Below are 58,499 nucleotides of genomic sequence, written 5' to 3'. Positions count from 1 at the left end.
AGATGCCCACACCGTGACACAGGTTGGGTTTCACCTGCCCCAGCACCTTCTGGTTGCTGCTGCAGCCCAGGTCGGAGCTTTCCTGCCCCTCCTGTCCCGCTGTCTCCCCAGGAGGCTGCTCCCTGCCGGTCAGCAGCTTGACCGATTTTGTTGCTGGCCTGTTACACGCAGGGTGAGCTGTACGCTGCCACCCTGTATGCCCTTAAGCAGGCAACACGATCCAGTGCTACGTGGGATGGATGCACAACCCTGCCCCATGCCCACCAAGGTTCATCAGCCTTGAGAAGCATCTTGAAGGGGTCCCTGGACCTGTCCCAGGCTGTCCCACAGCTAGCAGCGCCCCAGGCATGGCTCCCTGTGTCCCATTGCCCCACAAAACCAGCCCAGGAGGGGGTCACAGTGCGTGGCTGCAGCGGTGCCCTTTGAACCACTCCCCACCACGGGTACCACACTCACGGAGCTGCTCCACTCCCAGCTTTGGCTGCTTGAGCGGGCAGCAACCAATTTTCTCGCAGACCACCAGCTCTGATGGTGCCTGACAAGCTGGGGCCCTGGTCCGCAGGGACCACCTGTGCCAGGCTGCTGTGTGGGGTGGCTGTATGGGGTATGACCTGCTCCCGCTGGCCCATCACCCCACCGTGCCAAGCCTCACCCAACCTCGGGCTTCTCCCTGCATGCTGGGCACACACTGTGCAGCATCACCTGCACGCACCACCTGCGGACCCTGTCCAGGTGCCCTGTGGGGCTGCCCCCCAGGCCCAGAGAGCCCCGCATCAAACACACCCACCCCAACCCAGACCAGTGGCCACAGCGGGGCAGCCACCTGCGTTACTCAATGGGCAGTGGTAATAAAATGTCCCCGGTAGCCTCTGGCTCTGTCACAAGCAGTGTTTGGCCGTGACTTGGAGAAGGAGCAGAAGGGCTGGAAGCTGTCAGACCCGCTTAAAACCGCTGCGGCTCGGTACTAACGTGTAGCACAGCAGCAGTGGCTGCAAGGCACGCGGCTCGGCTGGGCAATGCGCAGGTCACCAAACGTGCCCTAAGCTGTGACTAGGTCTTGGCCCAGTCCCCATGTCCCCCCTCACCCGCTGGAAACTTTTGGGCAGCCAGAGGGTTTTGTGGGGTCTTGGACACTGGCAGGCCTGGGTCTGTTACCATGATGGAACTCTGGCATCCTGCTCATCCCGTGCGGACCTGGCCTGCCAAGCAGCTGGTATGGCTGGGGGGAAGCCTTTTGTGGGAGGAAAGAGCAGGGACAGCCCTGTTGCCGGGCCACGTAAGAGAGTCCCGAGTCCCCTGGCAGCAGGCACCTGTCCCCAGGGAGGCACAAGTCATCCACTTTCCGCCAGGGAGGCAGGGTGGTCTCTGGGGCGCTTTCACCAGAACCCTGGGGCCCTGAAGGGCACAAAGCGGGAGGTCAGCACCCGGCTCTGTGCTCTCCTGCTGCAGTAGCCCAGCCCTGCCATTGCCACCGTGCAAGCAGCACCCCGCTGCACCCCGTCCAGAAGCACCCGTGACCATGCCGCCTTCTGCCACTCCGCTCGGGCCGCTGCAGAGCCGCCCTCCTCCCCCCTCCGGCACAGCAGCGATACAGAAGGCAGCATCCAAGATGCCGCTTGGCGCAGGCTCAGCTGCCTCCCAGGGCCAGGAGAGGAGGGGGCTGCCAGCCACAAACACCAGAAAGAGGAGCTTGTTCTGCCCAGGGAGAGTGCTCAGCTCCCCCCAAGGCTGCGGCTCCGCCGGCCCCGGGACACTCCCTGCCCACCCCCAGGCAGGATGGCGGGGGGAGCACAGCCCCCCTCCTGCCCCGGCCCCGAGGACAGCTTGCACCGCTGGGGTCACCCAGCACAGGGCTGCGGGCGAGCAGACCCCGGCCCCAGGCTGTCCTGGGGTATAAGGGGATGGGGAACCCAACAGCCAGCTCGAGGCTGCTCACTAGCCGGGTCCTCACGGACGGGGACAAGCAGGGAAGCAGAGGAAGCAGCCGGCACACACGCCTCCAGCGAGGGAGGCCACCGCCATCAGGCCCGGCCAGCAACACGCTCCAACCCACCTGCGGCGCAGATGCACGGGTGGTGCAGCCTGGGGGACGAGCAGTGCGCAGGGTCCCACACAGCTGTCCCACACACAGCTGTCCCCAGGAACAAAAGGGCTCAGCTCACTGCCCCTGGGGCAGCAGACACACACCCACCAGCCAGCACAAGGGGCACTGCCCTGGGTGGCTGATGTCCCTCACAGAAATCTGAGGGCTCCCTCCCCTGCCCCCCAGCTTGCCTTCTTGCTACAGCCTACCCTCCACAACTGTTCACTTGCTCTTAATTAAGAGCAAGCACAGCTCTTCCATGAGTCCCTGCAAGCCTCACCACATCTCACAGATGGAACAGAAAGAAGAGATCGGTCAAGAACCAGAGGGAGTCCAGGTCAAACGGGCCACAAGCACACTGCTAAGGAACAGCAGAAGAGAGAAGAAAGGTGCTAGTGATGGTGGTTTCCAGGTTCAACAGACAGCAAGAACGGAGGACACTAAGCTAAAGCAGCCTGCTACAGGCAGAGACGAGACTCCATGCCAGCAGGCTGCATTAGCCAGGTCAAAAGTTGAGAATGCAGCATGTTACCCGTCCAGAGAAAGCACCGTGGCTGTCAGGAAGAAGCCAGCAGAGAAGCCTTGGTGCTTATCAGCAAAACCATGCTGCGATGAGTAGTGTTGTGAGTGCACTCCATCTGCAGCTCCTCCGAGGCTGCAGAGGTACTAGCTTGAGCATCTCAGTAACTGCTGTGGCTGGGAAGCCAGGCTTGTTGGGGCTCTGAACTACCTTGCAATGGAACTCCCCCTTTGCTTTATACCTCTGTCCTGGCAGAACATGCCAGACTACTAGTAAAGCTCTTAATCAACATACAAATGCTACAAAGCTTGCACAAGCCCTTGCAAGCATGTAAACATCAGCTTGTGAAATAAAGAGGGAAGAAGGGCTTTCTTTTCCAAACCAAAATGTTCAGCCACTCACGAAAGCTGAAAATTCAGACGCTAGTTCTACTGAGAAAGAGATAAAGACCATGTGTAGAGGTGATGCTGGGCTATACTGGGAGGAGTACTGAGGAGGAAAGGCAGGCTCTGAATACAACTCCTTTTGCAAAGTAAGCTCTCTGTATTCATCCGAGAATGTCTGCAGTACAGGGTTTCATCTGGTATAAATAAAGTACAAAATTTTACATTGTCTTAATCATTATTTTAACAAAAATACTAAAAACAGAGTAAAAACTGAAACCAAAGTGGGAAAGGGAGACTGTCAGCCACAAGGGATCTGCATAAACGTTTGTAGAAATCTGATAGTAAAAACACTTTCTCTGTACAATAAAACCATCCTCCTGGCATCTCCCTGTGAGATAGGCAGCAGCAGTACGGGGGGCACAGGCCCAAGGACAGAAGTTGGGGGCAGCCCCAGTTTGTGGGTCAGGCTGAAGAGGCTGTATCCAGTCCACAGTGATGTCTCCCTCCTGGACCAGGCTGAAGTGCCATAGGTCAGTAGCGTCCGAATGGGTTGTTGTTCTGCTGTGTCTGTGTATCTGTTGAGGTCAAGACAGAGTTAGACAGTCACAAAGTCTGGTTCAGAAAAAAAAGAGATCCCTCTCCCCACATCACCAGCACAGTATGAGGAGCGTGTCGCAGGCTGTGAGAAGAAAAATATAACCTTTATGGCACTCCCTGCTCTGCTCATTTGTCTGAGCCTTCAGGCAGCAGCACAGCCAGGACCCCACATTCTTTGAGGAAGAGACATATACGTGCCAGTCCTGATCCTGAAGCTTCTGCAGAGATCTTTCCATCCCTCGTGGTGGAATTGGTGCACCATAACAAAGCCCTGAAAGGTGGCAGCTAGCTGGGAGGATGTTTATGGATGAATTATTTCTGATTCTGAAAGAAAACCAGCCCTATCAGATCGCACAACACCTGCAGCCACGCACACTGCTTAGACAGCTAGTGTCAAACATTCATCCCGAGGCACACCCAGAAACCAGTTAGTGGGAGACAACTATCCTGGCTCCTGTCAGTATTTCGGTACAAAGGAAGGATATTCCCAAAGGACTTTTGTACGGTACAACAAGGGCAGGAAACATGGTAAAGTTATATTCAAAAACCTCATGAACTTCCAAACTGCTGGGAATGTTTTGTGATGTACACTGCTCACAGTATACTTTGGTATTGTCCCATTAATAAAATTCTGTAGGTTTTTTTTTCCTGAAATCCCATCAGTATGTTTGACCCTGTCAGATTAAGTAAAAGGAGACCAGTGTAACCCAGCCAGCCTCTCTCCTTCTCAACTCTGCTGGACAACACCACATTCAGGGATACCCTGGAGCCTCCTAACATAGCCACTCATGGGCCCCAAGTATTCTTGTCCCCCTCCCACAGGCTGTTCTTGGTTTATGTCCTGCTTTCTACTCCATCCCAGACACTACAAATAAGAACTCCAGATGGCTCCTGGTGGAATTGATGCAAACCCAATGAGGGAGCACGGATACATGGCTGCATTGGACCCACGCATCTGTTCCATATAAAACAGCTCCATTTGCTGTACAGACAGGATACAAAAATATGGCTATTCTGCTATATTCAGATTCTTATATGAGGTCTTCCTATACTTGAATGTCCTGGCTGGGATCCTTGCACAGACTTGTGGTTTGTGAATCAGGCCAGTGGGAAACTTAGCACATTAAAACTTCTGGTTTGGGGAGATTTTTTTTTGGTCACAAGGACCAAAAATTTTCCATCAGGGAACAAGCATAAGCACAATTTCCAAGCCTCCATTCCACACATCATTACATCTAGCACAGTCTCACACTTAATGCACTGCAAAAAACCCTGTGCTGTCCATTTCTGGGCATTTTCATAGCATGTCTGCCATTTTTATGGCAGGAAAGCCAGTGAGGTGTCAGTAAAACAGCAGGCCATTCAGAAGGGAACAGCACAGACATTGGGTTCTGTTTCTAGATCACCCAGCCAGTACTTCAATGCGATTATAAGAATGCAGTGCCAGACTGAACACCACCTATGCCATTACTCTGTCTGTGACAGCAGCTACGGAAGCCCACCAAACACCGCAAACATAGCAAGTGTGCAGCAACACTTCCCAGAGCACCCTCCCTGCCTCCAAGAAGTCTTGTCCTGATCACAACACGAACACAGTATCTCTGGGTCATCCACCGAGTGCCCCAGGAGTACAGCCTCCCTGTGCCCCTCAGAAGTCATCTGCAGCATAGGAAATACTTCTGAATACTTCAAAGCTGCAGACTGGATCCTTTTGGGAGAGCTACATGGTAGCTCCTACAAAGGCTCAGCTCCCTTGTCCCTCGGCAGACAGCGGCAGGAAGCTGTCTTCAGCAAGCACTGCCTGCCCTGCTGCTGTGCCCCCTTGAGCCAGGAGCTCCAAGCCCTGATGCCACCTCCCTGCCAGCATCATTTATGGCCTCAGACAGACAGTCTGGCTTGGCCTTGCTTCTCTACACCAGGGTACCTGCAATAGAAAACGGCAGGGAGGAGACTAGGGACAAGATCAAGAACACTAAGGCTTACTGGAAAGCTGCTGTTGAAGCTGTCGAACCAGAGCAGCTGTTTGCTGCTGCTGCTGTGTTTGTTGAAGGCCCTGGCGCTGGAACTGCAAAGAGAGAAACATAGTTATAGCCACACCACCTGGCTGGCCATCTCTGCATTCACACAAGCTCTGGGAAGCACAGGGGAGGGAGAAGAGGGGGATGCAGGTGGAACACCGTTGGATTTGTGCTGGACTATGGTGTCCCTCTGCCTCCAAGGGAACACTCACAATGGGCTGCTGCGGGGGAAGAGCCTGCATCCCCAGCCCTGGGGGCTGGCCCTGCGCCTGTGGCTGAGGCACTGTGGAGACCTGGGGTTGCTGCTGTGGCTGTGGTGGCTGCGGCTGCTGCTGCTGCTGCTGCTGTTGCTGCTGCTGCTGCTGTTGCTGCTGCTGCTGCTGTTGTTGTTGTTGTTGCTGCTGCTGTTGTGAAAACAAAAGAGAAGGGACCATCAGGGAACTGCCTGGGCAATACAGACAGCAACCGAGCACAGGAAGGACTAAAGGAGGAAGGATGCTCCATGCAGTGACATACCATCTTACACCATTTTCCTTACAGGCGCCTAAAGTACCCACATTTCACCAGGACCCTGCCCCGGGCTGAGAAATGGCAGGGACAGTAACAAAGTTCTTCTGCAAGATGAGGTATCAACGGCAGGAAGAGAACTACAAGTCTACTGGTCAGCTGGGGAACAACTAGCAGCAAACAAGATACAAGAATAGAAAACAACCAAAGAGCTACCTCAAGAGGTTGGCTCGTTCATCTCGCACCTCCTGGTTAAGCACAGCAATACTGACTTCGCTGAGTATTTGCCTGCCCTGTTCTCAAAATTCTTCCACAGGTAGCAACAGACCTCCTATAACCTCCCTAAGCAATCCACACCAGGTCAGTTACTCCTACGACTCAAGTTTTCCCTAATCTCTACCCTGAATCTCATAAATCATGATTTAAGTCCATCTCTTGTGCTACAGCCAAGGGACAAGAACAGACTTTTTTGGCTTTTTTTGAAGACAAAAAACCTAGAGACTTCTCTCTCCTGTTATCTCTGCCTCTCTAACTCAATGCCCAGCTATTTCAGCCTTTCCTTCTCAGTCACATTCCCCAACTCTTTGCTCTATCTTGCTGCCCCTCTCCGCACTTGTGCCAGCTGGTGTTGCACTTCAGTAAAAGGATACGGATAAAACTGGATGCAGTGTTCCAGCCTAGATGTTGACAGAACTAGTTATGGTGAGAAGAATATTCAGCATGTTTGGAGTCAGAATGTACCCACAAATCTCAAGGTTTTTTCGTTTCTCCTAATTTTCAGACATTTCTCCCATCTGCCAATTTAATTTTGAGCTCTCTACATCAATAAAAGGATTTCTACCAGAAATAGAAAACTACTAACGCTATCATAAAAAAACCAACATGGTGACTCTAGGTACAGTGCCAACCACTGGCTCAAAAGAGCACAGTTCAAACCTTGAAGAGACTCAGAAAACAGACAAAAATACCATCAGGAAAAGGGACAGTATCTTATGAGAGGAGGTTAGAAAAACCTGACCTATGGAAGATGCAAGAGCTCCCTAGGGATTCACTGGGTAAACATCAGAGAAAAAGAGAACCAGTAAACAACAGGACAGAGTGGACAATAGTAACTGGATACAGGAACCAGTCACAAACACACTGAGGCTTAGATCAAGGATTCTACTCAAAAGGGAGTGACTTTCTAGAATGGCCTCCTAACTTCCACCTCAAACCAGTTTGGCCACTTAAGTTCTTGAAATGGATGGCATGACCTGGGTATATAAGAAAGCAGATGGCTGACTAAATGAGCCAGGATACCCCTCCTGATTTCATGTCTTACGTTCTTGCAACAGCTGACTACCAACCCATGGAAGACAAACCAAAAGGCCACCCGTCCTTTCTACAAGCCACTGCATCACGACAGTCAACTCAAGCACCAGGAGTCTGTTCTGCATCTGGTATGCCTCCAATAATGCAGCAGGAGTCACAGTAATAAGGGAGATTTTGGGCACTCCAGTTTTTTGTTTTTTTTTTAAGCAACCCAGCACTGTCAGCTAAAAGCTGGAGGTACACATGAAGCTACTGAGCTAGGAGAAGCGCTAGCAATTTGTCTGAGGCAAGTTCCTTTTCTAAATATGAGTGATGGAGAATGTTAAAAGAAACCAAGTGAATAGTCAGGGGGTGCTACTCATCAAAAGGACTAAAAGTTGCTGACCGTGCTACAGGCAGCCTCTTGTCCAACGCGAGGCAGCAATTCTCAAATAGTGCTGACCACAGCTCTCTGCAAGAATCGCCGTCTCACTCCGGCCCCTCTCAGATCACAAAGCCTCAGCACTCCATGCCATGTAAAGTCTCCCCATATTCTAGTCTTGTCATAAGGTATGCAATTCACCAAGTAACCCAAACTATTTCTGTGTTTCTTTGTCAATTCAATACATTTCTGTAACTCCAAGAAATGTATTCATATTTGTATATAAGTATTTAATATTGATAAGACCATAATGCAAATCCATGGAATACTCTTGTCTGTTAACACACATCTGTGAACTTCAAAACTAGAGAGTTGGGTCTAACAGCTTACTTTGGATCAGTTTTTCACCATCCACTGTTAGATGTGAAGTACATGGACTGAGTCACATCAGATTTGCTGCCATTGAAACTGCAACCAATGCTTATTTTCATTGTGTGAAAATGCAGATATTCCCCTAAAAAGGATCTTGTAAGGAACAACTCTACTTGCTCCTGTGTGGGCATGGGGATTTTCATTTTGTTTCTAGCTCCTGCGATACTTCTAAGACAGACAGCTTTCTGCACAATCTTACAGGCTCAGCTGGAGCAGGAAGAGGTGTGATGCAGGCCACGGAAGACTAAACAAACCTCTACTGCTCCTGAACTCCCTTTAGCTCATGCTGGGTGACTGGCAAAAGGCAGCACAGCAGGTGTCTCCATCAGGAGTGGCCAGCTCTAAGGAAGGGAGGGCCACCTAGCAAATCATTAGAGACAGCCCCCAACAGAGCTGACACCCTTCCTGACACAGAGGGGCAGAGCAAAGCATTGCTGTTGCTGACGCAGAGGTATAAGCAGCACTGGGCAAGCCTGCTTCAGCAGCCTTCCTCCTGTCAGCAACCACTCACCCTCAGCATCTGCTGCTGCTGCTGCTGTTGCTGCTGTTGCCTCAGGTACTGCTGCTGCTGCTGGTCAGGCAGTATCTGGCTGGGTCGAATTCCCGAGGGGACTCCTTGTGGACCCAAATGGTTCATCCCACTCATCATGGGGGCCTGCTGTATTGACTGGTGAGGAAACCTGCAAGAGAAAAGGACAGACTCATGGAGTACAGGATTCATGGGCCAATCCAAACCAAACTTCTGCATCAACAAGACAGCCCTAACAGCGCCTTGCAATCCATGCTGCCTCTGCAGACACCAGGGCCTCTCAAGGGTTTCATCCAACCTGTTTTTCCAGAAGCCCTAAGTAACAGTCCTTGGTCCACCGTTCTGCACGGCTTCCCTGCTAGATTTATGCCTGCTCAGGAGCAGTGGGAATCCCAGATCTAGCCCTTTGATAGTGATTTGCTGGTTAGATTTAAAACCAAAACTACAACTTTCCAAGGTAATTTTTGTCACACTTCCCAATTCCATCTTTCTCTGGCTGGTAACACTGTCTTCTGCCTGCAACTAGCATCTCTGAATTTCATTCTGTCTGTATCTTCCTAGGACTGAAAGCTGAATAAAGATGTTCCCCCAAGGGTGTGAAGGACTCACACAGCACAGAGCACAGATTGCTGTTAGGGTTGTCTGAGCAGAGTGGGTTCAAGAAACACAGCTTGTAACATCCAGTAGGGTGGGAGGTACCTCTGTGTGTTACTCAAGCTGTGCCCGTAGCCAGGGGCCTGCTGGTGTACGTAGCCACTTGGTCTCTGCTGCATCTGCCTAACAGGATCCACCAGGGCAGGATTAGAGCTCGGGTGGGAATTCTGATAGGGCTGGCCAGAATAGGTAGGAGGTACCATCGTGCCTGACTGGGAAGGGTGCTGCTGAAGGCCTATGTGGGAGACGTAAGGTGTGTAACCCTGAAATGAAACAAAAAGCTTTTATCAGTCATGAGGTAAGGTACAAAAGAGAACTTGGAACACAGGACAGCAGCCTCCTGTAAATACTGTCACAAGGCTGCTCATCTCTGCTGCCCAGTAAATCAGGAGTGAGAAAAGCCAAGAGATTTCCGGATTTAGCAGCAGAAATGAAGATGCTGACGAGTGCTGGAGTCAGATTCCAGTCTCACCTGCAGTCACTGCCAGTTACCTGGGAGGGCTGCAGTCCTCCGTAGGATGGGGTTGGAGCCATCTGGCGCACAGGCTGCTGTCCCATTATGCCTTGGCCTTGCTGGAAGGCAACAGAGAAACACTTTTTTCAACATCTCCAAAGAGCAGAACACTGCTGCTTTCTTCTCAGCAGCTCCTAAACCAGGCAAGTAGCTTCACTGCTAAACCTATGAGGCTGCTGCACAGCATGCAGACGCTAACGACTTCTGCCTCACCCCAAGTTGGGACACAGAGGCCACCAACATCCCTACTATCCCACAGCCAGGATGTGCACCTCCCACTGCCCAACAGCCAGAGATGCCCCAGTTCACTTCACTGACAGCCTCCGCCAAGTGTTAAGTGATACGGGCCCACAAAGCAGGTGGCAAACACAGCGCTGCACCAGAAGGACAGAGGAGAAATAGGGACAGGGTTGGAGAGTTCTGACTAGAAGGGACAGCCCCAGCCGACAGCTTAGGCTTGCTGTACTGTGGGGTCCAGCAACAGCAGGAGCACAGCGCTGACTTACCAACTTTGCTTGAAGCTGCTGCCTCAGTATCTGTCCCTGGGACACTGGAGGCTGCTGTCTGTATACTGCTGGCTTGTAAGAGGGGTCAATGCCCATCATGCTCCCCATCCCCGGAGGCAGCACACCACTATAGGGAGGACGACTCTGAACAAGTTTCCCCAGTGGCATGCGTACAGGCCTGTAGGATGTATCCAGACGAGGGCCACCTGCAAGAGGAAGAGAAACAGTCTCACTAGTCACGTGCTATTGCTGAGCCTTGTAGTCCAGAAGGACCGCTCATCACTGTATCTAGACACACGACAGGCAAATGGGGAAGCGTAAGAACCTGTGTAGGACGATCTCACAGAAGACGTTCTTACAAGAGGTTCCCAAAGAGGTGCGATATGCCCACCTCTCCTGTGCACCCACCTGCTGGAAGAGGCTGATTCTGAGCGTAGAGACCCACTGGTGATTGCCCATAAGCCAGCCTCGACATAGTGCTTCCTGACTGGTGATGCAAGAGATCTGTAGGCATACCAACTCCGTACGAAACCCCTCGGCTAGGACCCAACACAAAATCCTGCAAAGACAAAGAAGGAACAAGAAAGATTAATGTGCACTGGGAATTCATGAATGGATGAGGAGTATGAAAGGGCTGCAAAGTCCGCAGGAGGAAGCCTAGGATGTTGTCTGAGCTGGGCAGCCTATTTCCCTCCCCACCAGGGATTAAGAAAATGTTTGCCCTGCCCCAGGCTAGGGAAAGCAGGAGAGAACTCCGGCACACCCAGCTTAGAGGAAGCACATCCCATCTTCACCATTACACCGCTCTCAGGCTCCTCAGGAAGCCTCAGGGGAGTGCTCTGTGACTAGGAGGGGTGGACACAGGAAGTCCATAGCTGTTGGGCAGTCAATTACCTCAGTTTTGCTGGCAGATTGGTTACGTTTCTTGGTTTTGCTCTGTTTCTTCTTGCGTTCCTCAGTAGAGGTGGCAGGGTTGGAGCTTGTTTTATCAGCCTTGGCTGGTTCCGCAGCTTTCTTCTCTGGCTCTAAAGCCACAGGTGTAGGAGGCTCTTCCTCTTCAGGGGGCAGTGGCAACGGCTCCAGGTAGTAACTGCGGGGCTTGGGTTTCAAGTGTGTGTGGTACAGAAGAAGCCTCTGCTGCTCCTCAAATCTAGACACCTTGCGATCCACTCGGACTGTCCCAAACCATCCCCAGGAGAGGGGAGCTGAGTGCTTTAAGCCCTCAAACAGATCCCAAGGGGAAATCTTCTGCTTTGTAGAGACTTGCAGACCCTTTAAAGCAAGAGAGATAAGAACCTCTAAGTCCCTGTTGATTCTCCTACAAGGGTACAGGAAACTATGCTTTCTTCAGGCTCCACCCCACATGTCCCAGCAAACAGCCTGAGCCCTTACTAGTCGTCCCTGCTCTTCCACATGGCAAAGCAGCGATTTCTAAAGGTTTTCATAAAAAACTGCCCATTTCCTTCATCCTATCTCTGCCAGTCTTCTGCACACTGGCACTGCCCAGTAACTCACATCACAGGGATTATGGGTTTCTCTTTATGTCTTACATAGCCGTAAGTACAAAACTAAAGTTTAAGTAACTTCTCAGGCCACAGCAGCATGTATCGCCGAGCATTAACACGCAGCTTTGCCCTTTTAGGACACGGTTATGTGCCAGCTTGTCTGTGTGCAGCCAGTCACTTCAAGCTCAGCAGGCAACAAGGCACTGCATACAGATGCCTCCCAAGCTGTACAGACTCAAGGTATCAGAGGACAAGGTGACACCTGCACTCAGGAGCTGTGATGCAGACAAAAGAGCTTCACTTACCTCCTTCTTGAAGATGGAGTCAAATCCAGCTATTTTATTGCCTTTGGTGTCAATGAGGGATCCCTGAGGTTCACAGGTGATGACATCTCGGGTCTGCTTGGGAAGCGGCAGTAGCTGTCGCACCTTCTCCAGGCTGTCAGACTGCCGGTCCCCCAGCTCTTTCTGCACAATTGGAATAAAGACTTGAAGAATCGCTCAGGAAAAATCATCCAAAGTCCACCTGTGCCTCTTCTGCTGCCAGCCTCCACCCCTGAATTACCTCTCACCTTTGCACCCTTCAGCTCTACAGAGCTGTCAGGGACACTATCACCGTTTCATCTAAACAGCAGCAACAGGCCAAGTACCATTCATTAGATACAGGTAAATCTGCATAGTTGGACAACCACAACACAGCACATACTGGTCCCCAGAGACCTGGTGTCACTCACCCTGAGTTTCTTGACAAGATTCATGTATGCCCGCTTGTTCTCCTCCATGCTGCCCTGAGAAATGCTGGACATATCAGCAGCCAGGGTGCCATTGATGAGAACACTCAGCATGTCCAACACTGTGGTGAAGAGCTCACTGTTGGTGAAAGCGGAAAGGTCAAAGTCACCTGAGAAGCAGATATAAACCCTCTGCCATCATAGTAACACCAAACATTATTAGACTGCCTACAAGTCAGAAGTGCTAAGTGCTCTTCAGACTAACATCCCACACTAATCCTCCTTTTGCTTATACACCATGGGGTGTTCACACCTGAGACAAGTACAGCATCACAGGTTAAAACTGGCCTCCTGTCTACCCATTCAGCTTCTTCAAAAAGCAGGTCCAGATTCAACTCTCCCCTGCTTATCTCTCTGTATCTGGAAAGTCAAGTTTGCTCTGGATATACCAGAGCGCACTTGGATACTAGGACCTAAGTTGTGTGTAGCCTCTTTTGGCTGTCACAGTACTTCTGACAGATCATCTAGAGACAGCTAGCTCACATGAGAAAAGGGGCCATGTTAATGACTGCCTCCCTTGGGAAGTGTATGGATCAGAAGTCAGCCAGAAAGTTACTTGTTTGACTGCATGTCCACGGTGCCACTGCTGATGATGTCCAGGAGAAGCACAGCCCACTCAGTTGTCTGCTGTGTACTGCGTTGAACTGTGTCAAACATTCCCCCCACCTGGCAGAGAAATGTAGTTTAGTCACAAGGACACCATGAAGAAACCTAAGATTTAAAAGCGAGAAGGGAACCTAAACCAGAGCAACAGCTGTGCTACAGCAACTCCTACTGAGAGCTGAAGGACACTGCAGTCAGCAGGACAAACCTCAGGTGCAAGTAGTAGTGCTGTGGACTGCAAAAGCATTGAAATGGGAAGGCACATCTCCAAAACAGAGACCAAGGCTATGGATTTCATCCAGGTAAAACAGAGCAAGGGAGTTTTTTCATGCACCCTATCCCACTCAGGACTCAAGGCCTAGAAGCAGCACAAATGCCTCTCCTACTTCCTTGCCTCGGAACATATACAGTCCCTCCAGTGTGTGCATGTTCCAAAAAAAGGAAAAAAGGCAGACAACTCCTCACCCCAGATGGTTAAACTCTTTTTTTCTGCAACTGCTCACCAAATTCAGCCGTAGTTTCAGGGCCTCATGCATCAGCTGCTTGGCTTTGCAGTCATCTTGGTACTGATCTTCCCGCCAATTGGTAACAATCTAAGAAATTTAGAAGACAGGACAGACCTCACAAGCTGTACACTGAATTCAGTTTATAGAGCAGCTGGTACTGCCTGCTGTCCAGTGACTCAGAGATGGTCAGCTCAAGCACCCTATATTAACCAGGATAAGATCTTTTCCTTACTGAGCATATAATCAGGCAGACGACATCCCCAAGGATGTGCCCAACAGCCTGCCTGCTGGAGGAGCAAGCCCTTAAGGAAAGTGAGGTGAGAAGCAAGACACCTACCTGCTGCACCTGACTGTACAGAGAGGTGAGGAGGCCTTCCCGCTGCTCATCCTGTCCTTTCAAGCATGTTAGCACCAGCGACAGAAATGGCTGCTGGCTCAGGAGGGACATGCTGCAGAGAGAACAAAGATGGAGCTACACAGCCAGGCTGGGGGATCAGCACAGCAAGCATTGCCTGCCCTTTCCTCAGGACTCACCTCTTCTGCTTCTGGCGGTCCCGCTCTTTGCGGGACGATGACCCCAGGTGTTGTCCTTTCTCTAGTTCTTCTCCAGCAGCTTTCAGCACGTGGCCCTGAACTGATGTTGGAAGCTTGGCAATCAGAGGGGCCACCAGCCACACTCCTGATCTCTCCAGGGAGCTGTGACAACACAGCAGAAAAAAGCAGTTTGCAATCCAGCCTATGATTCCAACTCATCTACGTGGCAGCTGCATGCCAGGACTACACCTACCTGAGGATGGGTTTGGATTTGTTGCTGGCAGGTGTAGCACTTGCTGAGCCACTGATACTGTTGACTCCATTGCCAGCAGAGCTAGCAGAGCTGGTCTCTGCTGACTGCTGGAATACTTCAATGGTGGCCTTGGCTATATTTTCTAACAAGGAGTTCATCTCCTGGTGATAGGGAAGAAAAGACAGCCAAGTCCTTCTCCGAGAGAACCGACAGGGACTGCACATTTCAACACAACTCAGTACAAACCCAGTTTGCCAGCTTTCCTGTGGCTGCTGCTTTTTGGGTCTCACGCTCATTGCATCCTTCTCATGCGTGTCTCTCACAGGGCTGGCTCCCTCTTCATTTACTTTCTTTCTATTCCCACTTCTGCCAGGCCACCTCCCACCACCTCACAAGCAGCCACTTCCAACACTGGCAACACACATCCCTGTATGGTCCCTCTGAGCAGAAACTCACGTTGTTTGCTGTCTGCTTAATCATGAGCTGCAGCTCCAGCGAGGACTGCCTCATGGTCCACTGGTCCAGATTCTGCAACACACACACATGCATACTTCATATGAGTCCTTATTTCTGTTCCAACTATGTCAACCCACACCCTCAGCTCCCATTGCTAGTGAGTGTCAGATCCCTCAGAGGGCTGCATTTTGGACAACCCTACTCTAATGCTACATTAGGCAATTACTAGGACACTCTGCCAGGTTCTGCCAGGAGCCTGCACCTGTAAGATGCGTTTGATCCTCTGCCGCTGAGGATTTTCTCCTTCCTCATTGTCCAGCAGCCGGTGTGGATAGCAAATCAGCTGCATCAGCCTCTGGGCTTGAGTGCTGCTCAGGACAGGATCCTGCAAGTCATTGCTGTCTTCGCAGAGGGACTTCAGGCATCGCTCACCTACCCACTCCTGCAAGATGAAGGCAGAGTCAGCGCAGTGAAACTGATGTCTGATTCCAGACCAGTGCCCCTGCTTTCGATCTCAGAGAGATGAAAGGAACACGTAAATCTCATAAAAACCTGATTAGTGCACAGTTATGCCTGATAATAATTTCTCTTCATGAACTGTACTATCCTGATTCAGCATGTGTCAGGCACAGCACAGCAATCGCAGCAGAGGAAACATCAACTTCGACAAGTCAGCAGCAGTGAAACACAGTAGCTGCTATTTCTTTTGATAAAATATTGGTATGATTTAACAGTACATAGTCACTGCCATGCCCAGGCTTCATCAAGACTGCCACTTGGGCTCAAAAGATCAGAAGGGATCACTGAAAATTATTTGGTCTATTTCCTGCACAACAAAGCCCTGGAGCTGTCCTAAATTAAATAATTCAAGGCTGCAGCTAAGGCTAAACTAGAACACGTCTTAGAGAAAAGCACACCCCTTAATTCTTAAATAGTGATGGAAAACACACTGCCATCCTTAGTAAAAACCAATGACTTTAATTCTCAAAGACTGGAAGGGTAAACAACTGACTGGATGCAAGCCACTTAAAGTCACAAATCATGAGAAGGTAGACAGAAAAAAAAAAAAAAAAAAAAAAAAAGAGTCAGACTCTCAATTTCAGCTGGTGGTACCTAAGCGTACAATAATAAAGGCAGCAGTTTCCAAAACAAACATGAGGTAGGCAGTACTTCACGCAATTTACAGTTAACTTGCAGCATTCATTACTGCAGGATTTTTCCATATTGAAAATCAGGCAAATTCATGAAATTAAAATCTACAAAGGACTGTTGTATAAGCACTGCTGCAGCTGCAGAGCAAGCCTGATCAGAGAGCTCTTCCACTGAGAAGTGACAATCAGAGAAGAGATGAGAATCCAGTTCATGAAGCACAGGTGCTGGTGCTAAGCCTAGAAAGCTGGGAACAGTCCCTCTCAGCAGCACTTCAAGCACTAGGTAAAGCACAAAGATTGGGAAAGCTAAATCTCTGGTTCGAAATCCTTGTGAAACCACAGCCTAGATCTTCACCTTCATCCTAGATGAAGTTTCCACTTTCCCAACACACATGACCTGGCGAATTCTCCAATGCCTATTGCATTTCTCCCCTTCAGTGTTGCTACATCAAACTTCTCTTCCTTGCATACATAATATGCACATCCTCGGGAAGACCCTTTTTGCCACTTGCTCAGCTTCCTACAAGAATTCAGATGTCATCTCTGATCCACTTTATGGATATAATCTCACAAATAAGTATGAAGTAAACTATCATCTTCAACCTTGAGGGACTTCTAACCTCTCTTAATCCCTGCAATGTGTCTTTACAAAACAACCACCTCCACAGGCTTCATACTACTGAAACAGAGTCTCTCATCTGTCTCTTCCCAGGAGAGCACTATGAGCATATTTTCCAAGCACAATGGACAACTCTACCACCCCAATCACCAGATTCAAGTTAGCAACTTTGACTCAGTCCTCCCTCTTGGTTCCCACTGTGGTTTAGCACAGCTCTATGAAATTAACCTTTTCAAAAGGCCAGTCACAATTACATTTATTAATTTAAACAGGCTAAAGGTCAGACCAGCAATTATGTCATAATCATACGCACCCAAGAAACAAAGCTTGAACTTAATTCTGTAGTCTGCTCCTTTTCCCCACCCTGTCATGATGAAATCTATTATAAACTATGCACCTGAATATGAGATGCAACATCACAGTCTACGGTTATGAAGGCATTCTACAGGCATTCAGAATTAATAGTCCGAGTTCTGCAGCATCCATTGCTCACACTGGAGGTGTTAATATTAAACACGTCATTTTACAGCTCTTTACAGCTGCAGGAATCCTGCAGGAGCTCTGGCACGACTTGGTGGTACTCACTGTTATCTGCTGGAATACTCACTCCTATATAGCCAGTGCTGCCAACAATTGGTACAAATAGTGATACCTGACACTGCTACTCCCTCCTGTATATACACACACACACACACTTTCCACCTGCTGTGAGTCCTTTCTACACAGACTGGGACCAGCAAGGGAATTATCTACCTCTATCAATGTTACAGTCAGGTTTCAGTAACACTAAGTATGTTGAATTTATGCTTATAAATAGGTGACTCCAATTCTTCTTTCATAGGCTGGTAACATTACTATATAGCACGCCAACTGCTAAACCACAGCATCACAAAGCATGAAGACAGCACAGCACTGATGTGTTGTGTTTACACATTAATAATATGGACTGCAGGTTTCAAATTGCAATATGGACTACAGGTTTCAAATTGTAGCTCTATATCTTTCCTGCTGACAGGATGAATTTGCAACTGAGGCCAAGAACACCCTTCAACACCCGCTTTCATACAGTAGTGCTAACAGCCACTTCACTTTGCAACTAAGTACCTTATTAGCCAGGTTTCAGTTCCCCAAATGTCAGTTTTTTACAAAGGAACAGAAATACTGGTGCTATCACATTAGGCTAAGCAAAAGATTTTTGTTGTTGTTCCTTTAATTAAGTAAACAGGGCACTGCAAAGCCCAGGGATACATTAACAGCCTAGCTGCAAGCAACACTTAAGCTGCATTCTGAAAGGCACCATTTATCACTTCAACAAACTGTCTTTCTTGCGCTTATCTTCTCTGCCTCCAGCACACATCTCAGCAAACCACTCCCAGCACTCCCCTCCTTGGACATGAGCCCCGTGCTGTCGCCAAAGCAAAGGGGACGTGCAGTCCCTGCATACTGCGACACCTAATTCTTGACAACTGTTTGTGTGTCTATTTTTTTGTCACGGTGAGCAATTCTTAGCACCATCAGGCAGCAGAATCATCACAGGTTTCTTGACTGATGTTTTGAAGAAATACCTGCCAAACCCAACCTGCCGAAAGTCATGTGGGATATATCTGTCTGCAGGGGGAATAAGGACAAACCTAGAGATGGGACAGACTCACCTGTTGACATATACTCCTCAGCACATACTTGGCATAAATATCCAAACTAGCCGTTTCTACAGTTACTACCCGACTACCGGCCTTCCTGGTGCCCAGCTCATCATCCATGAGATCGTCAACACCTCCAGGGTGGGAAAAGCCAGAGCCTTTCAGTTCTGCATCTCCTATGAGAAAAGCACAACTGTCACTTAATCACCAATGCTAAACCTAAAGCAAAACATCCTGAGCGTTCATAAACTCTCTCTGCCATGATCTCTCCTGCAGCTAAGAGATACAAAGCTTATTTACAGCTGAATCAAAGGGCTTCAGACAAGCCACATATCCACCAAAACAGATCCCTGGCCATCGGTACAGCCAACACATGCAATACAGTGCCTTTCTCCCACCCCACTAAAAACATTCTTACAGGTTCAGGCTAACACAGGTACGCACCCAGAACAAAGACAGCCTTCAGCACTGCAAAGACCGCTCCATCCACAATACGATTTTGGGAAGCTGCCAGTAAGTGACGGTCACAGGAAGAGCGGATTCCCACCGTGGGTTTGTCTGCAAAGAGGACAATGGGGAAGGGCAATATCCAGTAAGAGAGAAAGGCGCAGGCTCCAGAGCTGCCTGAATTATGTGACAGCTAGTACCGTAGAATCCAGCTCAGAGAATCCTGAGGCTAGTCCTTTTCCAAACTGTAACATGGAGTCAATTTAATTAAGTTTCACAAAGCACAGTGCCAATCATGCTGTGACAACTGAACCATGAAATCAAAATGGGGCGCAGTGCCTGTGTCATGAACTCCAAGCTCCAACAGGACCCTAACCTAGAACACAGGCTGGGATTAGAGATTTGAGCTATCAGGATACTTATGAGGAGCCAAGAACAGAGCTTCCTGGACTGTTTCCATCATCAGACAAAAAGGGAGCGCTGTAAAATAGCAGCTTTTGGCACCATGTTAAGAGGCTATACAAAGCTCAAGACATAAAAAAAAAGAAGTGATCATTACTCTAATGGCTTAGTGACAGCAAGGCCACCTCTACTGGCTGGCTTCCTGCCTCCAAGGGCCTCCTCCCCAACTTGCGGGGCTACCATGGAGTGAAATAAATGGAAGGATATTGTTCTTTGTCCTCTGCAGAAAGCAGTGTATCAGGCCTTGCCTGCTTTATTCAGAGCAAGCAGGTCATGACTCTAGTCATAGGGTCCAGTATCTCTTTTCTTAGGGTGCAAGAGCCTCAGTACTTTCACAATAAAGGCTCTACTTCCATTCACTTACTGCCATCTTGCTGGCATGGGTTCAGCTGTGGAGTCTTAAACAGATGGAGTAAAATCCGGCAGGTCAGACGTGCTCCCGGTTCTGAGTCCTGTTCACTGCAGGCTATGTAAAGAAAACAGTCAGCTGAGATTTCTTAAGCACTGAGACAGCTGACTCTCAATCCAAAAGCTATTCACAGTACACTGCCCTGGAGCAACCAGTTGAGAAGCTGCAGCAGCCTTATTGTATTTACAAATATAGAGCATGTGCAGCAATTAACATGCAAGTGAGCAAATCCATCAGTATTATCCCCAATGAAATGCACTACATTCTGCTTGCTCTGTCTTCCCAGCTTCACCCTGTCAGAGTCTGGATGCTGCAATCCCCAGAGCACAGCTAGGAAGGCTGGTGACAGAGTAAAGGCAGAGTGAACCAGGCACTGTAGGCCCAACTGGTCAGCTGGCCGCTCTAGCCAAAGTGTGAGCTGAACCATATCAGCAGTGAGAGGCGGACTGCTGGAGTTCAAAGCTGAGGACACTGGTCAGACAGCATGGCTGATAATAACTCCATACTCATTTCAGCTCCAGAGAGTAAGACACTGAAATACCTTCACACAACCAGTTTTTGATAGAAACCAAAAGGCCAGAAACTCTCCAAAGCAAAATGTTCAATTCTTAAAAGATTGATACCATCAATACCATAAAAGAAGTATTGGAGGCATGTTGCACAACTATGGGTTCACAAAGTATCCATTAAGCACAGGCCTTTGGGCTAGAACTGAGACTAAGACCAGCTTTCTGCAGGGATGCACTTACCAGCATTGAGGAGTGAGGGGATAGCAGCACAGCGAATCAGGTCCTCCAGCAGCAAGCACTGCCGGGCAATGAGAATGGCAACAAAGGTGGCCAAGGAATCATGGAAAGATAAGTCACTGACCTGGAAGAGAGGAGATCAGCCAGTGATCACAACAGCCTCTGCCTCATTCCCTCTGTCAGCAATTCCTCAGCTTGCCTAGGAGCTGGGGGGTAGAAGGGCCCATAACCCCAGGTCAATGTCCATGATCAGCCCAGGCTGCAAACACCAAAAGGTAGCCCTGGTATTCAAAGCCTTTCCCCTGTCCTCAGAAGACAAAGCCTCCATCCCTTGTTCATTTCTGCCTTCTCCCAAGGGATCCCTCCACTCCTGCTTCAATTCCTTTTCCCCTTTTGAATGTTTGCACTTGCATCAACATTGCAGAGGAGGTCATTGAAGCCACAGGTCCCATTATTGGAGGAACAGCACAAAGCTTTGAGCACACCCAGCCACTCGGCGCTTAGAGACTTGCAGTAGCCAGTTAGCTCAGCACACAGGATAGCAATGTCGTTCACCCTGTTAAATAAATAACGAAAAAAGCAGAGGGTCAACTTTGCTACTAATGCATGCCATCAGGTGAATGATTCTCTAAGGGATCCCAGCCTTGGCTCCTTCCTCACACCCCAAGACAGCCAAGGAATGGCTACTGGCTTTCTTACCCTCACCTGAAAATTTTACTATCTCAGTAGAGCCATGAAAGTTCTGCTTCTCACCTGTCTGGATCGTGGTGTCCCACACATACATGCATAAGTGCATTACAGACAAAACTGTAACGGTTGGCTGGGTTTTCATTGAGGCTCTTTCCCAGGTTGGTGTATGTAAAGTTATGTGCAGATGGATTTTCAATAGTATCAATCATGAACTCTGGTTCCCATAGCATATTGGAGTCAGATGGCTCAACATTGCAGTAGATTGTGTTCTTCACCTTGGAGCAGAAGTCACTAAACAGGACAGGAAGGAGAGATTAGGAACACAAAAACCTAAGATTCCACTGAACTCTGACAAGCAAAGCAATCCTGCGCAAGACAAGCCCTCCCTCAGCATGAACGTGGAAACTCAAGATCACTGTGTACCAACAAAGTCTCTTCCAAAAGACTGAAGCTGGTTCTTTGCTGGGGAAGCACCTGGAAGTTATCCAGGTAGCATATATCCACCACTACGAAAAGTTTAGAAGGGAACAAGGACAATCCTGTGAGTATTATTTTATGATTAACAACACTAAACTTAATCTGCCAGTTTAGTACTCGTCACTATCACTGTGCCCTACTACAACAACCTGCAGCCAACTTCTATTGTTACATGCTGAATAACAGTTATATGAAAAGTTTTGCTATCACCACTCATACAACTTCCAATATACAGAACAGCACGAGCACTAGCCGAATCCTATGAGACTCCTCAGGGAGGGATCACCCTCAAAATACAAACTCCTTCTCACTCCTTGTCTCCATCTCTAACCTATTGTTTGCCTGCTACAGGATATTCCCTTTTATCTGTGGCCATTTACTTCAAAGCCTTGCTGAACAGCTTTTAGGAATTCAGTTAGTCTAATATCAGGTTTCTCATTTCCATATGTGTAGTGACTCCCTCAAAGAACTCCAATGCACCTGTGACCACAGCACGCCCTGTTCCTCTCGATTCAGTCCAGAGAGAGACTTCAAAGGCTCTCAGCAGCCAGAAGCTTAGCTAACTGACATCAAGGCACAAGCCACTCTCAGAGCCCCTCAACAGGGGGTTACACGGAGAGTTAGATGTTCCTATGGCATGCCTGCACAGGAAACACTGATAGGGAGCAGGGGCTGTGAGAGAAGACAAAGTGAAGCACTGTACTGGGAAACAGGGCTGTCAGGAGAATTACCCGTTCACAGGATCATGTAAGCAAAAAGCCAGAGAGATCTGTGGACTCCATCTCTGAGCTGCTAAGGGAGGAGATCCACAGGGAGCTGGTGAGGGGGACAGTTCCCAAGTGAAGAACTGCAAAGAGCAGAAGACCACAGAGTAAAGTAAGCCCACAGGACAGAGCCTGGGGGGCAACACCAGCAGAGCAGAACCTGAAGAGCCAACAGGGGCAGAACAAGCACAAGGACTGCAAAGTAGCACAGGAACAAACCCAGAACCAAACAGTGCAGGTTCAGAACCAGCCCAAGGATTATTAGGGTGCTGAGCATAAGCAGAGCACAACCTTCAGGATGAAGTGCTCAGTCATCAGAGTTTGGTGGGAACAGATCTCTCTACTTCTATCCTCTAGGAATGGGGTAAGAACAGACACGTGGATGTGCAGAGGACTACCAAAGGCAATTTACCAAAACCGTGACGGTCTAAGAGTAAAGATTACACACTGGGTCATTACTGCCTGTAAAACAGGCACTACTCCCAAGGCTTCAGTCCTCCGCTGAGACGGTATCAGGGACAATCACATCAAACAAGACCACAAGCAAAAGCTTAAGCTAAAGGTGCTATACTAGTCAGTACCCACCGCATCCCACCTGCCTCAGCCTCACCTGAAGAGCTCCCCAAATTTACTTTTGAGGTGACTGCAGGATGTATACAGGTCATAGAGATAGGCCAGGATACAGCGCTCCGCTGAGGACCCATCCGAGCGGTTCATGCCATGTTTCACCACCCCACACAGACTGCACAGAGACAAAAAAAAAAATGCTGCAGCAACACAAAAAGAAAATCTGAAGGAATAATTTCATTACACAGATATCTTCCTGAGCTCACAGCAACAGCGTGCGCTAAGTAACATATCCTGTCCCCCATAAATTCTGTGAGCTGAACTCTCAGGCACAAAGTTGCTGCCTTTTAGGAAGGATATAGATACATCCCTGCCCCTTACAAGCCCCCAGAAGATACGCTGCTTCATTCCACACAGGGAGGTGAAGATTGCCTTACCCTTCAAAGACCTGAGCCATCTGGTCCTGGTTCAATATAAGGCAGGAGTGGTAGTGCCGCAGCACAGCCACGATGCACAGGCACAAGCTGGTGGTGTAGCTGCCAACAAGGTCGGAGGATTTCAACAGCAGTTCTGCCTCCACCACGCTCAGTTCATTCAGCAACTGCACCCAATGACAGAAAAACCCTTCAACAGCCACAGGGGTAAGGTATGGTCAGAAATGGAGCAGGCACACCACACTCACAGCCTATAGGACCTGCCAGGAAAGGGACTGGCAGGCACTTTCTGCCTAGAGATGTACCCCTGGAACAGTTGGCACCCCAAACTTAGGCACAATGTCTCACTCAGGCAGTACAAGGGGCTGTCAGTGCTTGGGTATCAGAGAGTGACTGGGATATTGCCACGGGTAGTAGCAGACAGCTTGTTCGGTAATTCTGTCCTGTATAAATCTAACTCAGCTCCCTTTTTAAGGTTAACAGCCTCAATTCCATCAGCAACCGTAGCAAGCCTTCAAGAGACACCTGGCACAGGCTGCAGAAACAGCAACAGGATTTTAGCAGGATCCAGAAGGCAGCCTGCACTGCCATGTGCCAAGGATCCTTCCAGGGGAGCAAGGTGGGAGAGCTGCCAGAGACAGATGATCCCCTTCTCACTCAGAACAAGGCCTTGCTGCAGCCAGGGACAGAGATGCAATGCAAGTCCTTTGGAGACAACCTTGAAATTGCTGGAAGAATAATCCTCACAACAGAACATGTAAGACTACCTACAGCTGCAGCCCAGGAGCACTGCAACAACCACATAATCTGATCACCTCCATAACACAGGTTAGAGGGTCACCAATGATCCCAGGAGCAGCTCAACTATCACAGCACAGATCTGCTGCCTTTCAGGCTGATGAACCCCTCCCAGGAACCATTTGAGCACAATGTGCTTACCTGGATGGCAAAGTCGATAAGACCACTGATATTGAGTGAATACTCCATCAAGTCAAATATGAACTGCACGTGCTGTACCAGAGGCAAGTGGTATGACATTCCCAAGGCAAAGCTGGTGATCTGTTCCAAGACATTGCGAGATACCTGCAAGGGCAAGATGACACACAGTACTATCTCCCCTTGCAGAAGTCCCCCAGCAGGCCCATCTCCCTTTCCCTCCAGGAAGCTGCTCTCAGTAATGCAAAGGGACACAGTCAGGGCTCAAGAAGGACAGCAGTTTTGAAAGGGTCATACCTGAGATGTGACTTGGTGCTGATCAAAGTGAGAAAGGTGCTGGAACTTTGCAAATATATCTTCAGCTGTTGGGAATGCTTCTGGCTTGCTCTTTTTCCTCTTCTGACCTTCCTCTCCACCTACCAAAGTTGGAAAGGTCAGCAAACGGTATTAGGCTATGTTCCCCATCAGAGGAAGACTAAACATCAGTCATCAGCACTGTCAGTCCCTCAGCAAGACCAGCCCCTGCCATGCAGCATAGCCAAAAAGCCCGAGTCCCACATCTTAAGCTGATAAGGACCATCTTGAAATCAAAACAATAAACTGCTGAGGAAGGAATTCCTAACCCGAGAATGACAGCAGGGTTAACACCTGGTTTATCCTAAGTGAAGGTACTCTTTGGATGGAGAAAATATTTTTTCTCTCAATGTAGAGGTACACTGATTCACTGATGAGAACAGATGTCCTAGACTGGAGATGTCCAGCCTCAAAATTTGTCAGAGCACCCCACCTTTTAAAGAATCATCTTTCTACCACATTGCAAGTTGCCTTTCAGGAATCGGAGTAAGAGAGAAAAAAAATTGTAGCCAGATTCTCAGCTGATGGAACGCAGAGGCTTCCTACTGATTTTACACAGCTATCCAAATTTCCTATACTATGCATTTAGCACGTGCCCCAAGCATGATGGCGTGCTCCATTTAATCAAGATCTTTAACAAATATGCATAGGCAAAGTCCTCTTTGTTTCTTGTGCAAGGATCTAAATGCAAGAGCTAAAGCAAATAAAATCTGAAAAGCCAAAGTTTTGGCCAGGGTCTCACTCGGAACCTGGTATGATGTAATCCTCTTCTGAAGAAAAGTTCAATTAAACAGATACTGTCAGCAGGAAACTGGTCGTCTTAGTTGCTGGTTAGTATGTTTGGGAACAGAGCACCATTCCAGACTCTCGGTGACTGATACAGCTTACCAGGCACTGTAGATTTTCTATAATCCTTTCACTGTGAGACTCCAAAGGAGCCAGCCAACTGGAATGATGCTCCTACTTCAGAAAAGAGTGGCTCAAGCTCTACTAACCTGTCTCTGCAGTGCTCTTTCTATTTAAGACTTTTAGAATGTCTTTGGTTATTTTCTTGATCGTATGCCGAGCATCGTCCCGTTGTTTTCCAACCCCAAAAAGAACTACCAACCGTTGGTTACACTCGTGGCTGCATGACTCCTCCTAGGGAACCAAAAGACAACTGCATTAGCAACTATGAGGCTGAATGCTTTAATTTTGTTTCACATCTGGATCTCTTAAAAGAAAAGGAAAGCTTCATCTCAGAAGTTGTTCTGGGAGTAAGCAAGGAGACATCTTACGCAGATCACTTCCTGCAGCAGTGAAGGAAAGCATGACTGCTCCTTACCCACCCACAGCTGTACTGCAGGGAAACACAGCAGCCTCATGACCAGCGCACAGGGCAACAACAGGTGAGCAGATCTCATACCTGAGGAATAGGAAAGTGTGTTGCATACTGGATGTGCCGAGGCTGGTCATACAGGGATGCTAACATTCCTTCCACAGATTTATCCTTCAGCAAAGGCTTTGCTTCCTTTTCAGGATCTGGTTTCTCAGGGGAAGGGCTGGCTTTAGATTCACAATGCATTGGAGGAGAAAACATCTAGGGAGATACAAGAATAACAAAAGGTAGTTAGGAAATACGGTCATGCAACAGTGAAGATGCTGAAGGAAGGTTTATCTGCTCAGGCCTAAAAACAAGCAGGAAGAGGGAGGGTTGGAGAAGCATCCTGTTCTTAAGGCAATGACCAAGGCAATGTGCGAAGTGTTCCCATATCTGCTTCCAGTCCATGTTGTATAGAGAGTTAAAAACAATAGGAAATAAATAACCACAACTTAGAATTTTGGGAACAACAACATCCACAGAACAAGCAAGGATCCTGGGAAAGCCTCATAGCTCTGCACATCACACCTGCCTAACATGTACTTTGAAAGGCCAGAAATGGCTGGAGGAATGTAGGTACTCAGGGACTTTTCAACCACCCCAAGTTACTTTTATTATCAAGTGCTTTAGAGTGTTGTGCAACCACGAACTACGCACACAAATATGAAGAACTGTAAAACTGAAAAAGTACTGGCAGCCACACACACGAGGATAGCAGAGTCTTCTCCCAGGTGACCAAGAAAACCCTGGCTGACAGTAAGTCACTCCCAATCTCCTGGTGCTATCATAGTCATCCAAGCAGTCCACTTCCTATCCTGCCCAAACACTGGGCTGGCAGTGGCTAGAGCCTAAGAGATCCCAAGAATGACTGGGACTCACTCTACTCTGATGGACTCCCAACCTGCATCAGTAGGTTATATGGGCCTTTTTACAGTGTCAGCTGCCTTACAACCCAGCCACTTCCAGCTTACTGGCGCTACAGCAGTGGAGGGAGTACGCGTACAAAAGCAAAGCACACACTGTCCCCGGTCCCACTGCAACATATTGACCTATGTACTGAGTAGCCAGCAGAAAAATGCAGGAACATACCGAAAAGTCTGTCTTCTCCATGTCATCAAAGAGCATGTTGGAGTTGTGGTCAATGTCCATGGTTTCAGAAAGACCTGTGTCCTGGGAACAAACAGAGCAGCTTTGCATCTCAGTGATGCACCAGGGAGCAAGAGAGTATTTATTTACTACAGCACTCGATGTCCTTGTTGGACAGTGACAGCAATATGTCAACACACCCACGATACCTGGCAAGTTGAAGCCTAATACGCTGCAAACATCAAGGACGGGCCTCACACAGCACCTCATGATACGCTGCTCTGCCCCGAGCAGTGCAAGATTTTCCTGTCTACCCCTTTACATTCTAAGCCACTCTAAGACTTCTACTTTTAAAACTGAAAAGCTAAGGAAATAGGTTGGGGGGAGGAGAAGCATGAGTTGCTGGTATATCCTCCAGCAGGTAATAGCAAGGAGGCTGCAAAGCTGGTAAAAACAGACAAGCACAACAAGGGGACATGTACAAGGTGGCCATGGTGCTTGTGCTCTCACCTCTAGTTTGATGCCGCTGTTTCCCTCTGTCTCCTTCCTGTCGTGCTCTTCAGCAGGATCATCGAAGGGCGAGGGCGGGCGAGGCCCATGAGAATCCATGGCAAGATCACCCCGGGAGATGAGCGTGCACATGTAGATGTTGTGAGAGAAGACATCATGCCGGATTAGCTCACAGAACAGCAGCACCAGGTTAAAGAACTCCACCTTCTCATTTTCCTTCCCAGGATCAGCTGAAAGGACAAAACAGTCAGGGCTGTCAAGAGTTCTCCTGCAACACCATGAGCAACACCAGCCACCTAACCTAGGGCTAGAGAAAGTGTTTCCAGAGATTTAAACGTAGTGACTGATACACAGTTCTGAGATTACAGCAGGGACTAAAAGCAGAAAGCTCAGTTTCAACAGGTGGTAATTAAGTCAAACGTTCTCCAGTTAGTCGCACAAACCAGAGGCATAGCCTGGAAGTACCATTCCCAGGTGCACAAACAGTTGCCTACATCACTCAGAGTTGGATCCTGTCCCCCTTAATCTGTTCACAGTACTTCCACTGAAAGACTGTTCCAGACCTTTGTCACTTACTAGTTAAATCTGAAAAACTTTTAAAAGTTCTCAGCCTGAATTAATTCCCTATCAGGCTATACTCATTTATTCTTGGCTAACACTCTGTTAACAGAAGTGCTTCTGCATTATCTTTCTGTCATCTGGCCTTCCAGGCTGCTTCCCTTCCCTCTCCAAGGTACGCTGTGGATCGCAAGGAAGCCAGAGAGAGAATTCAGGTACATTCAAGACCTACCACAAGAGAATAGCATACAAATCCAAAGTTTGCAGGAGAGGGAAAGCTAGAAACTGGGAGACCACAAGTTCTTATTACATACTTAGCATAGGAGCTTGAGTGTCAAGGAACTGCATAAGGACATCCTGAAAGACAGGAGCGCTGGCTGCTGAGAGAGAGCCTGAGGAGATGGAGCCCTTCTCATCCACAACTTCAGAGTCCCCACATCTCTGTAGAAACAGAAAAAAGTACCAACTGCTGTCATAGAGGAGAAACTATCTGTAAGACCCACAAGTGTCTTCAAGAGACTTTTTCTATCTTGCATTTACAGGAAAGTCCCCCCACAGGTTTCTGTAAGCTACTTCACAGTCTCCAAGTATGCCAGTACTTCCACACTGCCATCACTTGTCTTCAAACGTACCCAAGAAATGGGATACACACCATCCCACAGGCTCATTTATGACCTACTTTGGATTAGATGGAGCAAATGCCACAATTAACAGCACTAGCGTTCAGAGGCATTGTGTTGATCAGCCTTTGCCTTTCAGTGTAATAGTTAGATAACTGACTTAGGTAACCTCTGCTCTCCTTTCCTGCTGCTAGCCTTCCAGGAATAAGGACTTACCTCAGCCTCTATCTCTGCTTGACGCTTCTCCAAGAGTTTGGCCACAACCATAGCCCTGTGGCGTCCAGAACGTTTATAACTGACAGCCCATTCGCACAGTAAGGCCACCACTGCATCATCATCGGGGGAGATCTGCTGAGATATAAGCCCTACAGTGAGAACCTGAGCCAAACTGAAGAGGTGAGCAGCCCTAAAGCCTCCATTTGCATATAAGCGAGTCTACTTCTAGTAGAGCACAGCCCGAAGACTGCTATATTCCCCTCTTCCTAACATAGAGGACAGATATCAAACTAGAGCCTTCCTGCCTTCTCTCTGCTTTGACTCCACTTTGCAACATGAGGTGATCCACAGCCCTTAACAAATCTCCAGTCTGGCTTTGCTTCAGAAAATCATCTCTCTTCCAGCAGCACATCTATGGAATGCTAATCTTAGCACAGAGCAAAAACCAGCTTCTCAACAGAATTATACAAAGTATGCAAACTGCCAGTCCTGCAGCTCACTTCCGGGAACCAATGCAGTACTGGCTGCACCATGGTCCTACATATCAAGTAGGCTAAGAGGAACTTGAACTGTGAGCTCCCAGACTCCAAGGAAACAGCTACCAGCCCAGAATTTGACAAGACTAGCATTTACTTCTCTCAGACACATAGCATGTCTTTATCATCGATCCGCCATCTGGACTCATGTCTTCCATCAGAAGACTCTCCTCAGTCAGCTGCGTGGATTCCCTCAAGCTTATATGTATTTGTTAGCATAGACTTTCTAGAGCAGACCCCCCATTCTCAGTTTAGTACCTCCCTAACTTAAGGCTGCACGAAATCCTTTTTAATGGAGAACACATCTCTTGGCCAAAGGCCACTACCTAGTTAGCTCTCGGCAAACACAGGACAATAACAGTGGAATATAAACAAGAATATAGCCACATCCAAGACCAGGGCCCAGCACCAACATCCCAAAGCACCTCATGACTGTCTTTGGTTGGACCCAGCCCAAATATCCTGTTATACAAGGAATCCAAAGAGTTGCTGAAGTCAGATCTTTCAAAGCTGTGACTGTCCAGAACTTCTAAAGTGTGCAAGACACGGCCGATAGTGAAACCTAGAAGAGAACAGAGAAGAGAAGAAAAATGCGTATTTGGAGACCAGTACAATGGACTCTGTAGCAAAAGTCTGTGTGAGCTCATTGCTCAGGAGACTGCCTAAGGAAAGCTGCACCGGTCAGGCAAGGGTCCACCTAGCTTTGTATCCTGACTCTCACAGTGGCCAACAGCAGACATAAGGGGAAAGCATCAGCACATGGCACATGTACCAGAGAACTATACTCTTGTATATGTTTCCAGCTTCCAGTAACAGAAGCTCCCCCTGGGAAACAGACCCACGCAAGATTTTGCACTGGCAAGAAACTATTTGTGGGTTTTTTTAACTGCTGACAGTAAAACACCAATGTCATCAAATAGGAAAAAACAAAACAGGCAGACAGGAACTTTCTCAGGGTAACACATGAAACGGGGAGAGAAACTTTAACCTACAGCAAGTTACCTGCTGTGGTTTCCTGGCACTTGTCAAATGACCAGCGAACCTCCACAGCCTGACCACGTTCCTTTATCTGCTGCTCAATTTCACGCAGCTTTGCCCGTACCTAAAAGTAATGGATTGTGTAAACATACAAAACCATGCCTTAAAAGTCCTGTGTACAAAATTATCAGAAAACAAAGAGCATGACAGTAAATCTACTGAAGATTAGACTTCGCCTATCTTCCAGGACACCAGTCTTGCTTATAGCAAAACAGGAGCAGTTAAAGCCTTGGGAGCGAGACTCCAAGCTCCAGTTCAGCTTATCACACAACATGAAAAGAAAATCCTGAAAGAGTTAAGATACAGCTATTATCCTGGACAACAAGAGCTGCCTTTTTTGAAAGCTGCTCACCTGCTGTGTAAAGGCTGAATTCCCTCCTGGCATGGGCAAGTTGGATGGGGCTATAGGCAGGTGGTCCAGTGGAGAGCCGGTCTTTATCCTGCTGTCAGTCAATGAGTAATGCCACACAAGGGCACTTGGGCAACACAAAATTATACTCTGCAACAGATGGAGCAAAACAAGGTCAAAACAATTAAGTTAGATCACTTTCTACAGAAATAACCACTACTTTATCCTACTGCCCGGGCATTCATCGTCCTGTACACGTATTTACTATTTGGGGTTTTTTTGTTCCAAGCTCTGAAAGGGTCTTTGTGCTAAAGACTATACTACAGTAGAAAGAAGTAAACTAGTATTCTTGCCACACTGAGTTTCTTGCCCTAGGTATGCTCAGGAAGCCAAGACCAGAGTTCCACGCTATCCAAAAGCAGTAACACGTTGCTGCAGAGCTCCTTGCTGCTTCTAAACAGAACTTGTTTTGTACAACTCACACCACCAACATAAAACCTCGTGGACCACCAACCCTCGTGGTCCAGAAGCAGCATTTACATCAGTGACCTACAGCCCTCATCAAGAGTGAGGTGTGAGAAGAAATACAAGTCAACAGACCCAAACTCATTATACTATATTAATAATTACAAGTATGATTACAGTAATGATTATAATAACAATACTATTATATATGCATTTTCATTCTTTTATGATCTTGTACACACACCCACACAAACACAGACAAAAACTTTACTGAACGGTTCCTAGGATATGCTCCTACAGCTTCCAGCTCACAAGAAGCTGCATGTTAAGATGTGCAACCAAGGCTGTTATAAACATCAAACCAAAGCATCCATCCTGTCTTGAGAACATGTGAGCAAAGGTTAATTACATACACAAAAATGCATCTGTTTCCAGCCTGACTTTACCCAGCTGCAACTTCCAACCACTAGATCTTACTCTGCCTTAGCCTTATCTACTATCTGCAGATCAGAAATGCTCTTCTGAGACACACTAAACAAGATCAGATCATTATTAACCAATCTGACCTTTTTAAGAAGGTTGTGTTCAAACCCCAAATCAGCCAAATCTTTGAGGTGTATATACTCATATTTTCCCTAAAGTAAACTCCCCAAACGCAGGATTTTTATATTTAGAAAGACATGTTTTATCACACAGAAACTAGAAAACAAACCAAACTAAACTTTTAAAAGTGAAAGTGACCAAGACAGACGTAATGGGAATATAAAGGGGTTATTTATAACTCCTGCATTGCTCTCTGGTCCTTGCAGGCAGATTGTTACTTCTAGCCAGCTGTACTCCAGGAATTTTCTCTCTTTCAAACATGAGAGCTGGCTGGCTGTTTCTTGATCCTGTCAGGGCTCCTTGATCTCAAGTTTCTTTGTTGAGTTGCAGGTTCCCAAGCTCTGTGCTTGCCTTCCTCCTCACCTCATACTCCATCCCGCACTCTCTGGAATCTCCTCTGCTTTAATGCGCTCCTTTCCTCCCCTGCAAGGAGCAAACTCCACTCCTCCTGCAGGGACCCACCTGACCTAGTCACTCTCCTCTCAAAGGACAAAAACACAACCATGAACACACACACTGAACAGAACTCCTCTATCTCCCTCTGACAAAGGATGGTATGCACCAAGTCCCACAGTGACACAACAGCATTTGCCCTTCAAACATCTACCAATACAGCTTCAGGAACCTTGCCCTTTTTACCGCAAGGTAAGGTTTAATCAATTCCAAGTATAAAGATTATGAGTTGAGAGTCGTACCTTTTCATAGCCTGCTGCTGCTCCTGAGTGGTCTGCCTAAACCATTAAAGTTCTTCCATAAAGAAGTGGGAGGGGTTGTTTTTTTGTGTGCTGGTTGTTTGGTTTGTTGGGGTGTTTTTTGTTTTGTGGGGGTGCGTTTTTCTGACGAGGCGCTGTTTGCTTTTAAGAGCTCAAAATTACTCTCATTTTTGGCATCATTTCCTTTCCTAGATGACAGCCTGTTATTGACATACACAAGATGAAATAACCCTTTCTTTCTCATCCCCTATTCTGCAAAGCTTTCCCAGCCATCTGAGGCACCTGTGAATGGATCAAAGGCTCTATTCCAACCTATTTTTCTTATGCAAGCCAGTCAAGGGCACTGCTAGAGCACTGATGTCTGGTACAACAGCTGTGCAACACATCATCAAAGACCTACCCTTTGACAATCATGGTTTGATATTTCTGTACTCAGGAAGTTGCTGACTCAAACTGTAATGATTTTTTCTGTGATAGCATACAACAAACTGTCCCTGTTGATCCAACTATCACCAGTCACTACTCAAACTTACCTGGAGGATGCAGCTAAGCCCATATACCACTGGCCGGTGCTGAGGGCACAGCAGTAAGTCACTGAAAGGGCTGGGAGGAGGATTCCCTGCAGCTGGCTGAGGGGTGGGAGTTGAAGGAAGAGCATTCCCTGTCTGGCCAGACAGGATGTGGGGTGGGTGCCCACCAGCACCATCCAGCTGCATAGCAAGCCTGCGGGTGCAGAAGTAGGCCAGACGTCTGGACAGGTATGCAGACTGCACAAACTCTCCAGAGTACTGCAGGGAAGAGGGACGGGGAAAAACATCCTCATTACAAGCGACAAAAAAACCCACCCCTGACCCTCCCAAAGCAGTATACTGTGTGGCACTGCCTGGTAGATACAGTCCGTTTTTACAGCGAGCTCCTTAGCATCATTGATCACCCACTGGCCACTAAGCATCAGAAGAACCCTTTCAATGCTCTACAGCACGGATTCCATGTATCAAAATGTACCCACACCCAGACTTCCCAGGGCTTAAAAGGTCTGCCTAGGATCTGCTGCACCAGAAAGAAAGAAAAGCAATTTCCATGCAGTGGTGCACAAAGAATCCAGCTATCACAGCTATACATGGGCAGGGATTACCAAGTCATGCACCGAAACAGGGTAAAGGAGAAAAAACCAGAAAAGAACAGGACTAAAAAGGTCTCCTTGCACAACCTAAGAATGATGCTCAGAGGGACGCTCCCTAGTGTTCTCAGCACAAAATAGCTCACCATCCCTTAGGCAACAGGAAGGGGACTGACAACAGGGTAAGTCAGCACTCTCCTGAAGCAAGCTGGGTACACATTTCTCACCCGCAACAGCAGGGGCAGCAGCATTTTCAGAAATTCATCTTCTCCTGACCGTATCTTCTCAAAGCACTCAAGGACCCACGTCAGGAATTCATGCCGGTCCAGCATGCCGTCCTGCACACAGATAAAGGCAAAGCAAATGCACAAAAGCTGAAGCAGCATCCACTAAGGAAAGGCAGAACAGCAGCAGCAGCAGCTGCTTGCTTTCCAACAGTGGAAATAACTCTAGAAGTTCGCACAGTTCTGTACTACCCCTGTTCTACTACTAAGCTTAAAACTGCATCCAGCCCTAATGGTCTATTCACAGAAAGTGAACATTCTGCAAAAATACACATCACTTTGCATCCATTTCCTCTAGCCCTCCTCTGCTACAAACCTACCCAGTAGCCCCCTCCATTTCCTCACCTGGAACATGAACATAGCTAGTTTCTCATTGTAGTCCCACTGCTTCAAAGCTTGTTCCACCTCTTGGGGCACTGGCCCAGGGGGTGAACCACAGCCTTGCCCTGGGAGCTGTCTATAGAACTCCGCAATTTTCTGCAGCTGCTCTGACAGGTATTTGGTGATGATCTGTGTCCATTCTGAAGAAGAAGAAACAGGTTAGCAACAAGTGCTGTGGTAAACAGAAGCAGGAAAGAACCAGGCTGGTGCACAGACAAAGAAAGAAAAGTAAGTACCACAGCATTAGCTTTGCTTGTGGCCTGGAGGTGGCAGGGAGGAAGAGGCATCCACAGGAATGGAGAACAATGGGGAAAATCTGTGTTTGGGGGGCAGGGTAACTTTGTACAAGAAAAGTTGGGAAGATTCCTCAATTGCAGCTGTTGAGAATCAGCAGGCAGAGAAGAAGAGGCTTTCTAGCAGGGAGCAGCGCTAGGCCAGCCTGGTTTCACATTCTCAGTAATCTGACAGATAGCAGAAACACTGGAAACACTTCAACTCTGCACTTTGTTCTTTTTCTTTTTCAGGTTTCAGTGTAAAGCCATGATCAACGATTTTTTAAAATAATTGTTTTTTAAAAAAACTAACTGCATAAGAGACAATCTCCATACACAAAGTGACAGCACAATTACACTCTGCCGGGACAACGCAGATGGCAAAACAAGGACAAAATACGCAAGAACGTGAAATAAACAACACTTATAGCAGTAGGTCAAGGGTCAGCAGTAGGACAAATACCCAAAGGAACAGGATAGTAAATGGAATAAACATATCTAACAAACAAATCAACCTCCAGAAACAGAGCTAAGAAGCCTGTGTAATTTTTATACCAAAGATAAACAAGGAGGGAAAAAAAAAATATCGATGGACTTCAGCGGCTAATACTGCTTTTCAAAGGACTGTGGTCAGGGCCTGTAGTCACAGCCACACAAACCAGAACACAGCCAAGGGAGCTCTCCTAGACCACAGTAATCTGAGCAGGCCAGGATGCAAATGACGTTAGATATGGGATCCAGTAAGGCTTAATGAAATTCAAAACAAACAGGGAGTACCATACCTGAATTCTCTAGGAAATGCACTTACTCACTTATGAAGCAGCTAATCAGTCAACACTAAATTATAATGTTTGCAGTCTTTGTAGAGTAAGGAAAAAACAGGTTATACAGCAGAGGAGCATAACAGAACTTAGCAGGGAGAAAGAAGAGGTAGGTTCTCAGGAAGTACTTGCAGCTGTTAAGACTTATTATTCAACAGCATACTCTTACAGGTGGGCCCTGTTGTTTTAGACAGTTATGCACATCAGAGCACTAGGACTCATCAGCAGGAAACAAGTTCATACGGATTTCCAGGCTACCTCTTATTATTCAAGAGCAGGCTGAGAAGGAAACATCTGAGATGAACAAAACCAGTGCTCCAAACAAAGTGCTTACCAATGAAGGGATCAATGACATGACGCTTTTTCACCTTGGTTTCTGTGATGGCAGCATAATAGGCACAAGTCATTTTGATGAGCCAGGCTGCTCTCATTACTGGAACAGTGTATTTTGCCAAATAACCAAAGACCTCTTCCTTCTTGCTAAAGATGGGCACCTGTAACAGAATTGAGAGGGAAAATTGCAACCAAGGACTTACATGGGAATTATTCCAAAGCAACTGCACATGCTGTAGGTGCTGCAAGGTGTGAAAAAGGTAAAAAGGGAAAAGGTACTCTGTTGTTCTGTATCTCAAAAAACCTACTGCGAGAATTCACCTCTGGTCAGAAAGCAACAAGTACCAGAACTGCATTTCCGTATAAACAGAGACAAAACAAATTAAAAGACAGAAAACATCATTACACATCGCTGTAAATCCACACCCTGAATCCTGTGAACAGCTTTGAGGACATCCTCCAGAGAGGATATAAACAACTACAAAAAGTACACACTAAGAACTGAGTCAGAAACACCGAGTATCTACTATACAGACTGAAGATCAGACTCTTCATTTTATGAACAAAAGAGTGGTTACAAAATTCTTCAAATACCATGAGTAGCCAACAGAAGACTGTGAGAAACAGGGAACCAAGTACCATAGTAGGAAGGAATTCATTAATCCGAGATTCAAAATTCAAGATACAACATGGGAGGATACCAGTGAAATCACCACACTGCACATATATAACCAGGAAGCAATAACAACACATCACAGGGAAAAGTACAGCTGCAGGCCTCACTTCTGCAGGATACTACGGAGAGCAAAAGCATGCATGTGTTCACAGAGGACAGGTCCATTTAGTAGGTATCTCAAAGTCCGTGAAGTACAAAGAGTTCAATCACTTACTTGCTGTTTCTTACATTCTTCCCACTTATTCTCTGATGCCTCAAAGACACAGGCTACTTGGCTACCAACAGTCTCTGCTTTCATGTCTCTGTCCATGAAAACTGATGGAACTCATTGCAGAAAACTGGGGAAGACCTTGAAAGGTACAAGCTTTCACACTGACCTCAAGAAACTCGACAGCCAATATGCAAAGAAGGACACAAGGACTAAGTTTATAGAGACAGATTCTAGGAAAATCTTACTACTTTCTTTTCCTCCCCAAGAGTGACTCAGAACACCAAGGAGCAGACAAACTCCAGCTTCTAAACTATGTGTTCTGTTAACGTTTCGCACCCGAGCGCTCTGTTTTTCCACAATGCATGTTAGATTCACGAGTTCTTGTTTATAAGCCCACCCTGACAGAGAGTCAGCTCCCCTTGCTATGAGGCCTCATAATACGGCAGAGTAAGACCTTTCTTTCTTCTTTGATAATCTGTAGAATTCAGTGCTACCAGAGAAATATCTAGCTCTAGACCCCAGGGCACAGAAATGCTGTAGCCTGGCTGAGACCAAGCTGTAATACACATACTCTTCTCACCTTAAAACCAGAAACATGAGTCACTGAAACAGAAGTCTAGGATTATCTCCAGTAATTCTCACTATGACTTTTGAGAACTTGAAAAACCCTCCACAATACAAATGGTCCTAAATCAAAAATAACAGATCAAAGGCAACAGTGGCAGCTCTTCTGAGAAACATCCAAAACTCAAAATAAATCAGTCGTATCATACAAGCCAAAAGACAAAGCTGAACACAAACTCCAAACAACAGATGAGGGACCAGTTCTTTGACAACTATAGCCAGTGCACTACATATCCTGGGTAAGTTCTTCAAGCTGAAAGCTTCAAAAGATGTAGAGAGAATAAACTTCTCCCAATAGTAAAAACATTCTATTATACAAACACTTCAGAAACAAGCATAGCCTAAATGCTCTGCCCTGCCAGGCAGCCTCTGCTGTAACATACCTTCTTAGCAAGATGAGTGAGGGGCTTAGTTCCAGCCAGATCTGTGAACCAGTTGTTTATGGCACTCTGAGAACGTGCTGTCACCAGCCAGAAGTTATCCTTCTGATTCACCTGGGGCTTCCGTCTTCCAGTGTCGGGCAGTGTATTACACCGCAGCTTTTCTGCAATAATACTGCTAAAATTTGAACTGATCTAGAAAAAAAAAAAAAAGAAAAAAAAAAGAAAAAAAAAAGTTGAATTACATTTCACAGGTCAAAGATCTATTCTATGTGCTTAAAATCTCACTCATCATTCCTACCAGAAGTCTCATCAGTATCAACTTTTGAGACACAAAAAAACCTGCCAATAATTTCCTTTGTTATACTTGGAAAGAGGAATGCTTCTAGTCAACATAAACAATAGCCAAGCAGGGACTCAAGTTGAGACAGACATAACTCTGTATAAATACTTGTCAGAACAGACAGAAGGCTTCTCAGACATCGGCCAAGGAAAACAAACATACTGTGCTTATTGATTGCCTTCCATCCCAGGTCATTACTAGTCCTCTTGCCAGGGAGGCCAGGAAGTTAACATCTTGATTTTAGAGACTGGAAAAATGGCGTTGAAGCCCGTTATGACCCATGTTTAAACTGCCAGATATTTCAAGAAATCTGACTTCTCTTCTACCACGACCATGATGTAACCAAACCAATAAGAAGTAGTTTCCTGCTTCTGGTATCCTAGTCTTCTGCTTTATTCATGGAATACAGGGAGTTTTAGATGCTGGTTTAACACAGACTGCAGATAACAAACCTGCCGCTAAGATGTACAGAGCAAGACAAGAAACTGCTCTCTCAGGGGTAGGACACAGTTCCAAAAGTATGATGAACTTTGATTCTACAAGGACAGAGGGTTAGGTCCTAAAACACCCATCCTAAAGGGAAGAGTTCCGTACACAGCAAAGGAATGAGACCCAGTACTGCCCCTGGACCCTGCAGCCTGCTCGTACAGACATCAGGCCTTGCCAAACCCCCACACCATCCCGACGCCTCTCACCTTCGCTGGGTTGAAATTAACATTTTTGGCACTGCCATGCTCATCCCCAGAGACCGCTGGCTGGTTATTGAAGCCTTGCTTGACGTTCAGAGCAGTCAGCTCATCCTGCAGGGGAAGGACGATCAACAGGGCCCGGCTACACGCCCGCAGCCCCTGACCCTGCCAGGCGCTTGGCCAGCGCGGGGCCAGAGCACGGCGCGGCCCGGCGGGCCCCAGCCGGCCTCCCCCAGGCCCTCGGTGCCAGGCAGCGCCCAGGCGGGTCCTGGGACACAGGAGCCGCGGGTCCCTCGGCCAGCGCCCCCCAGCCCAGGGTCCTGGGGAGAGCCAGCCCCCTCACCCAGCCGCCGCGGGGCGCAGGGCTCCCCACCCCCACGCCAGGCCCCCCGGGGGCTCCCAGCGCACCCCCGGGCCCTCCTCAGGGCCAGCCCCGGCACAGCGGCCCCGCACCCCAGGTGCCCCCACACACTCGGCCCCCGCACCTCCTTCTGCTTGGGGTCCTGCGGGTAGACGTCGGGCGGGCCGAGGCGCGGGCGCTTGAGCGGGCGGTGCTCGTAGCTGAGGACGCCGAAGGCCGCCATCCCGGGCCAGCCGGCGGACAGGGGCGGCCGGGCCACAACAAGGGCCGCCCGCGCCTGCGCCCTGCGCCGGGGCCGCCCGAGCGTTGCCGGAGAGGCCCGACCGCCGCGCCGCTGTCACGGGCGTCGCCGAGGGGAGCCGGAGCGTCCCGAAGCCTGGCCGAGGAACACCGAAGAATCCCGAGTGCCGCCGGGGAGGGCCCGAGTCTGAAACGAGCGGAGGCGGAAAGTGTCGAAGATGGACGGGGCGGCCCGAGGGGCGGGTGGCGCCCCCTGGCGGAGGAGCTGCGCTGGGCTGAGGTCACACGACCGCCCCCCACCGCCGGCTAGCTTCGTCATTAGCCTTGGGGGCCCGCAGCGCCCCCCTCCGCTGCCCCTGATACCGCCCCGTGCGCCCCACGGCCACCATCCCCCCGGCCATACCCCCACTGCTGTGCCCTGGCCATCCCCCCTGTCGTTAACCTTCACAATCACCTCCCGTCACTGCCCCCGTGAGGCCCTTTGTGACCCCTCAGCTGCCCTTGGCGCTGCCCCAGTGATGCCCAGTCCTGCCCAGTTCTCAGGGACCCAGCCCAGGACACCCGTGGTTGGGCCGTGGGTTGGGAGCCCCACGCTGGGCCTGCTGCTGGGGGGCAGCCCTGTGGGGGTGGGCCCGGGTGAGGCAGGCGGTGGGCCCCAGAGTGGTTAGCCATGGGGCCTGGGCAGGAAGGATGGTGGGGCCCGGTGGGACGAGCTGTGGGGCCCTGCTGGGGTGGGCCGTGGGACCTCGCTGGGCGCAGCCGTAGGTGGGTCCCTCGGTGGCGGGTGCTGCGGGGCAGGAAGCGGCGTGGGTGCGGAAGCCGGCAGCCATGCGCAGTGGGCTGCGCGCTGAGGCTGTTTGCACGCGTCCCACGGCTCACCCCGCCATGGCAGGTCCCGGCACCTTCGTCGTGCCCATCCTCCTCCTCCTCTCCAGGCTGGGGCCCTACCTTGCTGCTGCCCGCAGCCCCCCAGGTAAGGGGGCACGTGGGCCCTGGGGGAGGGCAAGAGGCCCACAGTGCCCTGTGGCTGGTGAGGCCGGGGGATGTCGCTCCACAGTGGTGGCGGGTGAGGAGGACAGGACGTGGGGCTGCAGTGGGCTGGCGAGCCATTGGGGCATGCACCGGAGACCCCGTGACCCCCCAGTGGACCCCAGGACCCCCAGCAACTACATGGCCCCTTGCAGTGGGGCTTCTGGGAGAGCTGGGCTGTGTCAGGAAACCCCGTTGGGTGCCCCTACTCCCACCCCGGCGCTAGAGCATCACTGGCACCACCACCCCCATGGCTATCAGCCCTGCAGCTCTCCTGGCCCGATGGCTCCTGGCCTGATGGCTGTACTGGCCCCACAGCTCCCAGCCCCACAGCTCTGCTGGCCCTGAGGCTGCCAGCCTAGCAGGTAGTGCTGCCAGGAGGGACCCTGGCCACGGGGGTCCCCCATGGCGGGCCAGGGCGGGGGGGCAGCAGCAGGATGCGATGCACAGATCCTATCAGCCCTGCGCATCAGAGCTGCACCAGCTGTACTTTCCATCCCAGTCACGTCAGCAGTGCCGTGCGCAAGCAGGGGATGGGACAGGGCACAGCGGATACTCTTTCCACCCAGCACCCTCACCCCAGCCGTTGTTTTCCAAGAAAAGATCCACTTCTTGGTTGGCTGTCAGTAAAATACCAGCTTTCCATGGAAATGCAGCCCTTCTGTATCCCTGGACTTCCTGGGCTGCTGGGAAGGTGCTCTCCATTTTCGCATGCAGAAACAGTTCAAGCACAGCACCTGCTCACTCCATCTTGTTACACTACAAGCCAGGAAAGCCTGGCTCTGGCTTTTTCCTGCCTCTGCAGCACTAGCTGATGCATTTAGACTTCAGAAGGGACCAGGTGTCCCATTGTCTGATTTTTAGGGGGAAAAATTCCATTTTCTGGGAGCCTCCAGGGCAGCTGTTATCTGCCAGCAGCTGGTTTGGCACTTGCCAGGGCTCTGTGTGGCATCTTGGTCCATCGGAGATGTTTGTCGCACAGCGAGCCATGCCCACGGCCGTGTGATAACTGATGCAGGGACCAGCACCACCCCGGTGGTCCTGCAGCCCCCAGCCAGCCCAGGATGTGGCCTCTGACTGTGTGGGCAGGATCAGGGTTGGCACAGCACAGCGGAAGGAGGGGGAAGAGGAGCCAGCATGGGCACCTGGAGCAGCTGCTCAGCCTCCGGGGGCTTGGCAGTGTTTCCTGCAGAGATCAACCCTCTGGGCTCAGCCCCTGGCCCTGTGGTGGAGGAGCTCTGCAGTGGGAAGCACAGCCCAGCATAGCACCCATCACCCAGCCGCGGGGACACATGGGCACCTGCAAGCACCCAGAAGGGTAACAGCAAGGTGAATTTAGCCAGGATGTCTATCAGGCAAAAATCCTGGAAAATCCCCAGTTTTCTTATGGGATAAGCAAAATGGGTTGGCAGGGAGGGGTTTCTGTCCTGTCCCACAATGCCATGAGCTGCAAACAGAAGCCACAGGGTGACTAAGGGGATCACATGGAGGAACCAGGGCAAAACAGCACATCTGGAGTAAGAGGAGCTAACGGTATGGGTGCAGGACAGACAGCTGCTTGGCTGGCAGTCCTTTGGAGGAAGACGTGGGGCTGCCAGCAGCCCAGGCATCACTGACACAGCGTGTGTGAACGGGGCGGAGGGAGACTGGCATTGCAGGCAGGCTGCATTGCAGCTCCACCAGGAAGAGCTGGGCTTGTTTGGCTCACATGAAGGAAAGCTGACAGGGGTGTGCAGGGACTCCTGGCACGTGTTGTGTAGCCCATCCGTGGGCCCTGGTGCAGCTGCCTACCACCACAGTGCCTGTGTCTGTCTCTTGCAGGAGTGGAGTGTGTCCTCTTCAATGAGGACTACATGACCTGCACGTGGGGGAGCAGAGAGACGCTAACGGCCAACTACTCCCTCTACTACTGGTAGGTGCCTCTTCCCTACAGCCAGTCCCACAGCAGGATGTCCAGCAGTGGGTCCCTGCACGGGAGGCTCTTGCCAGCATTGCTGTCTCAGCATCGGCCTGCTCCTCTTCCCTGAGCTCAGCATGGGGGAGGCTCTGTCTCTGGGGCAAGCAGGAAGGGATGTTCTGGGGAGAGGGCTCCTGGGGCAGGTTTGGGGTGTGCGGGGTCTTGGAGAGCCCCAGTAACCTGCTGCTGCACAGGTACGAGAACAGGTCCCCTGTGGTAGAGTGCAAGCACTACCTGCAGGACCAGGACATCAATGTTGGCTGCTACTTCAACCAGAGTGAGATCATCCAGTTCCAGCCTTTCCGTGTCCTTGTCAATGCTAGCCTTGGCGGCAGGACCCTGGAGATCCGAAGTGAGCGCATGGACCTGCAGGACCTGGGTATGGAGTGGTGCAGGGCACCCATTCTCTGTGGAGCTGCTGTGGGGCAGGAGCAGGGCTGTCAGTCCCTAGGGCTGCTCCATCACACCCCAGGTGGCAGCAGGGCCACCAGGGCATGGGGGACAGCACTCACCGGGCATCACCTGTGCCTTGCAGTGAAACCGGAGGCACCTGTCAACCTGACAATCCGCAACATGAGCAGCAACCAGCTGCAGCTGAGCTGGACCTCCCTGTACCCCAAAGCCCAGTGCCTGGAGCACGCTGTCAAGTACAAGAGCAACAAGGACACCAGCTGGACGGTGAGAGTCCCCTGGATGCAGCACCCCAGTGGTTGTGTCCAGGGACAAGCTGTGCGCCAGCCTCCATGGCAGTGCTGGCCCTCATCACACGGCCCATGTCTCTCTGCAGGAGCACCGCGTGAAAGGAGACATCTTCTCCTTCCCCAGTGTGGACTACGAGAAGTACTACACCTTCTATGTGCGTAGCAAGATCAACAGTTACTGCGGCAACACCAAGCTCTGGAGTGAGTGGAGCATCCCCGTGGTCTGGGGCAGCAACTCCACCAGCAAGGGTAGGTCCTGTGGGCTGTGGTGGATGGGACAGGCTGGGGCATGGTGGGGCTCAGCAGGCAAGGGGTGGCCAGCAAGCGGAAAACTGGCCCAAGGCAGCGGCTGTAGAGGGGAGACCCATCCAGGTGCCTGGGGCACAGGCAATGGCAGCAGCCCTTGTGTCCTTTGCACTTCTGCAAGGCAAACACGCACTGCCAGCAGGACCTGCTGGCTTTTGCCAGTGTTTCTTAGCTCTGGAGAGCTGCTCTGGCGGGGCTGGTCCAGGACAGGGTCACCAGCCAGCTGTGGTGACAAAGTGACATGGCTTGAGGACAGGCCCCTTCTCCATCCTCCAGTCCCAGCTGAGCCCTGCCATGGATGATGCCGAGCTCCCATGGCCACCCACAAAGGGCCACTGGCATGGTGCACTGGTCAGGGGTCCACGTCACCCCGGCTCTTTCCAGGCATGGCGGAGGACCAGCTACACTGGTCCTGGATCCATACGGTTCTGATCCCCATTGCCTCCTGCCTGATCTTGTTGGTCCTTGTCATCCTACTGGTGCGCATGGAAAGGTGAGCATGGGGGGCTGGTGTGGGGCAGCAGCACTGGGGCCTTTCCCCTCTGACATGTCTCTTATGCGCAGGGTGTGGGTCATCCTCATGCCCCGAATCCCCAATCCTAGTAAGAACTTCGATGAGCTCTTCATCACCCACAATGGCAACTTCCAGGTAAGGCGGCTGTGGGCAGCCCTGCCCTGGGCTCACCCCCTGCCCTGCAGGGTTGGGACTGGGCTGGGTGGTGGCTCCTCTCACCCTGCTTTGCTCTCTGGAGGAATGGGCTGGAGTCCCCAAAGATATCTTGGAGAGCTTCAAGCCCAACTACAGCGAGAACATCTGCTATGTGAGTGAGCTGCCCCCCAAGGAGAGCTACGAGCCCCTCTGGGAAAGCAGCAAACACCCACCACCAGTGACGTCAGGGGCTGTGGCCACCCCCCATGAGCATAGCCCCTACAAGAACAGCTACACGGGAGTGTGATGCACTCCTGCACCCCACATGCTCTGCACCACCGCTGCCTGAAACCTCACCACCTCACATGCCTCGCTTCTTGCTCCCACCCTGTCTCCACCAAATGCCTGGGACACCCAGCCCTGCTCCCTGCCACGGCCGCACTTGGACCCCCATGACACAGCAGCTGTACTGCACTGCAGGGTGCTGGGTGCACTTGCAGGGCGCCAGGTGAGCGCAGTGTGCTGGGTGCACTGCCCACTGCACTCCGTGCGCGGGGCAGCGCAATGGGTGCAGGAGGCAGTGCATCGGGGGCAGTGGGTAGTCCCCTGGGTGCACTGTTTTTTGCACTGGGTGCTCTGTGTGATGCATTGGGTGCACTGCACAGTGTGCCAGCACCTGCCCTGTCCTTGGGGTTGTCCAGGAGAGCAGAGTGACATCTCACCATGAGCCCTCCTGCATGCAGGATCCCTCACGGGGTTGCTGCGGTGAAGCAGAGCCGTGGGAGGGCTGATGGGCTCCCACACTGCTCTCCTGTGGGCCGCCACACTGAGTGTGTTGGACCTGCTGGGGGCTTGCCGAGCCACCCTCCCTGCTCCGAAGTGCCTGCAAGCACACCCAGGGATGTACCCCAGCGAGGGGGCAGGCGAGGGGGCAGCTGTGACCAAGCAGGCAGGAGCCACTGGCTAACTGATGGGGACGCCAGGGCTGAGGAGCACGAAGGGTCAGAGGGGCCAAGCCACCATGTCACCCCTGGCCTTGAGGGCTGCTGCCCCGGGGCACCAGGTGAGCCCAACTGTCATGCCTCGCCTCTCCTTCGCCTGTGCTTCAGGTTTGCTGCTGCAATAAAACTCTGCTGCACTGGGGGCTTGGCCAGGCTTTTCTTGCAGGGTCTAGGGGTACCACCAGCAGAGCCCCCACTCACCTCTGACCTCGCAAAAGCTGTGAGGCAGGGTCCAGCCCCACCGTCCCACTCCCATGGTCCTGGGCTCACAGCAGCAGCATGTTCAGCTACTTCAAGGATGGGGCTGAGTCCCCTCCTGGCCATCCGGGTGCGTGCTGCCTGGGCACGGGGGAGACACACCATGGCCTCACCAGGCAGTGGGCTCAGCTTCTGGGCTGTGCGGCCGCTGCCAGGGCCAGCTGCTGCTCTCAGCCACCACCGCTCTCTGCAGATGACCAGAACTTCCTGGCCAACACCAACTGCACCATCCTGTGGCTGCTCTCCTACCCGAGAAGGATGGTGGAGGTCCTTGACACCAGTGAGCCCTGGCTGCAGGGCTGCAGCTCCCCCCCACCCAGCCTTGGCAGCAGCACCGGTGCTTTGTCCCATCTCCGGTGGGATGCCACACAGGCTCCCTGTGACATGGACGCAGTGGTGAGGTGGGGAGTCCTCAGCTTGCCATGCTGGCAGCCCACACCCCTGCTCCCTGGCTTTTCCAGATGTCATCATCCCCACACCCGAGGTGCTGTTCCAGGTGACCAGCCTGGGTAAGAAGGCTAGTGGGTTCCTCCAGGCGTGTGCCACCTACTGTGTGTGCAGGGTGGCGTTTGGGGTGCCTGGTAGGTGCTCAGGCAAGTGGAGCCCCCAGCCCCTGGGAGTCCTGCCAGTGCATGGAGTGGTGGGGCAGGAGTGAGGAGGGGCACACTGTGCTGGTCCTTCACACCCCTGCTGGAGCACCCTGGCCCAGTGCTGACAGGTGGGCAAGGGGACAGGGATGTGGAGCAGCTGGGTGCGCGGGCACAGGTGTGGGGGCCTGGCACTGGGGCCAGGGACTGCCACGGAGTTTGTGGCCCCACCTCTGGTGGCCCAGGCCCTGCAGCTGCTGCAGGGCCAGTGCTTGTTCAGGAAGCAGAGGTGCCCAGAGGTGTCAGAGGAGTGGGGTGCCTGACAGGGAGACAACGCCCTGCATGGTGCAAGGCCAAGGGGCGGTGGTAAGGGGCTGCTGGTGGCCCCCAAGGTTGGCCAGCATTGCCTTGCCCACCTTCACCGAGGCCACCTCTGCCCTGGGGACAGGGGGACACTGTCAGCCACAGGCCTGCCCTGCCCAGGGGACCTTCCCACCCCTGCAGCATCCAGCATCTCACAGCCCCGTGGCTCACGGCAGGAGCTGCCCCACCCCCATGTCTGCCACCCCCACACCCCCTGCCCTTCTGTGCCAGGTGCCAGGACCCTTATGACCCACTTCCCTGTCCCACTGCCTGCCATCCCCACACGCCTTCAGCCTCACGGCCCGCTGCCCTGTCCTTCACCCCCCAAGCTCCATCCCACCATCCCCATGACCACATCCTTGTGCCTTGTTGTCCCCGCAGCCCCTCAGCCTCCCGCCGCAGCCCCCAGCATGCTGCCTCGCGGTGCCAAGGAAGGTGTCAGGGCGAGGCTCAGGCAGAGTGGGGACAGAGGGGACCCGGCCCAAGGTGGCTTCACCCTCCAGAGCACGGCCAGTGCTGGGCCGGTGGGGCAGGCGGTGCTGAGGCTCTGTAAGGGCTGGGGCCATCGATGGGGCCAGGCAGGGCCCGGCTGAGGGGCGACAGCCACGGGAGGGGACGAGGACGGCGACAAGGGGACAGCCAGCCGCCCCCGGCCCCACAGCGCCACCCCGTGGCGGGCAGGTTCGGCCCCGCCCCCTGCCCCAGGTGGGCGGGGCCTACGAGCTTGACGGACGGGTAACTTTTCACCCCCGGCCACGTGGTGCGCTGGGCTCCCGCCCCTTCGCGGCAGGCTGGGGCGTGTTAAATGAGGCCACGCCCCCTCGCAGCAGTGATTGGCGGAGGCGGAGCCGCGGACACGCCCCCCCGCAGCTCGGGCTGCCGCGGTGCCCGGCTCAGCGTTGCCGGCGGGCAGGACGGGGCGGGCAGGACCGGCGCCGGTCACCGGCACTGCACGGCACGGCGTTGCACGGCACGGCGCGGGCTCACCATGATCGTGTGTCCTCAGAGCGTGGAGCACCCTCGAGGAAGCCGGTGCCAGCGGCTGCCGGGGCAGGTAGGACCCGCCCCGCCGCCACCGGAGCCCGTACCGGAGCACCGGGTCCGGCCCTGCTCACCGCCACCGGGTCGGCTGCGACAATAGCAGGCGGGGGTATTCCCGCCGGCGGTGCGCAGGGCCGCGCTCTCCCGATGCGGTGGCCGGCGTCCCGGTACCGGCACTGGTGCCGGTGCAGCGGCGCCGTCCCCGTTCCCTTTGTGCGGGATGCGGGAGGCGCCGTGCCTCCATCACTGCCAATCAAACTTGTTTTTCTCTCTCCGCCTGCATTGCCCGCGCCGCGCACCGGGGGCGCTGCCGCCGCCGCCGCCCGCACAATGGGGCTCCGGTTACCGGCTGCCGGCACCGGGCCCGGTACCGCTGTAGGGACTCCTGCCGCGGGCACTAGCACTTCCGCTGTCCCCTCGAGAAACGGGGCGGGGGATCGGGTGAGAAGTGCCCCGCCGCGGCCGCGGCCCCGGCGAGCATCACCGGCGGAGTCACCGGTACCGGCGGAGCCGCGGTCTCGCCCCGGGGGGGGTTGGAGCCCCGGGGGCTGGCGGGGCTCACACTGCAGAGTCTTGCCCGGCCGGTCGCGGGGCGAGGCGGGGTCTCCCAGCCTCTCTCCCGCGGCTCCCGGCGCTGCCCGGGCTTGTTCCCGGTCGCAGGGTGCAGGACCGGCTGGGCTCCCCCAGCCTCCTGCCTGCTTTACATGCAAAGTGCTGCCCGGCGATTGGCTGCCCGGGCAGCGCCGGGCATCGTTCCCCCGGCAGCACCTGCCCGGCAAGGGAGGGGGTGAGGCTGGCGGTGGGTATGGGTTCGGGGTACCTTTTGGGGTTCAGGGGGCTTGAACACACGAAAGCCCCCCCCTCCCCGGGAGAGAGGCTGTAGGAGGGGGTGATGCTCCCACCACCCAGGGCTGAAAGTGGGCATAGGGGGGGAGGAGGAGGAGGGTTATGGCTAGGGTGGGTGAGGAAGGTGACTCTGGGGGCGATGCAAGAGGCTGGGTAAGCAAGGCTCGGGGAGATGCGGCTGGTGGTGCCAGCAGGAGAGACCCTGGGCTGAGCTGGTGCCGTGGGGAGCAGGCAGGAGAGCCTAGCCGGGGGACCGGGGACCTGCCTTTCATCCTCCCAAGCTATGTCTGCCTGGTTGCTTGCTCCATCATCACCTGGACAAGCAGAACAAAGAGAGCTGGTGGCCCCAGAGGCTGAGCCATGGGCTAGTCACACAGCTCCTCGCTGGGAACTACCTTCACCAGGGGAGCCGAAGGGCCCCCCGGCTCCTCCACCTCTGCCCACCAGAAGGGGAAGACCAGTGGCTGTAGCCTGTGGGTGTCCTCGGGGCAGCTCGTTCCCTGAGCACAGGGACTTTGGGGGTACTTTTGCAGGTCACTTCTGGTTTGCACCTTCTCCTGTGGGACAGAGAAGCTGGTGTTCTTCATCCCTCCCCACTTTAATTTGGGCTTCGGGGTCTTTTTTGGACCACTTTGGCCAAAAGTGAAGAGGAAGCTCCAAATGGCATCAAGTAAATCTCTTGACCCTGACTGATGGTGTGTTTTTCAGAAGTGCAGGACAGCAGAAAATAGCCTGAGCTGCTTCCTCTGCTGCCTCTGTAGGTGCAACTGCTCCGTGCTGCTTCGCAGCTCAGCCCCCTCTCTGTCCCTCTCACCCTGGTGTGCTCTGCTCTGTCCCCGTGGCTTTGCCATCCCTGCCGGTGCTGCTCCGACTTTCTGGGTTGCTTTATGGCAGCACACTGAGTTGCTGTAGAAGTCAAGGCCTGATGTGGCTCTGATTAGTGAGATAGCTGCAGGCAAGGCACAGGGCATCAGGGCTCCTGGTCAGGGCTCCGAGGGCTGTGTGTGTGTCCTGGCAAGTGGTGACAACCCAGGGTCATGGTGGAGCAGGGGCTGGTTTGCAGATGTGTTCCGGGTTTGCTGTTGTGCCACTGTGGTCACTGTGCCCCAGTCACCAGCCTTCGGGTAACTGCACCAGAGAAACAGGTGGGAGGAAGACGACAGCGGTGTCAGTGTGGCCAGTTGCTCCCAGGGGAGATTTTGGTTAGAGCTCAGGATGGGATGTGCACCCTCTGCATCCGAGGGCACTGCCTGGGCTCCTGCGCAGGAGCCGAGACTTTCTGTGTGATAAGGGTTAGCACCAGCTGCGCCCAAGCCTTGGTGCAGGTGGGCTGCAGGTGCAGACCCGCTGTTGGGTATGAGGTGGCAACGGGGCCGTTGGGACTCAGCAGCTGCCTGGGCACCTTTTGTACATCCCTGCCCTCAGCTCCGACCACCCTCTTAGGAGAGACTGGGGTGGCATGGCTTGGGGCTGTGCTTGACTGGGGCCCCAGTGCAGGGCTGGGGCAGGCGCCGCTGGAGGTGTATGGACACCCCTTGCTGCGTTGCCCGTCTGTGTTTTCACTGGTGGGCGCACTCAGTGTCAGCTGTGCCACGCACCCGTGTGCTGTGGAACCTGCTCCCACACTGTCTCCTTGAGCAGCACGTGGGGAGACTTCTGCGCCCCTCCATGTGCTCCCAAATGTGTGGCAGGTGGCAGGACATTGCTTGTCCCATGGCCTGCTGCAGCAGGAGCCCAGCATCAGCTCAGTTGGCTCAACGGCTCTCCCCCTGTCCCACTGCTAGATGGGTGGGCTGGGTGCTGGTGGTGCAGGGGCCTGGCATTGAGGCTGATGGGTTGGTCCATTCTGGGGAGGTCTTTTGTCTGTCATGTTTCTCCTGCTCCAGCCTTGCATTTGCCCCTAAGGCTGCAAGGAAGCATCCCTCCTAGTTTGCCCTTTGCTTCTGCCCACCAGGCAGTGCCCTCTCCGAGGCAGAGACCAACCTGTGTTTCTTGTAGCCTGTCCTCCCACTAGCAGTGACCCTGCTGAGCTCTGAGCTCTGCCCAGCTCCCCAGCCCGAGCCCTCTGTGGTGGCTTCTGACCTGGTGGTGTCCCTCTGGGAGCACCAAACCAGGAGAGGGGATTCCAGCCCTTTGCAAAGCCTGGGCTTGGCTGCGGTGGGATGCTGCAGCAGGGGCTGCTCTGGGGAGAGCTAAGCAAAGCATGTTCCCCACAGGTAGTGAAGATGTCTGGCAGTGACCCCGAGCGCCCTCAGTTCCTCTTTGTGAAGGTGCTGGCAAGCCGGGGGCGGCTGGAGGCAGTGACCCAGCAGATGGGTTACCACCCGCAGTACCTCGACAGCTTCCTCAAGACTCAGCACTACCTGATGCACATGGACGGCCCGCTGCCCTTCGACTGCCGGCACTACATCGCCATCATGGTGAGCCCCACTGGGAGCTGCTGGAGGGAATGGGCGGCTCTGCTCAGCCCCATGGGGCTCCCTGCTCTCGCCCCAGCATCCAGCCTGTGCTGTGGGCTTCTCTGCAGGGGCCAAAACCCTGATGTCCTGGAGGCTGGGCGAGAGGTGGGTGTGGGGTCCCAGGACACCTGTGTCACCAGTGCAGGGGATGCTGACGTGCTGCTTTTGCAGGCAGCTGCCCGGCACCAGTGCCGGTACCTGGTGAACCTGCATGTGCTGCAGTTCCTGCGGGCAGGGGGCGATCCCCAGTGGCTGCGCGGCCTCGACTTCATCCCCCCCAAACTCCGCAACCTCAATGAGATCAACAAGATCCTGGCACACCGGCCGTGGCTCATCACCAAGGAGCACATTGAGGTATTGGGGAGGGGGCTACCAGCCAGAGACCAGGGTGGTGCTGAGGACAGCAGCATCCCCAGGGGTTGCCAGCACCCTGGCCACCTGCTTGCATGGCATCACTGGTCTGTCCATGTCCTGCAGAAGCTGCTGAAAATCAGCGAGTGGAGCTGGTCACTGGCAGAGCTTGTGCACGCCGTCGTCCTCCTGGCACATTGCCATGCACTTGCCAGCTTTGTCTTCGGCTGTGGCTGCGAGCAGGATGAAGGGCCGGGGGGCCGAGGCTCAATGAAGCCCTTGTCACCCGGGAACCAGTGCTTCTGTGACACCACCGCGGGCAACGGCTACAGCCAGGAGCTGCTGCGCATCAACCGCAAGCGGGTGAGCCCCTGAGGGTGGGTCCACAGGGGGATGTGGGACACAGCTGGGATCACTGCGCTCACCCCTGAGCCTGTGTCTGTGCAGTCCCTGGACTCCTGCATGGAGCTGGATTCGCTCCGGGAACGCATGCAGCGGATCCATGTGGAGACCGAGGGGAGGGAGGAGACGAGGATGCTGCAGCAGGACCGAGAGGAAGGTGAGGGGCAAGGAGCGGAGGTGGGTGTGCAAGGTGGGAGTTCATATGGCATCCCTGGGTTGCTCCCCCATGTCCATCCTTACATTTACCATGATGTATCGTTCGGAGAGGGGCTCCTGGGATGCTGGCACGGGGGAAGAAGGCAGTGGCACTTCCCAAAGACACACAGCAAGGCCCAGCTTTGGATGCTTGCTGCGGCTGGGAACAGGGCAGCTGAGCATCACTCCGACCCATCTGTGGGGCTCTCCCCTCTTGCAGATACTGACGGGGAAGTCACCGGTGCCACCAACCTTGCATGCTACATGCAGGACCCTGACTTTGGATACCAGGACTTTGCTCGGCGCGACGAGGATCAGACGCAGGTATTCAGAGTCCAGGTGAGGTTCCTGCTCTCTCGGCAGGCAGCAGCCCGGGCTGCCACCTCTCCTCTCTGCTCCTGGTGGGGAGTGGACGGTTGTGGGGGTGCCCGTGCAGCTGGGATGTGGCGCAGCTGCTTTTGCAAAATGCCTGAGCAGCGAAGCGAAGCTCTGAGAGAGGGGAGCTGCCCCACTAGGGTTGGGGAGAGGGAAGTGACTGGTGACTTCTGTCCCCAGGGGCTGCTAATTTCTTCACATTACCCTCATGGAGGCAAGGGTTAAAATCGCTCAGAAGCTGCCTGGTGAGGGATGTTGTGGTTTGTGGCAGAGCCACCCCTAGAGCGAGTTCTGCTGTGTCCTGAGGTCTCCAGACCTTCTTCCTAGGAACATGCCCTGGGCTCCTTTTTGCAGTTGCGAAAGCCTCTTGCTGTGCCAACAGGATTACTCCTGGGAAGACCATGGCTTCTCACTGGTCAACCGGCTCTACTCTGACATCGGGCATCTCTTGGATGAGAAGTTTCGGATGGTGGATGGTCTGCAAAGCAGCGCCATGGCCAAGCGGCAGGGCTGTGAACCCTCCGTCTTCAAGCGGGGCATCTGGAACTACATCCACTGCATGTTTGGCATTAGGTAGGGAAACCATCCTCATGGTCCAGAGGAGAAAACTGAGCTGACCCAGGTGGGAGGGGAGGGTAGGGCACTCGGGCTGTCTTGTAGATGGGCTTGGAAAAGAGACAGAGGTGAAACGCCTGCCTGGATGTTGGGCCAGGCAGGGAAGAGGTACTCAGCTTCTCTGGCCAGGGCAGGGTGCTTTGGGGACGGCACTCTGGTGCCTGCCCCTGCGCCATGCCCTGGGCAGACTACAGGCAAGATGCTGCCGGTGACTCGTCCTTGTTGTCCCCGCAGGTACGATGACTACGACTACGCAGAAGTGAATCAGCTCCTGGAGCGAATGCTCAAAGTTTACATTAAAACTGTAACCTGCTACCCTGAGAAGACAAACCCAGAAATGTTTGACAGGTTCTGGAAGCAGTTCAAGCACAGTGAAAAGGTGGGACAGCTGGCCCCTGGCCCTGAGAGGCTGCAGTGGGGCTGGGAATGGGCAGGAGCTACAGGCTGGGGTGCTTCAGGGGGTGCATAGGAAACCTTTGAGCCACCAAACCAGTCCAAGGCTGGGGGCGGGGACTGGAAACTGGCTGTTTGTAAGGAGCTGGGCTTAGTGTGGCTTGGGGCTGCCTGCAGTGTGATGAGCATAGGGGCCATCGGCAGTGCTGGGATCTCCAAGGCCGTTACCTCATCGGTGAGTGCCTCCAGGTGAGCTCTGGGTCCAGCTGTAACTCTCAGGAGAAGCTGCTGTGGGTGGCAGGGACTGTGTGGTGCCAGCCCAGCGTGCTGGTGCCAAGTGCTCTGGGGACTCCCCAGCACGTGGCTGTGGGAGGCAGCCACAGCCCGCAGGACTGGGAGCAGGGAGAAGGGGCAGCTGCCCTGCGCTGGAAACATTGGTGATCTTTTGTCCCATGCTAAAAGACTCGCTAGCCTGGGTGAGCACTTGCTTGCACTGCTGCCCATAGCACACTGCAGCTGCCTGAACCTCTCTTACTTCTCCCTTAGGTTCACGTGAACCTGCTCATCCTGGAAGCCCGAATGCAGGCAGAGCTGCTGTATGCATTGCAAGCCATCACCCAGTACATGATCTCCTAAACGGTGGGGAGCTGTGCTGCGGCAGGGCCGGGCAGCAGCCTCTCTCCCTGGACTTGTGTGTGACCTGTCATGCTGGGATGGACAGCGAGGGATTACTCAATTTAGTTTACTTGACTGTCTTGTTCCTTTTTCCCCCCTCCCCCCGCCTTGTGGGGCTCGCTGAGTGGCCCCGTTACGTGCAATTACCAAACTGTGAGGCAAGTCCGTGCTGCTGAGATGTCGGTGTGATGCTGGAGACTTGAACATGTCCAAGGAGGACTGCCAAAGATGCGGAGGGAGAGGGAGGGGGGAGGGGACCGGGGCCAGTTTAGAGGGATGCTCCCCCCCCCAAGCAGGAGCTCCTCACCCGGGTGCTGCCGGGGTCTTGGCCGCTGCGGGGAGGGCAGAGGGGAGAGCTGGCTTCCTTCCCTGGCTGCGCCAGCTGCCCTGCTCGCCAGCCGCCCCGCGGTGCCTGGCCTCGCTGGGCTGATGCATCCTGCGGGCAGCTTGCGGGTGCGTTGCAATGTCCTGAGTTGCGTGGCCAGGCAGGGAGGGGGGTGGGTTGCCAGCGAGGGCCCTTCCCCAGCCTGGGACTAGGAGGGGATGCACTTGGCTGCCTACACGTCCTGCCCTTTTAGATCTATGTGCCAAACCCCTCTGGGCTGGACAAGAGATGACCCAGGTGAACTCCGAACTGTGAAGTTCTTGCTGGTAGGGTGCCCTAGTGCTCTGCCTTCTCTGACAGCAGGGCGAGGAGGTCTCTGGCAGTGTTCAGGCTCTGGAGGTTTCCGCAGGTGACTTTGGGCAGTCCTCAGGGAGCTTGCCCCGAAGCCTCTCCTCTGCCTCCCATAAACTGAAGGGGCAGGAGGAACAAGGGAGGCTTCCTGAGTTAACGTGGCTTGTATCTTATCTTCTTGCCACCACGAGAGGGCTAAGGTCCTGTGTCCGGTCACTTGCTGCTTAACAGCATGGTGGAGGAGCCTGTGGTCAGTGCAGGTGAGCTACAGGAAGCCTCTTGATCTTGGGCTGGGGGGACTCCCTGGGCTGTCCCCATTCTGAACAGGGACAGCCCACGCACCAGCCTTGCCCTCTGCCTGGTGGGCAGGAGCATGCACCACTGGTCCCCCCATCCTAGGGCTGCTCCCAGCCCATGCCGCAGCCCCTGGCTGGGGAGGTACGAGGGATCCAGTACAGGATCCAGAGCAGCCACAAAAGGGGAATGAGGCCACCTGTGATAAGTGGGAGCCTGAAGCAAGAGCAGCTGTTGAGTCAGCCCAGTGCACGCTGCTTCAGTCGACCTGTTTACTGCGTAAATGTACGGGGAGAAAACCTTGTGTATGGAAGCTACAGAAAAAGCCTATTTTTGCTATAAATATATTACGTTTGACATGGATGCATGCTTTATTTCTGCCAGATGTTGGGAAGGGATCCAAACTTACACAGCTGCTCTGAAGGCAGGACAGTGGTGCCTGGCTGACTGCAGCCCCAGCATGGCTCCAGCTCCAGGAAACCCAACGTTCCCAGCCATGGCAGGGTCCTGGGCTGACAACTCTGGTCCAGGGCCAGCAGCTGGTTACTAAGGCTGGACCTGTCCTGTTCAGCTCAGCTACATCCTCTTCCCCTACTCAGATGAGTAACGCCCACAGTGTTGCATGTTCAACAGGAAGAGGGAGAAAGAAGGTTTTCAAGGGGCTGTGGTGCTCCAGCAAGGAGGGTGCTGGAGGCCTTTCCCCTGCCAGGTACCTGGCCACAGGTGGGTGAGGTGTGGGTGCTGCTTCTGCAGCTAAGGAAGAAGCATTTTGTTTGCACTCACTCAGTGAGCAATGCCAAAACCCAGGACCAGCTCTTTTCCCAGCCTGCAGCACAGGCTGGGGGAGCCTGCACTGGGGCTGGACCAGCTTGTACTGGGCCAAGCTGGTGACCAGGCAGTAAAATGCCAGGACAACAGGTGCTGGGCAGTACTGGCTAAGTCAGTACCGGTGCCAGGACAGCGGCACCAGTGCCCGAATGACTGGTGCTGGGACAGCTGCCACCAGGCTTGGCTTGAGAGTAGTGGGAGAGGCACTGCTGTACCACCATTTAGCCCCAGCAAAGGCTGGGCACAGACCGGAGCAGCTGGGTGTCCTGCTCACCGTCAGGTGCAGCACTCCGATTAACCGTAGCAGCCCAGCTGCCTGCCAGTCCTTTTGCCAGCCTTTCCCCTGTGAAAGCAGCTCTGTTCCCTGCAGGGCTGGGATGATCTGAGCAGCCTGTTCTCCGCAGGGCTTGCCTCTCCCCGTGCAAGCAGCACATCCGCAGCCCCGCGCCGCCCGGGGCTGGCTCCCAGCGACATCCTCACCACCTGCTAGGCGAAGGGAAGGCTGCAACAGCACGGCACTAGCTGGGGGCAGAGGGTTTTCCACCCTCAGGAGCCATGAAACAGGTTCCCTTTTTCCCTCCATCTCTGTTTATGCACCAAGAGCTGGCCTTGCAGGGGCCAGGGCAGCTGCCGCTTGCTGTGCTGGCAGAACAAGCACTGGTCGCAGCAGCTAGATGGAGGGCTCCATGGGCTGTCAACCCTAACCAGAAAGCAGCATAGCAGCTGGCAAGGCCAGGGGAAACTGTCAGCCTCAGCTCCCCCACAAGAAGAAAACATCCCCACATGACCTCAGAGCTGGAAAGCAAGAGATGAAGCAACCACCTACTCCCATTCCCGCAGAGCCAGCAAAGTTACTATCTTGTCCCAAGTAGGTCTTGTAGCAGGTAACTCAAGTATGGGGGATTGTGTCACTAGACGAGCCTGTAAGAGCCTGTTGACCAGACACTTCAGGGCAGTTCTACACCCACGCCAGTAACTACAGCTTAGCTTTTGAAACCCATGAGCTGGTCCTTCATCTTATCAAGCCCCTCTGCTCTTCTCCTGTGCCCAGCCAGGCTGTGAAGCTCTTGCACTCAAGGTCCAGGCTTTGAGGCTTCCCAGGAAGGGCAGTGCAGGCAGTACGCCACTGCAGTAAGCAGATGACTCTAAGCCACGTGGCACGCCATACATCTGGCAGCTTCAATGCTTGGGACCCTGCCTGGTGTCCCCTGCTCCCTTCATCTGCTCAGACTGGGATATTCCTCGCTATTGCTCTGGAGGCTGGAAGCAGGAGAGCTGCCAGAGCCTGGGGTACCTCTCTGTAGGAATCCTCCGGATGTCCAGCACACCCATGCGGGAGCCAGGTTACTGTGACCTTACCTGGAATTACTCAGGGGAGGATGCAGGCACATGTTCAAAACAGTCAGTGAGTTTCTTGCAACAGCCTGTAGCAGAAAGGCATGCTGGCAGGCACAGCCAGGACTGCTTTTGTAACAGTTGAGCCATCCCCAAGCTTCATGGTGGGAGGAACAGTGTGCCCCAGCCTGCAGAAACCAGCAAGCTGCACTGCAGCAATGGTTCCCATCACAGCTCCTACAACCCACCCATTAAAAATCAGGCCTACGCCTGCTGGTCTTACCATAGCAGCAGAGGGTGGAAAAAAACCCGTACATGGGAGCTGGGGACAGATTGTCCTGCCAGGACAGCTCTGGAGCCAGCAGCATGCACCCCACCATCTCCCGACTGCCCAGTCTGCCTTCCCCCCACACCAGCCACTCCACCACAACAGCCACACGACGTAAGGCAACAGAGCGCCCCGCTGTGCTCTCACACATGGTCCCATCTCTGGTGGCACAGAAGTGTTCCTCAGCCAGCAAGCACCTGGGGCAAAGCAGGTCTCTGGCCAGAAACCAAGCAGAAAAGCTGGTGAAGTTTTCGCACTGGCTTCAGGTACTACTGCTCAGCAGGCAACTACTCCATAGGCCAAAACGCTTATGGTGAAAGCTTTGGAGAGCTAGGAGGTCTCCCAAGACAGCAAGAAAGGCCGACATACTACAAACAAGGTGCACTGAACCCACGTAGCTGTTAGGACAGAACACAGCAGGACTGTGACTGGTCACTACTGCAGACCATCACACGCATCAAAAGCAACTCTGAGCCAAAGCATCCAAGCCTGGCATCTATTCTGCACTTTGCTCTCCTTGGCAATGCTTAAGCGTCACAGGATAATGCTCAAATCAGCATATGAAGTGTTAACAGCTACTGGGAGAAATGCGTGGCCCCCTGTTCTATGTCAGGTTTTGAAGGCATCCACTCTGATCTGATCAACAGCAGCCAAATCCACCCTTGGCATACTGTTCCTCCAACAGCACCTACCGTTATGTGCTTGCAGGAAGCCCTAAGGGCCTGAGGAACAGGTGAAGGACAGACAGGTCCCTTAAGGGTCTCCTCCTAATCCCCCATTTTTGGAGATTGGCTTAAATCATGAAGCAGGAACCCTAAGATCCTTTCCAGAGTTTTTTTTGCATTAACTGTTTTAAAGAATACCATTGAAAAATAGTAGTTCCATCAGAACTGATGGAGTATTACTGAATATTGAAGGCTTTGAATGCAAGTTTTCTGGCCGTACACACCACACAATTTCATGAACGAGACTTTCTCAACTTGCTGTCTGTGTGTCTAACCAGGCCAGGGGAATCCATGCTCTGTACTTCCCTTTTTTCTCTCTGACCTCCTTACCCATCCCCACTCCAAAGCAATGTGACCAAGGCACAGAACCGATCTCATCTTCTGCAAGACCTCTCCTGAGCTGCGGTACACAGAGCACCAGGAGGGCAGAGGGCAACAGCACATTTTCAGCCTCATCCCAGCTGTGAGAAGACAAGACCAGCTGGAATGCCACACTGTTTTAAGGGCTCCATGATGTTCCTCACAAGCTGCTTCACTGGCTCAGACTGTACCTGCATTCC

The 58,499-nt window shown here is 52.3% G+C and overlaps 3 protein-coding genes across 11 annotated transcripts; 2 read left to right on the top strand and 1 right to left on the bottom strand.

The window, feature by feature from the left end:
- Positions 1-3,123: 3,123 nt before the first annotated feature.
- Positions 3,124-39,727, bottom strand: MED12 (mediator complex subunit 12). Of its 8 annotated transcripts, none has more exons than XM_056359442.1 (44): positions 39,435-39,727; positions 38,956-39,060; positions 37,921-38,112; positions 36,028-36,187; positions 34,565-34,740; positions 34,163-34,273; positions 33,349-33,603; positions 31,038-31,184; positions 30,650-30,749; positions 30,073-30,209; positions 29,112-29,246; positions 28,590-28,716; positions 27,718-27,947; positions 27,211-27,291; positions 26,167-26,340; positions 25,757-25,901; positions 24,705-24,823; positions 24,411-24,554; positions 23,475-23,638; positions 23,081-23,212; positions 21,293-21,520; positions 20,951-21,095; positions 20,543-20,663; positions 19,749-19,850; positions 18,920-19,033; positions 18,488-18,651; positions 15,328-15,507; positions 15,066-15,137; positions 14,610-14,770; positions 14,357-14,518; positions 14,160-14,271; positions 13,820-13,909; positions 13,270-13,379; positions 12,657-12,792; positions 12,229-12,390; positions 11,313-11,690; positions 10,827-10,977; positions 10,419-10,624; positions 9,891-9,971; positions 9,444-9,661; positions 8,727-8,895; positions 5,817-6,011; positions 5,570-5,651; positions 3,124-3,564 (listed from the first exon to the last, which is right to left on the bottom strand). In XM_056359442.1, exons 1-44 carry the CDS (start codon positions 39,531-39,533, stop codon positions 3,521-3,523), a joined length of 6,516 nt encoding a protein of 2,171 aa, XP_056215417.1. In that variant the 5' UTR covers positions 39,534-39,727; the 3' UTR covers positions 3,124-3,520. The 8 variants fall into 8 exon arrangements, with proteins under 8 accessions (XP_056215417.1, XP_056215419.1, XP_056215421.1 ...); XM_056359444.1 differs by having other exon boundaries at positions 5,817-6,008; XM_056359446.1 differs by having other exon boundaries at positions 5,817-6,005.
- Positions 39,728-40,363: 636 nt separating this feature from the next.
- IL2RG (interleukin 2 receptor subunit gamma) lies at positions 40,364-45,335 on the top strand. The gene is made up of 8 exons (XM_056359452.1): positions 40,364-40,523; positions 42,401-42,491; positions 42,731-42,915; positions 43,072-43,214; positions 43,324-43,486; positions 43,928-44,036; positions 44,108-44,192; positions 44,296-45,335. Exons 1-8 carry the CDS (start codon positions 40,379-40,381, stop codon positions 44,497-44,499), a joined length of 1,125 nt encoding a protein of 374 aa, XP_056215427.1. The 5' UTR covers positions 40,364-40,378; the 3' UTR covers positions 44,500-45,335.
- A 1,680-nt stretch (positions 45,336-47,015) lies between these two features.
- On the top strand, positions 47,016-55,086 carry LOC130158644 (sestrin-3-like). 2 transcript variants are annotated; one of them, XM_056359451.1, is made up of 9 exons: positions 47,016-47,455; positions 50,505-50,708; positions 50,919-51,101; positions 51,225-51,461; positions 51,546-51,657; positions 51,916-52,019; positions 52,453-52,643; positions 52,920-53,064; positions 53,625-55,086. In XM_056359451.1, the coding sequence occupies exons 1-9, from the start codon at positions 47,207-47,209 to the stop codon at positions 53,712-53,714; spliced, it is 1,515 nt and encodes a 504-aa protein (XP_056215426.1). In that variant the 5' UTR covers positions 47,016-47,206; the 3' UTR covers positions 53,715-55,086. The 2 variants fall into 2 exon arrangements, with proteins under 2 accessions (XP_056215426.1, XP_056215425.1); XM_056359450.1 differs by having other exon boundaries at positions 47,021-47,455; positions 51,916-52,034.
- The last annotated feature ends 3,413 nt before the right edge of the window (positions 55,087-58,499 follow it).

This window comes from Falco biarmicus, chromosome 14 (genome assembly GCF_023638135.1).
Source record: "Falco biarmicus isolate bFalBia1 chromosome 14, bFalBia1.pri, whole genome shotgun sequence".
Lineage (NCBI taxonomy): Eukaryota > Metazoa > Chordata > Aves > Falconiformes > Falconidae > Falco > Falco biarmicus.
The sequence above is the reverse complement of the archived record's forward strand: the minus strand, read 5'-3'. Positions and strand labels throughout refer to the sequence as shown.

Bases quoted from the DNA above. Each gene is read 5' to 3' on its own strand.
- MED12 (XM_056359442.1), bottom strand. From the start codon at position 39,533: ATGGCGGCCTTCGGCGTCCTCAGCTACGAGCACCGCCCGCTCAAGCGC. The intron at 28,717-29,111 runs GTAAGTCCTTAT...CTGTTTCTACAG, and splicing joins AAGCAGAGATAGAGGCTGAG to AGATGTGGGGACTCTGAAGT. The intron at 12,793-13,269 runs GTAACTTTCTGG...TTTCACCAACAG, and splicing joins GTGGACATGCAGTCAAACAA to TGAGCTCTTCACCACAGTGT.
- IL2RG (XM_056359452.1), top strand. From the start codon at position 40,379: ATGCGCAGTGGGCTGCGCGCTGAGGCTGTTTGCACGCGTCCCACGGCT. The intron at 42,916-43,071 runs GTATGGAGTGGT...TGTGCCTTGCAG, and splicing joins CATGGACCTGCAGGACCTGG to TGAAACCGGAGGCACCTGTC. The intron at 43,487-43,927 runs GTAGGTCCTGTG...GGCTCTTTCCAG, and splicing joins CAGCAACTCCACCAGCAAGG to GCATGGCGGAGGACCAGCTA.
- LOC130158644 (XM_056359450.1), top strand. From the start codon at position 47,207: ATGAGGCCACGCCCCCTCGCAGCAGTGATTGGCGGAGGCGGAGCCGCG. The intron at 47,456-50,504 runs GTAGGACCCGCC...TGTTCCCCACAG, and splicing joins GCCAGCGGCTGCCGGGGCAG to GTAGTGAAGATGTCTGGCAG. The intron at 51,658-51,915 runs GTGAGGGGCAAG...CCCCTCTTGCAG, and splicing joins GCAGCAGGACCGAGAGGAAG to ATACTGACGGGGAAGTCACC.